Source organism: Camellia sinensis, chromosome 3, assembly GCF_055761805.1.
Source record: "Camellia sinensis isolate YWXY chromosome 3, ASM5576180v1, whole genome shotgun sequence".
Taxonomy (NCBI): Eukaryota; Viridiplantae; Streptophyta; class Magnoliopsida; order Ericales; family Theaceae; genus Camellia; species Camellia sinensis.
This window is the reverse complement of record NC_138963.1, coordinates 217,347,147-217,419,235: the sequence shown is the minus strand read 5'-3', so window position 1 is coordinate 217,419,235 and position 72,089 is coordinate 217,347,147. Positions and strand designations below refer to the sequence as shown.

Below are 72,089 nucleotides of genomic sequence, written 5' to 3'. Positions count from 1 at the left end.
TGGTTGGAGGTTTGGGAAGTTGTATTGGATGTACTGGCAAAGGGGTTGGCAGTCTTGGGTGTGGTGGTGACCATGCTCACATCCAAAGGCCAAGTAGAAGTGCCACCAGTTGTGGCTGCATTGGAGCTGCGTGTAAAGGGCCTTTTGGGCTGTTCCTTCTCGTGCTCTATCAAACCCTATTTCATTGCATCCTTTATTTGCACCCCTATTTCGTGGAACTCAGCAAAAGTAGACAAAGGCAAAACTATCATCTTCTGCTCCTAATAGGTCCTGACGGGTCACTTCAAGATCACGAGTAGTGACCTCAATCCGGGTATTATAGGAGTACTGTGCTATGAAGACCTCGGCCATTTCCTCCCAGTTTCTCTTCACAGAGTCTTCAAGCTTAGCATACCAGATAGCTGTTATACCCGATAGGGTCCGGCCAAAGAGCGACAGCTTCTATAGTCTGGTGAGACCCATTGGTCATAAGATATCAGAGGATAATCGTAGATGGACTATAGGATCCCTGGAACCGTCAAATCGGTCTATATGCGGCATCTTGAATCTATCTAGCAAAGTCATTGCCGAATCAATATACCCATCCTCGATATCAGGGATTAAATTTATGCCCTGTGCCCATTTGAAGAGTTTTTCTAGCTTGCTGACCTTCAATGCGGTAGGGTCAACCTCGAATTCAAACGGCGCCTCTATCAGGTAAACCGGTGCCTTGGAGGTCTGAGGTGGGATCGGATCTGCCTGAATGCCCGCATTTTCCTAGACATTAATTGTGACCCCGGGTGCCGGAATTCTCGCTAGGGGTGCATGAGATGTTGAGGCCACTGCCGGTTGTGGCTACTGTTGCTAAAGCTTTTCTATTACCTCTGCCTGATGGGCTACAACCTCGGTTTGGCAGCTGTGGTCTCAGCTTACCGGGCAACATCTAGTTACATGTTCTCAATAGTCTACTGAAGCTGATGAAGCATATCTTCCATGCTGACTGGAGGACTTTGAACTACTGGAACTGGTGAATACTCTCTGTCTGGAGTAGAAGTAGATGATTAGGCCTGACTAGGCACAAGTGAGGTAAAACGGGACTACTGAATCGGCAAATTCTGCCTAATCCTCCTCTGTCTGGTAACCGGTGGGAATGAAACAAACACTGGATATCCCCTGACTAGATCCCCGGATCTGCAAATCCTTCTAACTCGGGTCCAGAGTGCTTGGGGGGTAACAGAATCGTCTAAAGCAATGGCGAAAAACTACCTTACAAAAAGAAAATAAAGCAAAAAGAAACAAAAATCAGAAACCGCACAGCACCTCGACTCAGACACAAACAACACGCAGTTGCAATCATAAGCTGGAGAACTGTACTCAACACTGATTTCTGCCCCAAAACTGACAGCTAGACTTGCAACTGATACATACATTCCTGTAGAGTTTCACACCAAAAGCACATATCAAGCAAGTGAGAGCCAAAACTCCCCTACGATGGGATAGGGTTACCCTATCCTAATTTCGTCAGGAGCTAGGGATTCACTACGCAAAACAAGTTGTTTCATAGAATTCCCGCATTCGGGTGAGCAACATGTCCTAGTTTGGAACAGTCTCTATGGCTTTTGATATGTAACTAGGCCGATTGGTCAAAAAGGGTACCTCAGCAAGACTACCTAATATACCTCTTACACCTAACACCGAGAAGTGAAAGGAGGATCAAACGGTACAGTGGTAGTCCAGATCCAAGGGTTGTGTTCCCATCGTGGCAGAGCCCGCAACCGGTCAGCCTTTTGGCAAGCTTTTCCAAGTAAGCCTCCGGCAAACCACTCAGGAATAACATATGACAAACACTGTGACTTAAGCGCACCGATGCAAATGCAAATGCAAAGAAACACATAAGTATAGATAAAATAACATATCATAAGTTCGAGTCAAATTCTCTAAATCCCCAATAGAGTCGCCAGAAACTGTGGACTGGCCTTTTTCCATGCCCCACCTTTCGGAAAGGGTTTGAAAAGAAGGCCTCACAGTTCAGACCCCTGCAATTCTGAATCTAATCTCACAAAGTGCAATGTGAAACTGATAAACACCAAAGAGTCCAAATCCGGCAAACCTTTTTTGAAAAATCGATTTTAAATCAAATAATGCCAAAATTGGACTGCTTTGCCAGATACAAAGTCGCCACCTAAATATTTTGTTTTGGGGGAAATTTAGGAAACCCTGACTTGTGCCAAAGGCCATGTGTCCGTCATCACCAAAGTTGCCTCAACTCAGGAACTTAGGTACGAGAGGGAAAGGTCATGAATTGAGCACCCCCACTCGCCCGATCAAAGATCGGCCTCTACTAATCATGATATGTTTTTTTTATAAACATTATGTGTTCTTGTTCCAGTTATTAAACTAGTTTAGCTATGTGATGCGCACAAGTATAGACTAGTCGCAAGACTTGGAACAATTCAACTCATGTTTGTTTGCGAAAATGGTTTGAATTTGCCGCCTCAAAGGGGCTTAAAAGATGCAGATTTTCCACCAAACATAGTGGGCTTAAAACATGATTTGCCACTCAACAAAGTGGTCTTAAAATGCACATTCGTTGAATCGTTCCAATTCAAATAACAAGCCTTCATCCACAGGCATTTATGCAGTTTAGCATTTAAGCACATAGCTTCATGGAAAGCATGTTAATCATGGCAATATGGCAATCACACTCATGCAAGTATGCTAAAGCGTAAAAATCACCGAGTACTCCAAGCCAAAATAGAAACTAGTTAGAAAGATGCATGATCCTAACTATGTTAAGATGTCTAATTCAACACATGTAATAATGCAATTAATAGGTTCGGCTACTAATATTACATATGGATCGATTTGAACAACATGCGATTAAACACGTATTCAATGAATTATTGAAATTGCAATATAGTTTGAATGATACGTCGAGCCTCGGTGCATGTAATACAAATGAATGGATGCAAGCATGCGATATGCTAATTGAACATGTCCCTAATCTAACCATTAAAAACGGTTAAATAAATGGGAGAAAGACGTGGGGTTGGAAGACATACACACAAGCACGCACACTTATTACAACATTATGCCATCGCGAAGGAGGGTCCGAATGAATAAGAGCTAAACTAATCTAAGCTCAGCAAATCTAATTAAACTAATTAGACTAAAGCTAATTTAGACTAATTATTAAAAATCGAAACTAATTAACTATTCTAGCTAATTAATTATTACAAATCGAAAACGAGTAACTAGTTAAACTAACTAATTATTTACAACATTTAATTAGTTACAACTAATTAATTACAACACATGCTTGATCTAATGATAATTAAACTAACTAGCTAATCCTGAGAAACGAAGAATGCATACGTGCTAGATCCTTCACCCGAAAAAGCCACTACTTTGTTGCTGCAAGCCTCTGTTTGCACATTTGATCACTGAAAATTCTGCCAACTTCCAGAACATCTCTGCTCCACCTCAGGAACACACTGTGCAAAAAGCACTGATGGTCGACAAGGGGGACAAGGGGCCAGTCGGCTACCAATGAGGGTCAGTCGTCTACCATTGGTGGCCGGTCGACCACTGATGGTGATTGTCGGCCACTGTTGGTCCATACCTCCACACTGCAACAGAGAGAAAAATACAGCAAAATAGTGTATTCTCACAGGTTGTCTGTACTGTATACCCTCTTTATTATCACACAAGCTCAAAGGAGAGAAACTCTTGGTCCTCAAACCATCAACTAAGCAATTTCTATGCATGATGGCTAAGGGACCAAGTTTATACAAGTTCAATAAATGCACCAACAAGACCAAAAAGACCACCACCCTATCATGCATGATCAAGGGCAATGGTGACTAAGGAAAATGACACATTTCATCACTTTGAGTATGAAATATCCCATTTTCCTTGTGTTCAAATTAACGTCCGATTTGAACACATGCAATGCAACACAAAGAATGCTTATCTTGCACACTTTTACTTACCAATTTTGTTTACTCATTTTAATTACCAAACCATTCATTAGTCAATTTCTCCATTGGTGAGTGTCTTCTAAAGTGAAAGAAGTGTCAACCAAGGGGTATTTCAAGGCATGACCGAAGCTTCATGCCGTTGGTAATGAACCCTCAAAGGAGGATTAAACCATTAAGCATGAGCCTCAACCTCAAGCTTAAACAACCCTCAAAACAAATGAAAAAGTGAAAAAATGAGGGAGATTGTAGAGATTGTATGTGCTAAAATTGAGTGATAAAAGCACTAAAAACATGCAACCAACTCACACCAATAATGGTTAAAGCCTTAAAGCACTAAACTAGTGAAGGAATTAACACTACAACTATGCAAAATAAGACTCAAACAAGCTAATCAGCCCAAAACAGAGCTAAAACAAGTTATTTTAGAAGCAAAAACAAGCTGGACTTGAGCTAACTTAAGCTAGAAAAACATGCTAACATGTAAAGCTAACTAGGCATGCAAACAAGACATGAGGAGGGCAGGCTAACCCCTTCAATTTTGGACTTCGAAACAAGTTTTTGGCCACTGAAAATACTCTGAAATTTGGTAGTTAAAAGGCCCAAAACAAGTTGGTTTGAAAGTGATCAATGAAGAGCGCAAAAGATATACAAGCAAAGAAGTAAGAAGGGTGAAACACCCCTAACTAAAAAAGGGTTTCAAACCACCACTTTTAAGACACAAAAACAGAGCTTCTTATGGTTCAAAACCAGCCTCAAAACAGTTTAAAATATAAGAAAATAAGTATACTAAACAAGTAAACAAAGCAAGTAAACTACCTCTTGAAGAAAAGACCAACTCTAGGCACAAATCCAAGCTAAAACCACGTGCTAGAGCTCAAAACAAGTCTCAAGGAACCTCAACTTAAAGAGAAGTAACTTTGATCAAGGTAGTGTATGTAAAAGTGTAGAAAAAACTAACTACAAAGCACAAAATTGAGAGAGAGAGAGAGAGAGAGAGAGAGAGAAATCTAGAGATAGAAAGAGGGAGAATTTTGCTCCAAAATTGCTAACCTCTCAAAATGGGAGAGGAACCCCCATATTTATAGAAAAAACACCCTCTAAGCTTGGAAACATCTCACCACACACGTGTAAGGAGATGCAGCTTATTGTGCTAACAGCTGGCACAGCTGTCAATAAATATTTGGAAAAGGCATTGGTGGCCGTTGGCCACCACTGGTAGCCGACTGGCCACACCTCTGCCCGACAACCATCATCCATGGCCGACCAGTCACCAAAAGGTTCCAGACTCAAAAACAACAAGAATTGGTCCAAAACCAAGCACAAAATAGATAAGGTTTCAAGGCTCAAAGGCAGGGCACTTCATCGAGAACTTCGACCACTCAAAACGGACATATGCAATCATAATCATCAAATGCACAAGAAATGATGTCCGAGTCTTAACGACGGTCAAAAATGGGGTGTCTACAAGGCGTCTTGAAATTGCCTACCTATGTGGAAGTTTTAGATAGAGCGACAATGGCGGGAGCCACCCTGGCAGTAATGAAACAAGCCAAGGCACCAATAACAGAATGGAAAAGCAAAAGGTCTAGACCCAATTTTTGAAAAAGCCGTTCATTCTTTACGAACAAAAAGCAAAATATCGAATCTTCAAGCAATTCAAGCCAAAGCAATGGGTCTACGCCAACCTATTCAGAATGTGGAACGAAGTATAAAGGCACGTGTCATCGTGCATCGAGTGCATGTTTCCAGTGTGGCAAGACCGGTCACGTGATTAAAGACTGTCCGATGAGGTTCGACAATGCTAACCATCCTACAGCAAGTTCAATCGGATATGTTCCTGTAATGAGGGCAAATGCAAGAACAAATGCCAGGGGTAATACCGGGAATGAAACGCTAAGGCAAGGAAGAGTGTTTGCACTAGTGCCTGGGGATGTACAGAATACTGAGTTAGTGGTGTCAGGTGTAATCCTTATCTATGCTCAGAATGCCTACGTGCTGATTAATTCTGGTTCTACGCATTCATTTGCATCACATACTTTTTCACGAAAGTTAACTAGATCATTAGAACCTATGAATTGCATACTATCTGTGTCTACACCATCTGGAAGTTCTATGATGTGTACTTATGTATATCCTGCATGTGATTTTATGATTAGTGATATGACATTGTACGTTGATTTGCTGCCCTTGAGCAATGATCACTTTGATTGTATATTGGGCATGGATTGGTTGACGAAATATTGTGTCACTATTGATTGCGTGAATAAAATTGTAATGTTTAAACCACCTGGTATGCCTGAGTTTGTTTTCATTAGAAATGGAGTAGTTCCTCCACCGTATTTGATTTCATTTATGAAAACCAGGAAGTTGTTGAGAAAATGGTGTCGGGGCTACTTATGTTGTGTATCGACTGAGTCTTTAGATAATGCAAGTGTGGAAACTATTCCCGTGGTTTTTGAATTTCCTGATGTGTTTCCTAATGACCTACCCAAGGACTTAATTGATAGGGAAATTGAGTTTACTATTAATGTAGTACCTGGAACACAACCTATCTCCATGACTCCTTATAGAATGTCGACTTTTGAACTAAAAGAGTTAAAAGTCCAACTCCAAGAACTCTTAGACAAGAAATTCATCCGTCCGAGTACCTCACCTTGGGGAGCTCCAGTGTTGTTTGTCAAAAAGAAAGATGGGTCTTTGAGACTGTGTATTGACTACCCTAAATTGAACAAAGTAACTGTCAAGAACAAGTACCCACTACCCCGAATAAATGACATGTTCGATCAACTTCAAGGAGCACAAGTGTTCTCTAAGATAGACCTTAAATCCGGATATCACTAATTAAAAGTGAAAGCAGAAGACATTGAGAAAACCGCTTTCCAAACTAGATACAGGCATTATGAATTTTTAGTCATACCATTTGGGGTAACTAATGCACCTGCAGCATTCATGGACTTAATGAATAGAGTATTCAAACAATTCCTTGATGAGTTTATTGTTATGTTCATCAATGATATATAAAAGCAAAGAAGAACATGAAGATCATCTGAGAACTGCTTTATAGACCCTAAGGGAAAAGAAGGTATATGCAAAAATTTCCAAATGTGAATTTTGGCTAGATAATGTGGCATTTCTAGGACATGTAATCAACAAGAATGGTATCTCCGTTGACCTAGAGAAAATTAAAGCTATTGTGGACTGGCCTAGACCGACCAATGTGTCAGAAGTGAGGAGTTTTCTGGGACTTGATAGCTACTACAAAAGATTTGTGAAAGATTTCTCAAAACTTGCTATGCCATTGACACTGTTGACACGGAAGAACGCACCATTTGATTGGAATGATTAGTGTGAATCAGCTTTTCAAGAGTTGAAAACCAGATTAGTGACTGCATCAATTTTAACTTTGCCTAATGGTACTGATGGGTTCCAAATTTACAGTAATGCTTTCTATAAAGGGTTGGGATGTATACTAATGCAAAATGGTAAAGTGAATGCGTATGCTTCTCGGCAACTCCGACCACATGAAAAGAACTATTCAACTTATGACCTTGAACTAGCAGTTGTGGTATTTGCTTTGAAAATTTGGCGTCATTATCTGTATGGAGTAACTTGTAAAGTATATACTGATTACAAAAGTTTAAAATATTTCTTTACTCAAAAGGAATTGAACATGAGATAGAGAAGATGGTTGGAACTGATTAAGGACTAGATTTGCAAGTTTTGTATTATCCAGGGAAGGGAAATACCGTTGCAGATGCATTGAGCCGAAAATCTATTAAGAATTTGTCATGTTTGCTCACCGGTCAGAAAGAGTTGCTATGTGACCTGGAGGAGAATGAGATTGAAATTGTGTTGCGTGAACAGGGTGGGATCTTAGCCTCTATTTCTGCTCAACCTACAATCATTGAAGAGATTAAAGAGAAACAACGTGACTATGAGTTGTTGAAGAAAATTTTCGATGAAATTGAGTCAAAATCGAGGCCTGGGTTCGTGATTGAAAATGATGTGTTAAAATTTCATAATAGACTTTGTGTACCAGATTGTTCTGATTTAAGGAAACACGTTATGACTGAGGCTCACAATTCAAAATTTACTATGCATCCGGGGAATACAAAGATGTACTGTGATTTGAAACAAAATTTCTGGTGGCCAGGAATGAAGAAAAGCATTGCAGATTTTGTGGCTCGATACTTACATTGCCAACAAGTTAAAGTTAAACATCAACGACCTACTGGATTGCTACAGCCGCTTCCAATATTGAAATAGAAGTGGAAACATGTCACGATGGGCTTCACTGTGGGATTACCTCACTCTCCTTAAGGTATGGACTCTATCTGGGTAATTGTTGATCGTTTGACTAAATCCGCACATTTCTTACCTGTCAAATCTTTGTATAATGCGGATAAGTTGGCTAACTTGTATGTTAATGAGATTATGAGATTACATGGCTTACCAGTATCTATTGTATCTGACAAAGATCCTAAGTTCACTTCAAGATTTTGGCAGAGTCTACAGCAAGCTTTTGGGACTGAATTGAGGCTAAGCAGTGCTTATCACCCATAGACAGATGGCCAATCTGAACGGACCATTCAGACGTTGGAAGACTTGTTACGGATATGTGCCCTGGACTTTCAAGGCAGTTGGGAAACCTATTTACCATTAGCTGAATTTGTGTATAACAATAGCTACCATTCGAGTATCCGTATGGCTCCTTATGAAGCTTCATAAGGTAGAAAGTGTCGATCACTGATTTTCTGGGCCGAAGTAGGTGATGGACCATTGCTGGGACCGAAGCTTGTGCAAGAAACAATTGAGAAAGTGAACTGATCCAGCAACATTTGAAAACTGCACAGAGCTAGCAAAAGAGTTATGCTGATGTCTGAAGAAGAGACAGAGAATATGAAGTCGGGAATCATGTGTTTATCAAAATAACTCCGATGAAAGGCCAGACACGATTTGGTGTAAAGCGCAAGCTAGCACCGAGATATGTTGGGCCATGTGAGATGCTTGAGAAAATCAACCCAGTGACATATCGGGTAGCCTTACCTCCGGTGATGGAACAAATGCACAATGTTTCTCGTGTCTCCATGCGCCAAGAATTTTTGCGTAGTCCATACCATGTTATTGAGCCAACACATACGCTTTTGAAGGACGACTATACTTATGAAGAATGGCCTATTCAGATTGTGAATTGCCAGATCAAAAGATTGAGAAACAAAGAAATACCGTTAGTGAAAGTTGATTGGCAAAATCACGGAGGAACTTATGCAACTTGGGAGACAAAAGAAGATATGATGAAAAGGTACCCTAATTTGTTTCCTTTGGACCCGATGTTCTTCTAGAATGAAGGTAATTCGAGTTTGGAGAACCAACTCTTTAAGGGGGGAAGACTGTAACAACCCCGACCCATGATTAACGTATAATCTATGATTAAGAAGGCTTAATAAGTAATTAAAGTGGGAATTTTCATTAATTACGTGTGTGTTGCATTATTTGTATTCATATTTGTTCATCGTAGAAAGATTTGTTCATGTTATTGTTTTGTTCTGCAAGTTGATGGCTTATCGGTATCTGATCAAGAAATTGACTTGTCTTACCTGTTAATTGGAATTATTAAGAATTTATGGTAGGTTGAATTAAAATTCGACTCGGAACTGAATAATTAGAATAAATGATCTCAATTAGTTATCTTTAACTTAAATTAATTAACCTTCCTAATTAAGCCTATATAAGGCCACTTCCAACACCTTTAATACACTTTACACCCTCAATCCCTCATCTTTGAAAACTACACGTGAGAGAGAGAGAGAGAGAGAGACTTGAGTTCAACCAAAAAAGGATTTGCTAGAGAATTGAAGAGAGCTAAGGAGGATTAGATTGATCACTCAAGAATTGGTCCCCTTGAAGCTCAATTGAGAAGTTTAGGTGAGAACCCAAGCTTTTGATAATGTAATTGAGTTGAATTCAAAAGAAATCCTATAGGAAGACAAGAATTGAGCTTAGATAGTTGACTTTGGAAGTGTATCATGCATACATGCATAATTCTCATATTTTGGTAAGTTGATTTTCAAGAATCTCCACATGCATGTCCATACTTGAGTTTTGTTCAAGGAACCCAGCATGCTTTTGACCTAAACATCTCATTTGCTCATGATTTGGAAACTTGGAGCTCAAATCACTCCATACATGTCATATTCATGTTATGTTTTCACAATTTAAGTTTGAGTTTGCTCAATTGACAAGCTTATGGGTCTTGATTTCATGAAATGATCTTTAATTCTCAATTTTTTTCAAGTTTAGACATGTTTTCTTGAGTTTTTGGCCCAAAAGAACATGATTTATGGTTTTGAATTTGAGTTTTGAAGCTTGAAGGCAAATCTGGAAATTCCAGAATTTGCACCGTTTGCTCGAGCGACATATCCTGCGCTCGAGTGACCACTTTGTGATCTTGCACTTCCGCTCGAGCAACCAAAAGTTGGCTCGAGCGTGAAATGCAAGCTCCCAGAAGTTTCATGTTTTTGCAGACTGTTCGATCAACAAGAGTTGCGCCCGAGCGAGGAACTGAGTCTCACACTCGAACAACCATCGAGCGACCGTTGAGCGAAAAAATCACACAACCAGTACTTTTGCAGAGTTTACAGACCGCTCGAGCGACAGAAGTTGCGTTCGAGCGACCACTCACATTTTTGCATGTCCGCTCGAGCGAAAAAAACAATTTTTGTTAAGTGTTTCCAAGTACATTTTAACATCTTCATTGCATCCTAGGCATTCCTAAGCCATGATTAAGACACAACCTAGAAACACACTACAATGAGACGAAAGAAGTTAAGTACCAATCGAGTATATGTTTCATTATGTTTTTCTGTTATATGTGTGTGTAGGTCACACACCACAAGTTATCTGATTTGTCTGTTCTGCAAGTGGAGCCATCTGTGAGTAATAACTTAGTAAAGCTATGTTCAAGTTAAATTATTTTCTGTATATGAAATAAAATCTGTTTTATGAAATGTTATGTTCTGTACTATGAATGATTGTCCAATTTTCGATAAGTATTTGTGACACAAGTACGTTATCTACTCCCGGTCTGGAGGTTCCTTTATGGAACTGATAAGTTATCTACACCCGGCTGGAGGTTCCTTTATGGAACTGACAAGTTATCTGTTCCCAGTCTGGAGGTTCCTTTATGGAACTGACAAGTTATCTGCATCCGGCTGGAGGTTTCTTTATGAAACTGACAAGTTATCTGCACCTGGCTGGAGGTTCCTTTATGGAACTGACAAGTTATCTGTTCCCAGTCTGAAGGTTCCTTTATGGAACTGACAAGTTATCTGCACCCGACTGGAGGTTCCTTTATGGAACTGACAAGTTATCCATTCCCAGTCCGGAGGTTCCTTTATGAAACTGACAAGTTATCCATACCCGGCCGGAGGTTTCACTATAGAACTAACAAGTATGATTTTTGATACTCTGTATGTGATCTGTTAGCGCTAACGGATGTATCACGGATAATTAAGCATGAACTCTAATTTCTATACATGCTCTGAACAAGAATACGAATATGAATTTGTCTTTGATATGAACTCTGGTTTCTGAATTGGTTTTAGGACATCATTCATTTACTCCTTTACCCTGTTATTCTGAATTGGTTTTAGGACATCATTCATTTACGCCTTTACCCTGTTATTATTCACTGGGCTTTCGCTCACTATTTATTATTATGTATATAGGCGAGCAGGCGTACAACTTGGCTGAAAATGATGCTTGAAGAGTTTTGTGTTTGTCAGCCACCCTTTTATGCCTCCCGAGGAGGTTCCATGTCATGGCCCAAACTCGCCCCTATAGTTTTAGCGTCATAACTGGCTAGTAATCCTTGGATTATCCAAGGCCTCTGAATAGAACAACACATGATTAGAGGTTGCGGAAGCAGATTTATACAATTATATATAAACCATCGAGCTATGCAAACATACATGGGACAAATAATCTTGATTTCATAAACATACATGCGACGTCATGATAGTATAGTATTTACACATCATCCCATGTACATATAAACAGAAACTTTGTTTGTAAATCAAAAGAAACAAAGTCTTAAACATTTACAAAATATGGCCACAATACTTGACTTAATCTGGAACCTCCTCGGGAGGCACAAAAGGTGGTTGACAAATACAAAATTCTTCAAGCATCATCTTAAGCCTAGTCACGAGCCTGCTCACCTACATACATAATAAATAAATAGTAAGCGGGAGCCTAGTGAATAATAACAGAGTAAAGGGTTAAATGAATGATGTCCCAAAACCAATTCAGAAACCAGAGTCCATATCGAAAACAGATTCATATTCGTATTCTTGTTCAGAGCTTATACAAAAATCAGAGTTCATGCTTAATGGTCTTTAGTGCATTCGTTAGTGCTAACAGGTCATTTACAGGGCATCATAGATCATACTTGTCAATCCATAAAGGAACCGCTGGCAGGGTACAGACAACTTGTCAGTTCCACAAAGGAACCTCCAGACTGGGAACAGATAACTTGTTAGTTCCATAGAGGAACCTCCAGCTGGGTACAGATAACTTGTCAGTCCTATAAGGAACCTCCGGTCTGGGTACAAATAGCATACTTGACTCATAGCATAAATGTCACAAAATTTATCAGAGTTGGACAATCATTTATAGTATAAAACATAACATTTCATAGAACAGATCTTATTTCATATACAGAAAATAATTTAACTTGAACATAGCTTTACTAAGTTATTACTCACAAATGACCGATGGCTCCAAGTAAACGAATAGAGTAGGCAATTCAGATATCTTGTGGCGCGTGACCTACACAGATACAGAACGAATACGTACTAAATTACACACCCGAAAACATTAACTTGGTTCTTTCTTATCTTGGTGTGATTCTACTCTTATCCTCATTATTCTGTCTTAATCTTGGCCTAAGAATGTCTAAGATGCAATGATGATGCAAAAATGTATTTGAAATCACTTAGTCAAAAATGCTGGAAACAAGGGTCCCGCTCAAGCGCAACTTCCCTAGCTCGAGCGGACATGCAAACATGTGAGGGGATGCTCGAGCGCAACTTCCCTCGCTCGAGCGGTCTGTAAACTATGAAAAGGTACTGGTTATGTGAAAACTCCGCTCGATGGCCGCTCAACTTATGCTCGAGCGTAAGACTCATTCCTTCGCTCGAGCTCAACTCTTGCCGCTCATGCAGTCTGCAAAACACGCAAACTTCTGGAAGCATGCATTTCATGCTCGAGCGGACTTCAAATCACTTAAGCGGAAGTGTAAGATCACAGAGTGGCCGCTCAAGCGCAAATTCTGCCGCTCGAGTGGAAGTGCAGAATCTAGAATTTCCTGATTGCACTCCCAAGTTCCAAACTTGAATTCAAAGCCATTAAACTCAACCTTTGGGCCTCAAAACTTGAGAAAACATATGTAAACTAGTAAAACATTGTGAATTCAAGATCATTTCAAAAAATCAAGGCCCATAAGCATGTTAATTATATAAACTCAAGCTTGAATTGTAAGAACATAACATGAATATGACATGCATGGAGTGATTTAAGCTCCAAGTTTCCAAATCATGAGTAAATGAGATGTTTAGATTAAAAACTTGTTGAATTCCTTAAACAAAACCAAAATATGGATATGCATATGGAAATTCTTGAGAATCAACTCAAAAATGCTATGATAAATGCATGCATGCATGAAATTCATTCATTAAAGCTCAATTCTCTTACTTAGTCACCAAAACTTCTTGAATTCTCTTCATTAACAATTTAAATACAAAATTAGGAATCAAACACTCACCTAAGGCCCTCAATTGAGCTCTAGGTTGTTCTATCTTTGAGCCTTTAAGTCAATTTCCTTTAGATGACTAGCAACTCCCTTGTTTGATTTCAATCCTCTTGGTCTCTCTATATCTCTCTCCCTCTTCACACGTTTGTAGGCTCAAGGGATAAGGAAATGAGTGTGTAAAGTGTAATTAAGAGCTCACTTGTGCCTTATATAGGCTCAACTAATAAAGCTTAATTAGTTTGAGTCAAAGATAACTAAGTGAGATTATTTTATTCTACTTTAATCGTTCCAAATCGAATTTCAATTGAACCTACCATAATGTTATAAAAATTTCAAATAACACATATACCAAGTCAATTTTGCATTCGGTTGCCGATAATGCCTTCAATTCATAAATCGAAACAGAAACACAAACAGATATTTCTACATTAGACAGATATAAATACAAATAATGCAATGCACAATTAATTAACTCAGGATTTCATCTTAATTACTTATTAGGCTTATCAAATCATGGATTAACATTAATCAGAGGTCGGAGTTATTACATTCCAGATTAAGTCAAGTCTTGTGGCCATGTTTTGTGATTGTTTAAGACTTTGTTCTTTTGGTTTACGAACAAATTTCTGTTTATTTGTACATGGGATGACGTGTAACTACTGTATCTTTATAACGTCACATGTGTGCTTATAAAGTAGCCACATCTTTTTTCAAATTTTTTTTTTTATCTTTAGTATTTTTTTTTCAAAATTATGTCATTTTTTTTCCCCATCTGTCTTGTTGAGATGAATCTAAAAAATATATTTCTTTTTAAAAAATTCAAATAAAATCACCAAAGACGAATATAGGCGATTTTTTTTTTTTTTTGGTGCTCATTTTGGCTTATTTTTATCTTTTTTTATTTTTTTTTTTAAAAATTTTATTTTTCCAGTTTATCATGTTAAGCTGAATTTAAAAACTTAAAACTTTTTGAAAAACTTTAAAACAAGTTCACTAAAAATGGAAAAAATAAATAAATAAATAAAATCAAAAAAGTTATTTCCAAAATAGGCAAAACACTTTAGAATGACTAAAATTAAAATATATTGAGATTTATGGTTAGTTATTGAAGAAAAGATAACAGCGAATGTACCACAGCCACCAACAATCTTTACAAAGATAGCACAATAGACAAAAAAAAAAAATAATAATAATTTAAATTCGGAAGTGCTTGTTATATTTGTGCCAATACAACCAACCGCGTCAAGCAATGAAAATAGGCGGCAAGATAAGCCACGATATAAAGCGTTTCTCTATTATTAAATATTTTGCAAATATTATGTGTCTATATTTTTTAATTAATTATTATTTAATATGTTATTTATGTCTGACCTACTTACTTTCTTCATCAATCATAATAGTATGGACTATCACATGTTTATAGTATGAAATTATTAAATAATTACCCTTATTTGAATGACATCAAATTAATTCTTGTTCCAAATACCTAAATTTCTGCTGTAAAAGCTTCCTAATACAACAATTAAATTATTTAATAGTGTTCAAACAATATTCAATTTCATTTACTGATTATAACCTATTATTTTTTAAACACCATTTGGATTTTACTCCAACAACATTAAATAATTTTTGTCATTCAATTCTCCTAAACATTTTATAAATAAAATAATAAAAATAAAAATTCAAGTGGGATGTCATGCCGCCAGTTCTTTTCTATTAAAAAATTCTAGATTCTCACATCTCCTAATGAACTTATAATTTATCATTATTAGATTACGTAATGGTTCACCAAATTATTTTATAGGATAATTTTATATAATTTTTATATTTATATAATATTACTTGTCACACCCCGAAGCATGACCGGTATGGGCCTTAACCATAGAACACGTAAGCCTTGCATGCAACTCATTTACTGGGAAAAAAAATTATAATGTCAGCGATCATAAAAAATATATCATGAAATTTATAATGTCAAGGATCATAAAAAATATATCATGAAATTTATTATGAAGATTTTTCATTGTGTGATTAGTGTGTGGTATTTTATTGTATGGGTAATCTAAAGGTGGAAAATCTTTCATGATCATTTTCATCATATTTTTTTCATGATCCCTAGCATTACTCGAAAAAAAAAAAAAAAAAGTCTAGAATAAAAATCAATATTAAATTTATATAATTCTTCACTCAAGGATCGAAAAGGTCCTTTAATATCAATCGTAACCAAATGAAATACTATAACACATGAAGATCCAATATTTAAATGATAAATTGTTATTCAGCTCAAAAAAAAAAAAATGATAAATTGTTATTACACATGAATAATGATTACATTTTGAATGATGCATGAACACCTAAGAGTATCTCCTGACTCAAATTTTTCATCAAATCTGAGTAAAAAATGACTCATTTCACCAACTTTGATACCACTCGCTTCAACGGTTCATCTTTCACCAAATCTATCCCGGGACAACCGGGTGGTCGACCGGTCGGTTGACCGGTTAGGCAAAAAAAAAATTTTTTTTTTTTTTTCGCGAATGGTCTGAACTTTTTTTTGAACTTTCTGAACTTTTTTCGGGACGACCGGGTGGTCGACCGGCCGGTTGACCGGTTAGGCAAATTTTTATTTATTTATTTTTTAACCGTTTAAACTTTTTTTCCTGAACTGTTTGAATCTTTTACTGGTTGACCGGTGTACCTCTTTCAATGGTCAGTAACAGTGATTTGGTAAAATCTGTGTCTTAGTCTCAGTTTGATGTTTTGTTTGCTGAATTCTCATTTTGATATGACTTTGGTGCAACGGTTGAAGCTTGAAAAAGTAAGTTTTTCATCAAAATTTAAATTTGATGCTAGGTTTGGTTCACCGTTGGAGATGGTCTAAGGACGTCGAAATGCAGTTAGTTCCCAAATCATCAAAGGCCTCTACTAATATTGCAACCATAAACTTAAAAAATATTAATGATTGAAATGAGTTAAAACTCAATGAATGATAATGAATGCATAACAAATATAGTTCTAAAATAAAGAATAAAATACGTTATACTATAAACATAATGAGTAATATTTTATTGATCAGAGAAAACAAACTTTATTGATGAAAAATAATATATATTACAAATGAGATTTCATCAATAAAAAAGGAAAAGGGCAAAACACATCAAAGCAAAATATGTGATCCGTTCAAAAAAAAAATTATGTAATCCCAACTACGTTGCCATTGAGAAAATTATCTAATTATTTACTAGCACAATCACCGAGAATTGATGAGAAACAAACAACAGCAAAAGAAAGAACAACAAGAACAAAACAAAAGCAAACAAAAACGCAGGACCCCAAGCTGAAACAATGAGTAATATAATAATACATTGATAGGAAATTCTATAGTACATGCACCCTCTCACAAATTAACCTAATTTTATTATAAAATTTCATAATATTAATTATAAAATTTTATAATATATATAATTTCGATACAAATTAGCATAGCACAAAATGTCGTAATTAAGTTATAAACTTTTATTACATGAATTATAAAATTTTAAACATTTTTTACATTAATTTGTGACGAAATTACGTATTTTGTATTTATTATTATAAAATTTTGTAATAAATTTATACAATTTACGACAGAGTGCATATGGAACCATGATTATTAGTGCCAAAATTAGTGCCCAAATCTCAAAATCTCAATTCAAACTTTCTAGTTTTTCACGTTTATGATAAATTTCCACAAACATATCTAGCATACTAGCGGTAACCCGTGCTATGCACGGGCAAGTAACAAAAAATGATAAATAATGTTGAACATGCTAAAAATTAACAATTAAATACTATGATATTTATTAAGATGGGTATTGAAATAATATATTTAGTGATCTTACTATATTTAATTAAATAAATTTTAGAAGAAAAAAAAGTTGAACTAAAAATTAAGAGTAAGAGTGGATTCTGTAAATATAAGATATAGATAAAAACAAATTAAGTTTAAATTTGATGATAAACTATAAATATATATATATATATATATATATATAAGAAAATTAGACAAATCCTAGAAAAATGAGGTAGAGAGAAATTCAGTAATTGAAAAAAAAAAAAAACAAAGTTGAAATTTAAAATTAAAAAATAAGATAAGACAAACTTAAAAAGAAAAATAAAATCTAATATAACTCTAATAACAGAAGAAATGGAGAGGGTAATAATTAGAAAATTAGATAAGAGTGAAATGCCACTTATAATTTTTTAAAATTTGTAAAAAAAAAAACTAAAATAAAACCGAGGTAGTATGTTAAAAATCATATAAGATTTAAGTGCCACTTATAATTTTTTAAAATTTAAATTTTGTGTAGTTAAAAAATAAGCAATTATGTTATCTTATTATACAAATTTTAACTCTATTTTGTGTCTACTACCTACAATTTAATCAAATTTTGTCTTCTAAAGCTACTTAATTGAAATAAGAAAGAATAAAAAATTATAAGAATATAGAAAGTGAAAATCAGATAAAAATAGAATAAACTTAATTAAAAATCAAAAGCAAGAATCGATCCTGTAAATATAAGATAAAGATTAAAAAAAAATCAAATGCAAATTTGAAGATAAATTATACGAATATAGAAAGAGAAACTTAGATAAATTGCAAAAGTAAAAGAGAGCAAAAAACATAATATGAGATTTAAAACATGTGCTTCTTTTCACATAAGATGCTAAAAATTTTGCATAATTGGTTAAATCACCCGTTTAATTTCTTTAGAACGTTATTTTTGTTCTCCAATCTTTTTGTCTAATTTCATATTGTCATAGAAGTTAGGTTTTGAGATTTATAAATTTATTTATTTATTTATTTCATATATCCTTGGGTAAGACATAAATTGATGAAGAAATTTGAATTAGAGTCAAACTCATCTTTTATTTTTAAATATTTTAAAAATCTTTTTTCTTTAAATATTTTGATCCATGTCATAAGTAATTAAAAAGTGAAATAAAAAATATAAAAAAAGATAAGAACAAATAGGAAAATAGAATGAGAGAAGAATGGATGTGCCGCGTAGAAAAGAGGTTCATGAGATGTTAGGATTGAGAGTTTTGTTTTGATGAAGAAATTTGAATTAGAGTCAAACTCATCTTCTATTTTTAAATATTTTGAAAATCTTTTATCTTTAAATATTTTGAAAATCTTTTATATCCATGCCATAAGTAATTAAAAAGTGAAATAAAAAATATAAAAAAAAGATAAGAAAAAATAGAAAAATAGAATGAGAGAAGAATGGATGTGCCACGTAGGAAAGAGGTTCATGAGATGTTAGGATTGAGAGTTTTGAATTTTTTAAGAAATCACCACATTTGCTTATATATATATATATATAGTATATATAGTATATATCTAGCATATACATACATGCATGTAAAAATTCACCAACCTTACTCAAAATCTACACCCGTGTGGTGCGGGATTTTTTAGCCTCCAAAGTTGACTTTAATTATTGGAGGCATTACAATTCAGTATTGTGTCAACAAAATCATTGAAAATTTTATAACTTACATTATTAATGTTAATAAAGTTTTTCATTAATTTATAATTAGTTTGTGTAGAAATGGAATGATGTGTAATATCCCCTAAATTATTTTCTTCCTTTCCTACAGATTGTTGTGTCTTTGTATCGTATTTCCTGTTGCTTTGTCTTACCTACCGGTGGTTTGGATGCTTTCTGATTTCTTTAGTATTATTGAGATTACATGAATAAAATTCTTTTTTCCAATTTATACTCTTTTTTTTAAAAAAAAAAAAATGTGTGTAGCAAAAGGCCATTCTAGGTGGTTGGACTTCAAATTTTGTATTACATAATAACAATACATGTGTCATTCTAAATTCGGTCTAGTTAAACATTGTTAATTTTGATGTATGGAAAAATAGAGAGAATGAAATATGTATTGATGATTGATATTATTGATTGATTGTGTTGTTATGTATTACAACTCCTATATATAGAAGAAAATGTGGTAGTAGGTGTAGTGTAGTGGAAGTGGTAGGTAGAGTGGGTGGTAGTGGAGATGGTAGGTGGAGTGGGTGGTAGTGGTAATTTACATTTACACAATTTACATTAACAGCCCCCCTCAAACTCAAGGAGGATAGGCACTAGCCAACTTGAGGTTGGAGAGAGTAACAAAACAGAAAAAATAAACTGATAAATAAAAATAAAACAGGATAGGAGACACGGTATGGTCGTCTCAAACCGTTGTAGGAGACACAGTATGATCGTGTCGGACCGTTGTAGCAGACAGTTTACGGGGTCATGTCGGACCGTTGTAGCAGACACTGTGTGGTCGTGTCAGACCGTTGTAGAAGACAGTTTATGGGGTCATGTCGGACCGTTGTAGCAGGACAGTTTACGGGGTCATGTCGGACCGTTGTAGAAGACAGTTTACGGGGTCATGTCGGACCGATGTAGCAGCTGACCGGAATCAATGTCGGGACAGTTTATGGGGTCATGTCGGACCGTTGTAGAAGACACTGTGTGGTCATGTCAGACCGTTGTAGAAGACAGTTTATGGGGTCATGTCGGACCGTTGTAGCAGGACAGTTTACGGGGTCATGTCGGACCGTTGTAGCAGAGGTTGTGGTGGTGCACAGTGCGCCATGAGCGACTTATACATGATACTGTGTATAACCCCCCCTCAAACTCAAATAGGTGTGAAGATAGAAACCTATTTGAGGTTGAAACAAAGGGATTGATAAAGCTGACCGGTGTAAAAGACACTGTATGAGTGTGTATATAGGCTGCCCAAAAAATATACATGGATGTAGATATCGAGCCCTCAAAAGTCGTGCCCTCAAAAGGTGTGCCCAATCTGTCAAAAGGCGTGCCATCAAAAGGCGTGCCCGATGCATCAAAAGGCGTGTCAGATATGATGGCGAGGCACGTGAGTGCCTTGGCTGGCGTGCCCGTTTGTCTGGCGTCAAGAGGCGCGCGATGCGCGTGGCTGCCTCGGCTATTTAACCAAGACGAAGGCAGAGGCTGAGGCAGAGACTGAGACAAAAAAAAAACTGAGAGAAACATCTGAAAAACTCTTCGTGTTCTGAGAGATTCGTGTTCTGAGAGAGAAACTCTGTAATATTCTGTAACACTCTGTTGCCCAGAAAATGGCTTCGTCTTCCCGCGGGCTGCTTACCCTCTTTCCCGACCTCAACGAGTCCACAGGAGAGAGAACTGGTGCGGTGGCCAGTGAACCTCAACCAAACACCGCTGGGTTTGCTCCGCTGAACTTTCCGATGCGGTCTGTGGAGCAAAAAATGGTGGTGCAGACGGATGTGGAGGCCAATCAGTATACTTTGAAGTCATGTGTGGAAACCATGACGGCGGTTACAAACTTGTCGAACCGACTGCAGAGTAGGACAAATGAGGTGCAGCAATTAAACGCCCAACTGGCTCTGCTCCAACGCATGTATAAGGATGCGCGAGCAGAGATAAGCGTGCTAAGGGCAGAAAACAAGGAGCTGAAGCGGAAGGCCACCGTGATGTTCCGATTTGGAGGTCCGCCATATGCTGCAGTGGAGGAGCAGGGAGTAGTGATCATGCCCAGTGGAGTGGGAAACACGGAGGCAACACCGGCAAGGGCCGCCCAAGACGGAGGCAAGAAGAAAAGACCGGCGGCAGAGTAGAGAAGGGATAGAAAAATCCCGCCTGTGGGTGTGGTTGTTTGGGTATTTGTTTATTTTTTGTTTTTGTTTTTGTTTGTTTTTTTTTTTTTTTGTGGTGGAAAATGGTGATCGGGGTTGATCCTCGACATGAATAAAGGACAGTTTTTTTTGTTTGTTTGTTTTTTTTTTTTTTTTTGTTTTTTTGTTTTTTTTTTTTGTTTTTTTTGTTTTGGTAACTTTCTGATGGAAGTAGATTCCGGAGATGAATAAAATAAGGTTCGGTGTGCAAATTGATATGGGATGAATGGAATTTGAAAAAGATTAAAAATAATGGTGTTTGGAATTTGGTTTTTTTTTTTTGTGTTGTGTTTTTTTGTTGAATAATAAGAATAATAAAAATAATATAGGAATAGAGAAAGCAGATAGTGGGGAACATGAGTGTGTGGAAAGAAAGAAAAAAAAAAGTATGGGAGAGAATATGATGATGGGAAAAATGATGATGATAAAACAGGATGAGGAGGTTAAAAAGAAAATAAAATAAGATAAAAGAAGGATGTGATGGGCGGTGGGATCAGACAGCTGCTTGATGGGAAAGATAAAATGTAGTGGATGGAAAGATTAAAATAAAAAGAAAAAGGTGGGTGTGATGGAAAGATGAGAGAGAGACGCAGGGGTTGGTGTAATGTGTAATAGTTGATTATACCATTATAGTAGAATAAAAAAAGAGATATAGGAGAATAAAAAAAAAGAGAGAGAGATATATATATATAAAAAAAAACAAAAAAAAACAAAGGAGGTTGGTCAAAAATATTGGTGTAGACCAGCACATGGTTTGTTGGGTGGGTTGGTCAAAAATATTGGGTGAAAAAAAAAGAAAAGGGAGGTGGTGGAAATAAAAAATAAAATAAATGAGGAAGTCTGAGAGAGAGGTGCCGAGAGAGTGAGAGAGCTCTGTGAGAGAGAGAGCTGGGTTTGGTCTTCTTCTTGTCCATCACCTTCGCTGCGAACACTGCTGCTCCGTTGATGGCACCGCACTTGAGCGCAGCCAAGTAGACCGAGCCGATGTCACCAGAGCCAAGGCGGTGGATGAATCGGAGGTCCGGGAGGGAGATTTGGCCCGAGGAGGAGGCGGATCTGGCGCGGCGGAGTGCGTCTCAGCAGGGATTGCCGGAGGGAGTGTGGGGCTTTGCAGCTGCGGCGGCGATGGCGGGGCCGAGGTGGCTGACGGAGGAGGTTGAGGGAGTTGAAGAAGACGGCGAAGAAGAGATGGCAGTGGCTGAAGCTGCGGCCATGGACGCTGCGGCAAGGATCCCTGATTTCTTCATGTTGTTTGGTAGCCGAGAATTATGATGCCAGAAATATAGGGAAGGGGGATTGAAGAGTGGTGTTCCAGAGGAGAGTACGGCCGCCCACAGCGAAGGTGATAGAGGCTGCCATCCGTGAGGAGTAAAGGGATGTGTAAAAAAAAAATTCCAGCGGGCAGCGAAGGCAAGGTTGCCGGCCGGCTGCCCGCCGGTGAGAAGAAAATACAAGCCTAAATCTTATAGCTTTGATACCATGTTAATTTTGATGTATGGAAAAATAGAGAGAATGAAATATGTATTGATGATTGATATTATTGATTGATTGTGTTGTTATGTATTACAACTCCTATATATAGAAGAAAATGTGGTAGTAGGTGTAGTGTAGTGGAAGTGGTAGGTGGAGTGGGTGGTAGTGGAGATGGTAGGTGGAGTGGGTGGTAGTGGTAATTTACATTTACACAATTTACATTAACAAACATCATATCTAATATAATTATTCATACCCTGACCATAAAAAAAAATTAAATCCCATATTTGCATACTATTTAACCTTGCATATATGCACGTTTTAATAATTATTTGAATTCAACTGGTTAACAAAATTCAATTGTAAATGATTTTGCGGTTTTTAATAAATATTTGAATTTAATCACTAAGAAAATGTAAATTTATTTCTTATGTTTTTATTTCTTTGTTTATAAAGCGACGGGCAGGCCAGATAGAATTCTTGACTCTTTTCTGGGCCTTATGAACATAAACACTTCAAAGTTTAACCTTTTATTTATTTATTTTTTTAACATAAAATGTTTAAGCTATTCACGTAATATATATTTATATATTAAAAATACTAAGCCTAACTTAATTTGAAATTCCCTTTCATTCCATCAATTCGCTTTGACTGTATAATACGACGGATGAGTTTACGGTGAGAGCTTGTGCATTATAAAAAAAAATATGACAGTGACTTAATTAATAAAATAACATATATTACATATACAACAAAATTTTTAATTTAAAGATGAAAAACTAATCATACGTTATAATATCTTATCTTCTCCGTCAATCAAAATAACATAAAATATCCATATTCTCGAAATATCCTACGGTCATGTTTGATTCAAAAGACTAATAGTGAAGTATTAATAATCTTATTAAATTAGTGTAGGATTCACTATCCAATTGGATTAATATCCATTGGATTAATAATCCCACCCCTACCCCATTACTAATAATCCTACAAATTTATTGGATTAATTATCCATTGGATTAATAATCCTAAACCAAAATGTTAAAACTTAATTGGGCCCACGAATTAATAATCCTAATTCCATCCTCTAATCCACCCAATCAAACATGCCCTATTATCACTCGTATAAAGAGACCACCGTCTCTTACTTCTATTATACAAAATAACTCTAGTTTTTGGCAATAACAATTATGATGTTGCTTCTTATCCTTGTAGCTCTTCCCATTTTCCTCTTCTTCTTTGTTCTTCACAAAAACAGAGGAAATGGACAAGTCCTCCTTCCACCAGGCCCTCCTGGACTTCCCTTCATTGGAAACTTACACCAGCTCGACAACTCTGCCCCTCACCGCTACTTCTGGCAACTCTCCAAGAAATACGGTCCTCTCATGTCCTTACGACTCGGCTCTGTTCCAACCCTTGTGGTTTCTTCAGCAAAAATGGCGAAAGAGGTTATGAAGACCCATGATCTTGAGTTTTCTAGCAGGCCTTCCATGGTTGGCTCGCAAAAACTCTCTTACAATGGCTTGGACTTGGCTTTTGCACCATACAATGACTATTGGAGGCAAATGAGAAAGGTTTGTGTTCTTCAGCTCTTCAACACCAAAAGGGTTCAATCTTTTCATTCAGTTCGCGAAGAAGAAGTGCATCGAATGATTGAGAAAATATCTAAATTAGCTTCTGAGGATAACGGTATTGCTTTTTTTTTTTCTTTTTTTTCTTCCTCTTGGAATAATTGGTGATCTAACATGATATGAGAGCTCTTAGTTTAAGTTTTGGCTATGTTCAAGTCTTATCACCCATGTTTTCTCTATCATTATTTATCTATTTGTGCATCTTATTCTCTTCACATGTGAAACAGGATTGTACGTGAGAGTGTTATCTTAATATGCATTAATTATTGGGCCCATTTCTTAATAACTGAAGTTTTGGGGACAATTGGTGATCTAACAGGTATTAACTTGAGTGAGATGCTCATGGCTCTCACAAGCACCACAATCTGCAGGGTTGCTTTTGGGAAGAGGTATGAGGATGAAGGTCATGAAAGAAGTAGATTTCACAGCCTACTCAACGAAGGTCAAGCCATGATTGCGAGCTTCTTCATTTCAGATTATTTTCCTTTGATGGGTTGGGTTGATAGACTTTCTGGACTCTATGGCCGCCTTGAGAAAAATTTCAAGGAGTTTGATAAGTTCTACCAAGAAATCATCGATGATCATCTTGATCCAAAAAGACGAAAATCTAATCAAGAAGACATCACAGACGTCTTGCTGAAATTGCAAAACAATCGGTCGTTAGCTATTGATATTACTTTTGACCATATTAAAGCAGTCCTTATGGTAATCTTTTTGAATTTTCAATGACTAATTTTATATATGACATCACGACCCACTAAACCATAGGGGAAACTACAAGTGTATTTTTTCAAAAAAAAAAGTTTAAAATTAATGGTAAATCATACAAATTTTAATAATTAAACTCTTAAAATTTTTCATTAATTAGTAAATATTTTGTGAATGTGGCATGAAGTGTAATTTTCCATAAAATATAAGGAGATAGAGAATATAGCATGAAAGGAAATGATTGATCTTGATTCTTTACGTACGCTTATCATTTTTTGGTCAAGAATTCTTTATTTCTAAATTTTTATGTCCTGTTGTTCCAAACAACTATAGCCATTGGATCATTTCACACCCCAAGATTTGTTTTCATAACAATACAACAATAATTTAAGATTTTTGAGATAAAAACTAAACATTTAGTGATGTATTGGGGACCAAAATTTTTGTTTCAAAAAAAAAAAAATTGTACCAAATTACTTTGCCGTATTTATTAGCGATATTTTAAAAATTTTGTCGCTAAGTCTTTCGCAACAACAGGAATTGGTTCTATAATATTTTTTGCATCAAAATTTTCACTTCTAAGAATAAAAAAATTTAATTCCTAAAACTCTTATTTGTTAGTGAGATTTGGGGACAAATAATCCCTAGCCTTTTTTCAACCTTATGTTAACGTTGTCTGTTTTATTTTGTTGTAGAACATATTTTTTGGTGGCACAGACACAAGTGCAGCTACATTAGTTTGGGCAATGACAGCGCTAATGCAGAACACTAAAGCGATGAAAAGAGTGCAAGAGGAAGTCAGAAATTTGGTTGGAGAAAAAGGCAGTGTAGATGAAGATGATCTTCAAAACCTTCCATACCTCAAGGCAGTAGTAAAAGAAACAATGAGATTGCACCCTGCAGTTCCACTACTAGTGCCACGAGAAACAACTCAAACATGTAAGATAGATGGGTATGAAATTCCACCCAAAACCTTAGTCTATGTGAATGCATGGGCCATTGGAAGGGACCCTGAAGCTTGGGACAACCCACAAGAGTTCTTACCTGAGAGATTTATAGGGAGCACAATTGACTTCAAAGGTCAAGATTTTGAGCTTGTTCCCTTTGGTGCTGGTCGAAGAGGTTGTCCTGGGCTCTACATGGGTGCTGTTCAAGTGGAACTTACACTTGCTAATCTTCTTGGTGCATTTGATTGGGAATTACCCGTTGGGATGAAGAAGGAAGATTTAGACACCGAGGTCATACCCGGTGTAACAATGCACAAGAAAACTGCCCTTTGCCTTGTAGCTAGAAACTATAATTAGTAGGTAATGGATTCTTTTCTCAAAATCTTCAATTTTTTTTTCCTAATGCACTCTCAGTTATATGATCGTATCTTGAACTTTTTGGATTTCAAGATTCCCATCATATCATATTGTTGGAAGTATATTGAGAAAAAAGAAACTGAAATTTTGGAAACAAAGGATCCCTGTATTAGAAAATCCTAAAACAAACTTTGACAAGAAAAATGTCCTTTGCCTTGTACCTAGAAACTATTAGTGGGCACAGCACCATCTGTCATAAAATTTCTGTCTTTTCATTTTTAATGTACTCTTAATTGTTGGATTGTATCATATTTTGAAATTTGTACCATATTTCGTGTGCTGAGACTGTGTTGGGAATGGAAGGACAAGAATTTTAGAAGCAGAATGGACACTTTAATTAGGTTGGTGAATAAGCCTTCGATATTAAATGAAATGCAGTAGGATCAATGTGTGCTTGAATGATCACCGTGTCCTTATAGATTTCAATTGCATAATAAATAATCTATTCTTTTTTCTTTTTGTTTTTTTGGTAGGTGAATCATATATTTTATATAAAAAAATTAAATGTTATAATCAAGGATGTAATTAGGAGAAGAGTATGGGGCCATGACCCCCCTCCATCTATGAAATATACTATTTGCTTCAACAAAAATTATGTACCTCACTTTTCTCCCACCTTGCATTCTCTTTTTATTTTGCACAAAAAAACTTCTTCATCCAATACCAAATTACTTCCATAGTTTTTGATTTGTTTATTTATTTTGTGTGTGTATATATAACTTGCGGGAGATGTTACAATGTGCACCCTCAAAAAGGTGCATATGATATACTTTTCATAACTTTTTCACAAAATTTCATAACTTAAATCCAAAATGTCATAGCTTTTTCACTAAAAAAGTCATAACTTTTTTTTACTGAAAAATGTCATAACAAAATCTCAAAGTATCTTAACAAAAATCACAAAATGTCATAAAATTATCATTCCTAACTTTAGGATGCACATCATAAATTCGTTATTTATAACTTTACTACAAAATGTCATAACACACATCACAAACAATTATAACGTTCATCATAAAAAATCATAACTTTTTTACAATGTGCATCGTTTGAAAAGATGCACATTGTAAATTTCTCCATAACTTACATATCATATTATATATATATATATATATATATTTGCTATTGTATATGGTGAAAATTTTTAATTCAAATTTTGACCCTTCCAGTAATAAAATCCTGGTTCCGTCGCTGGTATTACATACCTAAAGGCAACACACCCTTCAAAAAAGGAAACACTCCTAAATACTTACTCACAACATAATCTACTAAATGGATTTAGATAAGTCCGGAGTTAGGTTAAAACAGTACAACACATTGAATAAATCAATTTTAAATAAAGTTTTGTCCAATCAACACTATTATGACAAGAAAACCAAACCATGGTTTTCACCGAACCCAACCCATGGGTTTTGGAACAAACCTAGCATGGATTTGAACAAACTAGCAACAACAACACTGTAGCATCCTTCTAGCAATTCAGCAGCAGCAACGATAAGCACACATGAAGATCGGTCAACCAAAACTCTGGCTGTGTTGGAACAAAAATACCATCTCCAACATATATAAACACCTCATGGGAGCCCACAAACTCAGGGCTTTTTTACATCACTCTTAATGGCAAATCAAGAATTTCCAGAAAAACACATAGAAATTTACCCATCAACAATAACCACCATAAAATCTTGCATACACAAACAAGAATCTAGAAAAGGAAGGAAAAATTTCATAGAAAATCTAGAAAATCGAAGTGGGTTCTTAGTTTTCACTATGAAAGCTCACATACAAAAATGGATACACCAAAAAACACTCCATCCATCATGTAGAAGCAAATCTTGAAGCAAGAGTAGGGATAACCCAAGAGATTAGACTCTATAACATAGAGGAGATATCTCAAAAACATAAATCTCCCCTAAAAAACAAAAATCCACTAGTATAGCCCAGGGGAGGCATCAAGGTTCCCAGGGGAAGAGATGGGATTGTATAATAGCCCCTTTTCTATGGCTGTGAAAAGCCGTAAAAATTCTCTAGAGAGAGAACCCTCAGAATTTTAATACACAAAATTACAAATAATCCTTTCCAAGACCAAAATATTAGTGACTTGATGACCCTCTTTCTCTCTCCTTTTTGTTTTGTTTTGTTTTTTTGTATTTTATTTTTTGTTTTTTGTTTTTTTTGTTTTTTTTTTTTGTGTTTTTTTGGTTAACGAGTAAAACTTACCAAACTTGTCCTCCGTCAATTTCGGAATCAACTACCTAATGTCCGTTAACCGAAGTAGGATGAGGGGAAAACCTTGGCTGTGTGCATCGACTCTACAATTCACACACCATTTCAGTCAGAGAGTATAGCTGCCAAGATTCGACCCCACACCCAAGCCCCAGATACAGGCCATCCAACACTCAGAGGACCATCCTAGGATGTAACGCCCTCAAAATAAGACATATGACAATCATGCATAAGATCCATAAACATAGTAGAAAAGTATTATATTCCTTTACAAAAAAATATCACATGCATTACATTTTCATTGATGTTTATCCTGAAACTATAGCATGTAATTCTAACTCCTAATAATAAAGTAAATGCCCTAAGGGCTTACATCTTTCCAAGTTATCACTTGGTTACAGCAAAAGAAGAGTTCTAACTCTTTTACATATAAAGCCCTCAGCTTGAGTTTACATTTAACATCAAAAAATAAATCATCAAAATGGAGCCTTCAACTCTTAAACCTCCCAAGCTAAGACCTTGGAGGCGGCATGTCCCTTGTACCTGCAAAATGGTGTCCCAAGTAGGGTGAGCCAAACCCCAGTAGAGATATGCTAAACAGTATATGGGAATTAACTAAAACACTAGCATCCGATAAATGTTTAACACAAGTAAACTAACGTACACCCTTTCCATGACCAATCAATATTGACATCCATATTTCAATCCACTTCTATTTATTCATCCAAATCAATTCATTGACTTAGTTCATTGATATCGAAATATTTCAAAATGAGACTACAACTCATATTATTAACACTTCAATCATAAACATCATTCATACACTTCCATTATCTTGCCATTTTACGGAACTACGTCCGAGGGAACCGGCACCCAAATATATATATAAGATTTCGGGACTTTTATCCTAGACACTCCGGCCAACTTAATTATCAATGGAATCCATCCCCTATCTCCTCCCAAACAATGGAGTACAACCCATATCTCCTCCCAAACAAGATACATCTACAATGTATTTAACACATCGTCATATACAAGACCAATTAAATAACACATTCAATGTTTATATACAACCGTCATATTCAATGACATAATCCAATTGATTAGTTTCAATTCACCTAATCATCATGCAGTTTCTACAACAATCATGGCTATCCTCCACCAAGACAGATATATCTAAACTGATAAATAAATTTCTCAATAGATATCACATTTTCCATAGGGTGAGTGATTCATTGATCCAACTACACCATCAAATCACAATTTCCTTCAATTTCATGATTTTCAAACCAATTTCATATTTTCACATTTATCTCATGATTCAACCAATAATTAATTCAATTCAAATTAGGGCATTTTTCCCCCTTTCTCAAATATTGCACTCAAGGCCAAATTTTCTCCCATTATACACAAATAACCTATTTTTCAAGACCCCACATACATATAGAGCCCAAAAATAGAAAACCCCTCTTTTACTATTTCAAACTCAAAACCCTAACTTCACACAAACCAACCATTTATACAAAATGACCAATATTTATGTTAAAGCTCATAGTAATGAGTAGATTATCCCTACCTCAAATGGAGAAACTCAAAGGAGAAGAAGAGAGAAACTCAAGGTGCTCCAAATCCATACTTTTTTTCAGATCAAAAGATAGCCCACGCAATGCTCTAGCTTTTTAACAAAGGGAGTAGGATAGAATGACCATAGATCAAGAGTATTTGTAGAGATAAGGGGTATTTTAGAGAGAGAGACTTTCGATTTAGGGTTTTGGAAGAAGAAGAGGTTCAAAAATGGTGTAAAAACACGCTGCTGTGAACTGATATATGCGAGGCTCGCTCGAGCGAAGGACTTGTCGCTCGAGCGACCAGACACAACAAGGACCTCGCTCGAGCACAAGAAGCGTCACTTGAGCAAACAATGCGAAGCTTCAGGTCTGCCACTCACACAGACGCACGCTCAAGCACAAGAGTGCTCGCTCAAGCAAAGAGACACACCAACGAGGCTCGCTCGAGCGAAGAGACCAAAACTTGGACAGCAACCCCTTGCACCAACTCACAACCAACATGTTTCAAACTCGCCCAACACACCCCAAAACTCAGATACAAGGAATTAAATGATGGAAACAAGATACAGACAACAACATACAACCACTAAACCCGAGTCCGAAACACAACAAAGGTCGGGGTAAAACCTAGATCGCTATATAGGACCACTACACCAAATCCCTAGGAATTGGCCCTCGGAAGTGTGGAACCTAAAACCTCAAAGGTTATGTCCCAAAGCCTTACCAAAGTGTTACAACCCCTGGGTTAATTCTTATTTTGTTTTGTCTTGTTTTTTTCTTTGTTTTCACCTTCTTTGTTTTCTCTTACCTCCGCCCCAAAGCCTTACCGAAGTGTCACAACCCCTAGATTAATTCTTATTTTGTTTGTCTTGTCTTTTTCTTTGTTTTCACCGTCTTTGTTTTTTCTCTCACCTCCTCTGGTGACACCACTATCGTTTTTGTTGCCACCTTCCTCTCCACCGCTAGACAAGGACACAAACCCACCATAATCATCTCTTTATCTATTCCTGCACATCACATGGATCATATCACATAAATTAGTTTTTCTACTTTCCTTTCTTTCCTGCTGAAGCTCTTGCTATGACACATTTATTGAGATTTTATCAGCTCTAATTTTTTTTTTTATCAGCAAAAAAAAAATTTATTGATGATAAAAGCAAAGTATATGCAAAATTACATCAACAAATCAGGGAAGTACACAAAGTATCATAGCTATCCTCCACAATCCCAACTAGGTTGGCACCGCAAAAGAAACATAATCATTTGCTAGCACTTGACCCAAGATTGGTGAGAAGCTAATCAAGAGCAACCAAAAGAAGAAAAAACAGAACAACAACTGTAGGGTGGCTTGTGCCTCATTGAAAAGGTATCTTCCTCTGCTCGAGTTACTGCTCAATAAGATTGAGTCTGACAATGCGTGAGTCACACCTCTGAGTAAAACACCCTTTCTGAATCTTGCACTCCAATTGCCTTGGCCTTTGTTTTCCTTATAACTTTCTTGGGATTTGGCTTTGCTGGAAGGATTGTCTTTGCTGGAAGATGGCATCTTCTAGCCTCTGTTTCTTTACTAATTACCACCTCTCTTCTAGAGTCAACATCCTTCAGCTGTAATAATGGATCATTGACTATGGGATTTTGCAACCCAGAGTTAATAGGGTCATCACTTTGTATTAAGCCCACATCATTAGGCCCATGAACTGATTGAGGCCTGGCGTGATTTTGATTTATCAATCTGGACTGGACCTAAAACCACCTCCAAATTCATATTGGGCCGAAGTAAATCTGACCCATTGAAGCTTTTCAAAAAACCAGAAGTAAAAATTTTGCCATCAACTCTTTGGCTTTCACTTTCTACAATAAAGTCGTTGCTTTCTGATAGGGTTGTCTCATTCCTCATGCATGCACCTCCATTGCTTATCTTGCCCAAGTCTGTAGCTGTCTCATTTATTGTAGAGATGGCCATGAGACTATCATTACCTTCCACTTCATTTTCCTTTGATGCACCTTCAATACACATGTCACCTCCCAAGTTCCTCTCTAGCACCACCTCATCAGTAATTGTCACATCATCATTATCTTCCATGAGAATTTCACCATTGTCAACATAGTGCTCATCCCACATGCCTGCATTAATAGAAGTGTCATCCCGCAGATAAAGATCAGAGTTGCTTGGGTTTTCTATAGCAACTACTTGTTCTTCACAAACTCTGACCTAATGAAGTTTGCCTTTGCAATCCAGATTTATCACTTGGTTAATGCATCCCAATACTTTGTGTAAGATAAATTGATAGAGAGAGATACAGAGAGAATGAATTATGTATATTGATTTATGTATTGAATGTATTTTGTACAATGGTTCAGGAGCTCCTTATAAAGGAGAAGTTTACAAACAATGCACCCAAAAGCAACCGAAAGCAAAGACATCATGATCAGCTAGGACACACTTTACAGCTAATAACAACATAGAATACACTAACAATATAATGCACTAACAGCCCCCCTCAAACTCAAGGAGGATAGGCACAAACCAACTTGAGTTTGAAGAGAGTAACAAAATAGAAAAATAAACTGATAAATAAAATAAAACAGGATAGGAGACACGGTATGGTCGTGTCAGACCGATGTAGCAGACAGTTTATGGGGTCATGTCGGACCGTTGTAGAAGACAGTTTACGGGGTCATGTCGGACCGATGTAGCAGCTGACCGGAATCAATGTCGGGACAGTTTACGGGGTCATGTCGGACCGTTGTAGCAGACACTGTGTGGTCGTGTCAGACCGATGTAGAAGACAGTTTATGGGGTCATGTCGGACCGTTGTAGAAGACAGTTTATGGGGTCATGTCGGACCGGTGTAGAAGACAGTTTACGGGGTCATGTCGGACCGTTGTAGCAGACACTGTGTGGTCGTGTCAGACCGTTGTAGAAGACAGTTTATGGGGTCATGTTGGACCGTTGTAGTGGTGCACCAAGGGGGCGACTTAGGGAGTGCGCCATGAGCGACTTATACATGATACTGTGTATAACCCCCCCTCAAACTCAAATAGGTGTGAAGATAGAAACCTATTTGAGGTTGAAACAAAGGGATTGATAAAGCTGACCGGTGTAAAAGACACTGTATGAGTGTGTATATAGGCTGCCCAAAAAAAAAAAAAAAAAAAATATACACGGATGTAGATATCGAGCCCTCAAAAGTCGTGCCCTCAAAAGGTGTGCCCGCACCCTCAAAAGGCGTGCCATCAAAAGGCGTGCTAGTTTGTCGGCGAGAAGAGGCGCGCGATGCGCGTGGCTGCCGCGGCTATTTAACCAAGACAGAGCTGAGGCAGAGGCGAAGACAAACAATTGGCGAAAATCCTCTGAAAAACTCTTCGTTTTGCTGAGAAGGTTTTGCTGAGAAGATACTCTGTAACACTCTCTATAACACTCTGTTGCCCAGAAAAAATGGCTTCGTCTTCCCGCGGGCTGCTTACTCTCTTTCCCGATCTCAACGAGTCCACAGGAGAGAGAACTGGTGCGGTGTCCCGTGAACCTCAACCAAACACCACTGGGTTTGCTCCGTTGAACTTTCCGATGCAGTCGGTGGAGCAAAAAATGGCAGTGCAAACGGATGTGGAGGCTAATCAGTATACTTTGAAGGCATGTGTGGAGTCCATGACGGCGGTCACAAACTTGTCGCACCGGCTGCAGAGTAGGACAAATGAGGTGCAGCAATTAAACTCCCAGCTGGCTCTGCTCCAACGCATGTATAAGGATGCGCGAGCAGAGATAAGCGTGCTAAGGGCAGAAAACAAGGAGCTGAAGCGGAAGGCCACCGTGATGTTCCGATTTGGAGGTCCGCCATATGCTGCAGTGGAGGAGCAGGGAGTAGTGATCGTGCCCAGTGGAGTGGGAAACACGGAGGCAACACCGTCAAGGGCCGCTCAGGACGGAGGCAAGAAGAAGAGACCGGCGGCAGAGTAGAGAAGAAAAATCCCACCTGTGGATGTGGGTGGTTTGTGTGTTGGTTTTTTTTTTTTTTTTTTTTTTTTTTTTTTTTTTTTTGTTATGTTTTGTGTAAAATGGTGATCGGGGTGGATCCCCAGCATGAATAAAAGGAGTTTAGTGTGCAGTTCGGCTTCTGCCTTTCTTCTTTTTTTTTTTTTTTTTTTTTTTTTAAAGAAATAAATAAAATAAAGAAAGAAATAAAATAAAATAAAAAAAAAAAGAAAGGGAAATTGGAGTCGTAGACAAAGGAGGAGAATACCCATGTAGTGGGAGAGAGAATGAGTGGGGTGAAATATTTAAGAAAAACAAGTGGTTGGGTGGAAAGGAGAAAAGGAGAGAGAGTGAGTGACAGTGTGAGGTGTGCAGATCATGTGTATCGGTTCCTGCTCTTTGTTTTTTTTTTTTTTTTTTTTTTTTTTTAAATAAAGTGAGACCAGCTAAGCTTGATAAGAAGGAAAATAAAGGTTGGGCCGTGGAGCGGTGTGATTATGGTTTAGGGTGAAGAATATTTTAAAAGGAAAAAGTGGATATAATAATAAGAAAAGGGTAGTGGATGCTGTGTGTTTCAAGGAGTTTCACGCTTGGGCGGTTGTGTTTCATAATGGAGCCCATCATAAATGAGCATAACCCTTTCAAGATAGTTCTTTCCCTGTCCATACAAATCGCATCTCAAGGTTGGGATATCATATGCTGCAATTTCACGTCCATAATAATCTGCTAATAGTGCAAGCTCTATGGCACCTCCCCACTTCTCTGGGTCAAGAATCCAGGTGCAGTACTCTTCATTTGGCTTCCCAAGGAATGCTTCAGAATATTGTGTCGGATCACTTGCCACTGTCGCAGCTATAACCTGGCTCAACTCGGGAGCTTTGTTTTTGTCATGGTCCATAACATACCCAACAGCATTGAAGAGGCAACTGTTGTCTGAAGGAATGACCCTCCAGTGATCCACAGCGACCAGAAACCAGCTACACGTGTTCCAGTTCGCACACTGCTCTTCAAGGCAGCCGTGGTCACCACCATCAGCAACAAACATGCGAGCCGACTGTGCAGTTGCGTCCAAACTTCCACAGATCATGGTCGGCGGTGGTGATCCACCGAGAAGAGAGAGAGCCCAGGTGCAGAGAGAGAGAGGAACATGAATCCATCGTTGTCGCCGGACCTCTCGACGAGCTCCTGGAAGACGGGGTGGTCAACGACGTCGGAGCCGACGAGGTAGCGACGGCGAGACTTGCCGACGTAGACGGGGTGGGGGGCTTTGGAGATCTTGTCGTTGTTGTTGTGGAAAGAGGAGGCGGTGACGACGGAGCCGCCGTAGGTGGAGCGGCTGCTGAGCTGTTTGCTGACTTGAGCTTGGTTAGTTTGCCTCCTTTTGCCATCTTATTGTATATGATTAACCAGTGTGGTTCAAGACTTGGTTGAGAGACATGTGCTTAGTTTTCTCATCGTCCGGCGGGCGGCTAGGGCGAGGCTGCCGCCCGCCGGTGAAGCGAAATTACTAGGTTGTTAACTTGGCTCTGATACCATGTAAGATAAATTGATAGAGAGAGATACAGAGAGAATGAATTATGTATATTGATTTATGTATTGAATGTATTTTGTACAATGGTTCAGGAGCTCCTTATAAAGGAGAAGTTTACAAACAATGCACCCAAAAGCAACCGAAAGCAAAGACATCATGATCAGCTAGGACACACTTTACAGCTAATAACAACATAGAATACACTAACAATATAATGCACTAACACTTTGGTTGCTATCCTTACTTTTCCACAGCATAGAGATGACATTTCTAGTGTATTTCTATCAATCTCAATAACATCGCCCCATAACATGCCTATATTCTTGAAATTGGTAGAGTTCCAAAGATTGAGTGGTCCTCCATAACAACTAATCCATGCCACACTTTCATGCTCAATGACTGTGTCCTTAGTCCATTGTGTGATGAACTCACACCATTCATAGGCCCAGTGCTCCAACTCCTTTCTTGCACTCCTCATTGTCACCTCTGATTTAAAAGAGAGAATCACCGATTTGCCTCCAATCTCTCTGAGCTGAACATCAGTTCCATACCTGCTTGACAGTTCTTTGTTGAAATCAGATACAAGGCGAAAAGGCTTGAGTTTAGCAACTAGGCTCCCATGTAGCCAACCATTTCCATACTCTTCTGCTTTAACTATTAGCACATTATCCGTCACAGCCCCTGTTTTAGTTACCACATCAACATAGCTCTGCACAGTATCACGCATACTGGTTACGTTGACACGATTTCTTTAGACTGTAGTACCTTCACCTTTCTACAGCACCTGCTACTTCCCATTTTTGCTTTGTACCTTGCTAAACTCTGTCATCTTTGCCTTGATCTTACGATAGTCACACCAAGTGCCATGTGCCTTTTGAATAGCCACTCACGCCGCAACTGGATAGTTATATCTTACAAATCCAAATCGTGAGCTAGTTGCCTTTCTCCTCTTGTTAGGGATGTAAACATCCATTACTACTCTGAACTTGGAAAACAATGTATACAGCCCCTTAGGATCTAATGTTTCAGGTAGATTATCCACAAAAACAGTGCATATAAACTAAATGTTTATTTGTTACTGGGAGTTTATGATTTAACCAAGAAATTGAAAAAAATAAATAAATAAATCTGAAACCCTTATCATGTTTAGTTGGAATTTCTTAAGATAATTGATACTGACAATTGAAATTTCATGGAAAGAATTACAAGAAGTTTGAATATTTTCCTTGTAAATAGTCCATGGAGGACTAATTGGTTTTTTTGGTTAAAAGTCAAGAAATTTCATGATTTTTATTTTTTATTTTTTTGAGAAAGCATGAAAAGATTAAAAAGATAATATAACCTAAAATGTCAAAAAAAAAAAAATTGATCCAGTTATCAAAAGAGACCGTAATCTCAATGGTTTGGTTGGTTTATTAAGCGAGGATTGTGCTTTCTTAATTTTTAAAATTAAAAAATTCAAAATAATGTTAACTTGCCAACTGCTGCCATTTGAGAACATATAAAAAATTAAAAAAAAATTAAAAAATTAAAAAATAAAATAAAATCAAAAGTACACTTTTAACTTATTTTAATTCATATCAACTTTTACATAAAAAAAAATATTAAAAAATATTAAAAAATTAATTTTTAACTAACTTTTCAAATCACCTGATTACTCACATTAATGGCGGCTTAGATGATTGATGCGGGTAACCATGACATTGTATAATATGTTTTTGTGGTGTGAGGTTGTGATTGGATTGGTTATTAAAGAGTTGGGCTTGTGCTTTATTGATTTCTAAAATTAAAAAATTCAGAATAATGTTGACTTGTCAACTATGCTAACTACTGACGTTAATAGCTTAGATGATTGATGCGGGTAATCATGACATTTCGTTTAAAAGTCGTATAATATTTTTTATGAGGTGAACTTGTGAGTTAAAATCTTATTAGATGAATTTAATATATTTTTTATGATAATTTATTTCCCTTCTATTAGGTAGAATTTATCGGGTTTCTTGAGAACATCACATAACTATGTCGTCAACATGTTTTATTACTTAAAAAAATAGTATATAAGTCTATTTTTTAAATTTATTTTTTAAATCTCATGATATAAGATAGAGAAAAAATTAATTTAGATATTCAAAGATAATACTACATCATTAAATTTGAAAAGTAAATCTAATTTTTTTACCCAAGTAACGTTCCCTTATTATTTTTTTTCATATTATTCATATTTTTTAAGCCATGTAAGTACACCTTTCTTGCTACATTTTTCCTATTGGGGCCATATATAAGTACATTTTTTTCTATAAAGAAGAAAAAAAGAGTATATCTTTCTTGCTATTAGATGGGTATACTGCGGCCTTAAAATTCTTGAAAGACCACATAAATACTCCCTATTATGAGAGTTGTATATAAGTAGCAATGGTTGTTGACTTTTAGACTTAGTGGGCTTGATAATTAGTTATTAGGTTTGATTGACTTTATAAGTATTGTGAATTAGTGAACTATTTGATAATGCAATATTTTTTATCTTTATAATTACTCTCTTATCAATTGATTAAGAAGAGAAAAAAAAAGCTACTCACACTAGTAGGCTTTGTTCTACAAATGTGATTGCCTACATGTTAACCCACTAAATTAATCATAAGAAAATTAAGTAAAACGAATATCAATAATTACATAATCATATTTGTCGATCATGTGGTTAATTATTAATATTGGATCCACACAATTTTCTTCGAGTGAATGAGCTCCTCAGTAAGCACTACATCATACCAAACAAACCTCACAGTGTGAAGAGAAACCAAAAATATCATTCCAGCCCATCAATTTGTCTTATCATAAAAATATTAAGTAAAAACCAAAATGTAATGTCATGTGATGGATGAGTTTACGGTGGGAGACTAGTGAGTTTTAAGAAAAAAATGTTAATGTAGAAAAATAAAATATATTATTTACAAAAAAAATAATAATTTCTTAATTTGATAAATTATATTAGTAGTCCTTATATTCTATTTGTTATGTTATTTTGGTTATTATAATTTCAATTAATTCAATTTTAACTCTTAATTTTATATTTGAATAATTCTACGTATACTAACAATCTTACTAAAAATCTTAATAAAAATACAAAAGGCTAAATGTGACTGGTTATTAAAAGTGTAATGATATTTAAACATCTAATGATATTTGGACATGTATGTTTTTAGTAAAATTATTAGTACGGATTTAATGTTTCGGGTAAATTATCCACAAAAACAGTGTATATAAACTAAATGTTTATTTGTTGCTTGGAGTTTATGATTTAACCGAGAAATTGAAATAAATAAATAAATAAATCTGAAACTCTTATCGTGTTTAGTTGGAATTTCTTAAGATAATTGATACTGACAATTGAAACTTCATGGAAAGAATTACAAGAAGTTTGACTATTTTCCTTGCAAATATTCTATGGAGGACTAATTGGTTTTTTGGTTAAAAAGTCAAGAAATTTCATGATTTTTTTTGAGAAAGCATGATAAGATTAGAAAGATAATACAATCTAAAATGTCAAAAAATTAATAAATTAATTTTTAATCCAATTATCATAAGAGGCCGTAATCTCAATGGTTTGGTTATTTTATTAAGCAAGTGATGATTGTGCTCTCTCAATTTTTAAAATTAAAAAATTCAAAATAATGTTAACTTGTCAACTGCTGCCATTTGAGAATATAAAAAAAAATAAAAAAATAAAAGTCAAAATCAACTTTTAATTTATTTTAAATTATATTAATTCTTACATAAAAAAATTAAAAAAATTAATTTTTAACTAACGTTTGAAGTCACCCCTACCTACGCACATTAATGGCGGCTTAGATGATTGATGCGGGTAACCATGACATTGTATAATATGTTTTTTTGTGGTGTGAGGATTGGTTTATTGATTTCTAAAATTAAAAAATTCAGAATAATGTTGACTTGTCAACTATACTAACCACTCACGTTAATAGCTTAGATGATTGATGCGGGTAATCATGACATTTCGTTTGAAAGTCGTATAATATTTTTTATGACGTGGACTTGTGAGTTAAAATCTTGTGAAGATGAATTTAATATAATTTTTATGATAATTTATTTCTCTTCTATTACGCAGAATTACCAAGTATCTTGAGAACATCACATGATTACGTGGTCAACACGTTTTATTATACTTAAAAAGTAATATATAAATTTATTTTGTAAACCTATTTTTTAAACTTATTTTCTAAATCCCATGAGAACATCACATGATTACGTAGTCAATATGTTTTATTATACTTAAAAAGTAATATATAAATTTATTTTGTAAACCTATTTTTTAAGCTTATTTTTTAAATCCCATGATACGAGATAGAGAAAAAATTGATTTAGATATTCAAATACAATACAACATCATTACATTTGAAAAGTAAATCTAATTTTTTTGCCTAAGTAACATTCCCTTATTATTTTTTCCGTATTATTCATATTTTTTTAGGTCATGTAAGTACACATTTCTTGCTACATTTTTCCTATTGGGGCCATATAAGTATATCTTTTTCTATAAAGAAGAAAAAAAGAGTATATCTTTCTTGCTATTAGATGGGTATACTACGGCCTTAAAATTTTTGAAAGACCACATAATTATTCTCCATTATGAGAGTTGTATATAATTAGCAATGGTTGTTGGCTTTTAGGCTTAGTGGGCTTGATAATTATTGTGAATTAGTGAACTATTTGATGATGTAATATTTTTTACCTTTCTAATTACTCTCTTATCAATTGATTAAGAAAAAAAAGAAAAGAAAAAAAAGCTACTCACACTAGTAGGCTTTGTTCTACAAATGTGATTGCCTATATGTTAACCCACTAAATTAATCATAAGAAAATTAAGTAAAATGAATATCAATAATCACATAATCATATTTGTCGATCATGTGGTTAATTATTAATATTTGATCCACACAATTTTCTTTGCGTGAATGAGCTCCTGAGTAAGCACTACATCATACCAAATAAACCTCACAGTGTGAAGAGAAACCAAAAATATCATTCCAGCCCATCAATTTGTCTTATCATAAAAATATTAAGTAAAAACAAAAATGTAATGTCATGTGATGGAAGAGTTTACGGTGGGAGACTAGTGCGTTTTAAGAAAATAATGTTGATGTAGAAAAATAAAATATATTATATATAAAAGAAAAATAATAATTTCTTAATTTGATAAATTACATTAATAGTCCTTATATTTTATTTGTTATGTTATTTTGGTTATTGTAATTTCAATTAATTCAATTTTAACTCTTAATTTTAAATTTGAATAATTCTACATATACTAACAATCTTACTAAAAATCTTAATAAAAATACAAAAGGCTAAATGTGACTGCTTATTAAAAATGTAATGATATTTAAACATCTAATGATATTTGGACATGCATGTTTTTAGTAAAATTGTTAGTAAGAATTTAATGTAGCATTGCTCTTTAAATTTTATGTCAATTTAATCCAATTGAAATTGTTTATTAGGGCTTTTGAAAACAAATGATTACTAAATTAATTAAGGTTAACTCATTTTGAATTGAATAAATTTATAATTTTTCCAATAAAAGTACAACACATGCTACTTATGTGCGTATTTTTCATAAAAAAAAAATACTAACAATTATAATTAATCGGACTAAATTGAGACAAAATCAAAAATTCATATTCAAAATCTAATGAATTGAAATTACAAAAATCAAATAACATAAGGACAAAAATATAAAACCTATTAGTGTAATTTGTCCATAACAATTTATGGATTGAAAATTAATCCACATTTGAAAAATAAAATAAAGAGAAAATTAGTGATAAATCCAATCTAAGAAGTGTATAAGACATTAGATTCAGTAGATATTTTTTATTGGTGAGAGATCCACACTTTATAAAATAGTTTGGTGAGAAGTTCTAGAGAGCATTTTCTTTTCAATTTTATCATTTGACTTTTTTTATCTGTTCAACTTTTCATTGGCTATCTGTTCAAATTTATATATATATCTATTCAAAAAAAATTCTATCTGTCAAAATTATTTTCTATTTGTTCAAATTTTTTGTACCAATAGCTTTGGACCAAGCAACACACATACAGTCCTAGATAGATACACATCAATATAGAAATATATATGTAGAGAGAGATGTGAAGTGAAGATGTGTGTTTCAAGATTTAGAAAGATGTGTGTTTCAGCAGTGATTTCAGGTTCGTTGATTTTGGCAGCAAGTCAGGTGTTGAATTCAATCTCCTCCAACCAATGGGTCATACTCCAATACTGCCACTGAAACCACTGCCATGCCACCATATGACGTAGATTTGTCGAGAGAGAGGAAGAAGAACACTAATCCTCTAAATTTGCCACCGATCTGCCAAATTTGTCGTCGATCTTCCTCTTTTTCTCTTTTTCTCTCTCTCTGTTAAGTCATCTGACTTCTCTACCAAATCTAGGATGAAGTGGAGAAGGCAATGCCACAACCCAAACCCGCCCTTATAGGTTTGGCGTCGTAACTAGCCAGTAATCTGTGATTATCAAACGCCTTCCTATACCAATCAAAGGATCAGGGCTAGCGAAAGCTAATATAGCAAAAAAGAAAACGTCCAACGAGCTGTGAAAACGTATATGAGACAAAATTCATTGCTATATATATACACATATACATACATATCTGTACATCAAAATATAACAAGTTTGCCAAAATACAACCAAGAGAGGGAGTACATTCCCATCATCAACACATGTAAACACATACTCAAGAAGACGGGTATTACAGTCTCTCCCTTTTAGGACGTTTGGTCCTCTTAACTCAATTACCTTCTTCCATGAAGAATGTAGGATCTAATGGGAAAAGCTCGGGGTACTTCTCTTGCATATCTTCTTCTCTTTCCCAAGTTGCATAGCGTCCATTGTGGTTTTGCCAATCCACTTTAACCAATAGAACTTCCTTATTTCTCACTTTCTTAATACAGCGGTTAACAATCCGGATGGGTCGTTCATGATTTGTATAGTCATCATTGACAAGCACCTGGGTAGGTTCAATGACATGCAGAGGATCCTAAAGGTATTCTCATAACATAGAACATGAAAAACATTATGCATGTGCTCCATATCAGGAGGTAGGGCTACCCGGTACGCCACTGGATTAAGTTTCTCAATGATCTCATAAGGTCTGATGTACCGAGGTGCTAATTTACCCTTGGTTCCAAAACGGGTCTGTTCTTTCATTGAAGTGACTTTGATAAAAACATGGTTGCCCATTTCATATTCTTTCTTCCATCTGTGCACATCCACGTAGCTTTTCTGTCAACTTTGCGCTATTTTCAACCGTTGTTGGATCAACTTCACTTTCTTAGTGGTTTCTTGTACAATTTCAAGTCCTAATAATGGTCTATCTCCAACCTCAGCCCAACAAATCGGTGACCAACATTTCTTGCCATATAGAGCCTCGTATGGTGCCATGCCAATGCTTGAATGAAAGCTGTTATTGTAAGCAAATTCAACTAAAGGCAAATGTATCTCCTAATTTCTGTGGAAGTCCAGTGCACACATGTGTAACATATCTTCAAGCGTCTATATTGTCCTTTCTGATTGGCCATCTGTCTGCAGATGGTACGCACTGCTCAGTCTTAATTTGGTCCCCAACGCTTTTTGTAGACTTTGCCAAAATCGCGAAGTGAATTTCGAATCCCTATCAAAAACAATTAACACAAGCACTCCATGCAGTTTTACAATCCTATAGCTCATTTGGACTTGTGTGTGCGGTATAACTCGTGCTCTGATAGCACTCTGTCATGACCCAAACCTGCCCCTATAGGTTTAGCGTCGTAACTGGCTAGTAATCCGTGATTACCAAGGCCTTCTTGTACCAATCAAATGATCGGGGCTAGCGGAAGCTAATATAGCAAAAAAGAAAACGTCCAACGAGCTGTGAAAACGTATATGAGACAAAATGCATTACTATATATATATATATACACATACATATCTGTATATCAAGATACAAAAAGTTTGCCAAAATACATCCAAAAGAGGGAGTACATTCCCATCATCAACACATGTAAGCACATACTCAAGGTAAATAACAATTAATTACGAAGGCGGGTGTTACAGGTAGTGTGGAAGACAGTGGTAACAACGAGGAGTGGAGGAGATCGGCGGTAGAAGAGGGAAAGAGAACGGTAAGAGAGAGACCAATGGTTTGTTTGAGTTTGTTTAAGAAACACATTATATACAGGGGTGTTTTGATAATTTTGTAAAAGCAGATATAATATTTTAGCGCCTATAGATCAGGGTGTTTTGATGATTTTCTAAGAACTTGTCCTTATAAACATGAGGGTAAATTACAAATATACCCCCTTGAGATTTGATTAAAATACGAATCACTCTTGTAGTTTTGAAAATTACATTCTACCCCTTGAAATTTCTAATTTCATAACAAATTACCCATTTTATTAATCAATTATGAAATCAATTGACAGTTTTTAATGATATTAGAAATATGCTTCAATTAATAATTTAGGTAATTTTATTATTGTATTAGAGAGCAATTTTATTTTCTTTAGTTCATTCTATTAAATAAAAAATTCTGACAATGGGGTATTTGTAATTTTCGAAACCACATGAGCCAGTCTGTACTTTAAACAAACCTCAAAGTGTGTATTTGTAATTTACCCTAAACATAATGTTTTAGTGCCTATACCTTTGACAAAGAAAATTTTAAAATGAATTTATTACCTGAACGTCTAAAATAAATTGAAATTAATCATGTGTTCTTTGGGAATTAGATATATGTGAAGAGGCTAAACTGAAATTAATCATTTGTCCTACCACTAGGCCCTTCTGGGCTTCATTTCATCGGAAATTTGCACCAGCTCAATTACTCAGCCTTTCACCGTTACCTCTGGCAACTCTCCAAGAAATACGGTCCTCTCATCATGTCCTTACGATTCGGCTCTATTCCAACCCTGGTGGATTCTGTTGGAATAAAATGAATCATTTATTCAGACAAAAATTAAACAAATAAGATTTTCTATGAAACATAAATAATTTCTATCTTAAACAGTTTCTCATAACAGAGTAATATAACAAAAACATAAACTCTAACCGAAACAATTTCTGTTAAATACACACAGTACACAGTTAATTAATCATATACATAATGACAATTCTATAAATAAACAAATTAGACCTAACACAAACACATAAAATTGCACAAATATAATCTAATAAAATTACAATGAGGTAATAGCCGTGATTCGCTTGAACACCATGAATCAAAGTTATAAATTGCCTACTTTGATGGTAAGTGACGTTTCACATTTAGTGGGGAACGAAATCACAAACTGACTGTATCAAACAGATTTGATAACTCACAGTACACAACAAATTATTTGAATTACAAAATAAAAGATATTTTTTTTTAAATAATCAAACCAGAAAATATAGTTAGTATAAAAACAGAAACAAGATTTTAATCAAACAACTTGAAATCTGTAAAAAAAACAATACCGAATTTATAGCGACCCCGGTCTTTTCCCATTTGATTATTGTATCCGGACTTAGGTTCCGTAGATTCTGTCATTGTATAATTGTTGTTGTTGTCCCTTATTTGCTCATTTGGACTTATAGGATGTGTTGGGCAGGTTTGTTTCAGGTTGGTTGGGTTTAGAAACCAAGTGTTGCTGTCCAGAATTTTGGATCTTCGCTCGAGCTAGGAGTTTGTCGGTCGAGCGAGCTGTTATTTTTGGTTCTTCGCTCGAGCCGGGGTTTGGTAGCTCGAGCGAGAGGTTGCGTCTGATTTGGACCTGTAGCTGTGCATTCTTGGCTCGAGCGAGTTAGTTTGTTCTTCGCTCGAGCAATAGTTCATTCGCTCGAGCGTGTGTCTGGTTACAGACCTGAGGGTTTGAGTTCTTCGCTCGAGCGAGCTTTTGGGTTGTTGGCTCGAGCAAGGTTTTCTTGGCTCGAGCGTAGCTTTTCTGTGTCTGGTCGCTCGAGCGACCAAGTCTTCGCTCGAGCGAGCCGGTCAGGTTTAATTAGGCAGCAACGTGTTTCAGATCAGTTTTTCATTCCCTTTCAGATTCCAAAACCCTAGGTACGAGTTCTCTCTCCCTCTACACACCTTCTCTCTTAGGATTGATCTACTTAGAGTGAGTTTCTACCTTAGATCCTTTATTAAAAAGATAGAGTGGGTCGAGGGCTTCCATTTAATCTGAATTGTTGGTAGTTTGGAGCACTTTGGAGTTTGGGCTTTCATCTCCATCTTCTCTTTTGGGGCTATTTCTTCGAGGTAGGGATTTCCTACTCCATTTTATAAGCTTTGTTCTAAGTTTTGGTATTTTGATATGTTGGGGATACTTTGAAAAATTTTGGGAAAAACCCTGGTTGTATTATTAAATTAATTTGTATGGTTAAATTCATGGAATTGGGGAATTTATGGATTAAATGGCGTAGTTGGATAATTTGAAACATTTGGCTATTGAATTGTTGACATAGTTACTTTCAGTTTAGAAATAACTGTTTTGGGCTATCGGTGGAGGATAGTCGTGATTGTTGTAGACATTGCATGTGGATTAGGAATAACTGAAACTAATCACATTGGTTAAGTCATTAATTTTGTCTATTGCATTGATACAGAAAATATGGGTGTTGATTGAGCATTGCATTTGCATACATTGTTTTGTGTGGGAGGAGATAGGGGATGTACTCCACGGTTTAGGGGAAGATAGGGGATGGACCTCTAAACCGGATTTTGTTTGGGAGGAGATAGGGGATGGACTCCATTAGCATCACTTTTATGTGTGCTTATTTATATAGAAGTGTTTTATTGATACAGCACTAAAATGTGTATCAATCTGGAAGTATGAAGTGTTTTGATTTGAGCTTGAGTCTCATTTGTTTGTTGATATTGGAAGGATGTGAATATGATATATGTAATTCACTGTTGTAAGTTTGGCCAGGTTCTGAGCCATGTTGATAAAATTGGAAAGTAAAACGTGTTTTAGACAATAGTGTCATGAGACTGTAAAATGAAGTAATTGGTTACCTTGGTTAACCACCTGTTGAATGCTATTGCTTTATTCATTGCTTATATGTGGTTTAGTATACTTCTACTGGGCTGTGGCTCACCCTATATGGGAACATCATTTTCAGGTTCAGGTGATAAGCTACCTCCAAGGACATAGCTTGGAAGGGACTTGGATTTTGAAGACTATCTTTAGTTAATTGTCTTTATTTATTAGTACATGTAAACATCCAAGCCTAGGGCTTTTCTTGTATTGAGTTATAACTCATCTTTTTGTATCCAAGGGTTGGCTTGGAAAGATGTAAGCCTGTAGGGCATTTTATTCGATGTTACATGTAATGCTTTTATTTTGTAATACTCTGATGAATGAATTAATCAATTGTTTTCTTTAAATAATGCATGTCAATTGTATATGTATATAAAGGGTTTATTTTGAGGGCGTGACAGAATTTGTCTGAATACAAATGTTTCCCTCGTTACAGTGCTCACAAGTTTTTTATTAGACGTTCGTCTCCTAGTATATAACAATCGAACCTTGCAGAAGCAACACTACCACAAGAAGTCTGACGAATCTTATTATGCAAAATTCTCTTACAAAAAAGGCAAAGTGTAGAAGAAAAGAAATACAAGATGAATTCGATTCTTAATGAATGCAATGGAGGGCTGTTTATATAGGTGAATTGGTGGCTTTTTGAATAGTCATGGTGATTTTCCGATGAAGAGGCACATCTTCCATTGAATAAGTGCAATTGAATAGGCACAACTGTTCACACAAATAGGTTCGAATTTTATTTTGAATCTGATTTAATTTTGACCCAAAAAATAACTAATTTATTTAAATAAAAATCAACTTTTATATTGAATAAATTTTGTTTTAAAACCATTCTCAAATGGTGCACTTTGAAGTCAATTTCTCATTCACTTATTAATGGTTTCCAAACCATTTTCCAACAGTTTCTTCAGCTAAATTGGCAAAAGAGGTTTTGAAGACCCATGATCTTGAGTTTGCTAGCAGACCTTCCATGGTTGGTGTAACAACCCTCATCACTGATCACTGATTGACCATTGATTACTGATACTGTCACTGATTACTGCTAAACTGAGACTGACTGAATTCTGAAACTGATTGATCGACGGTATCCGTTTAAATGCATGTCTATCTGTTTGACTGTTGAACTATCTGTTCATGTTTTAATGTTTAAATTGCGAATTGAAGGCCTTATCGACGGCCGAACCGGAAATCGATTAGTGTTTCATGATCATCATAATTTATGTGATTTTGTAGTGTAATCATCTGAAAACTGATTAGGTATGATTAAAGTAGATTAAACGAGCCAATTCCATAGTTTGACTTATTTACTAACTTGCCACTCTAGTGGCCCACTACATGATCAACCTTTGAGCCTTAGTATACACTTAAGTACACATTTGCTCAGCTCATTCCTTGCCTTTGCCGGCTAGAGAGAGAGAGATAAGGGAGAGAGTTGGATTTCATCTCATTTTGCTTGGTCTTGCTTGGAAGTTAAGGGGATTGAAGTATAGATTTCATATTTAAGCTTCTACACTTGATGTACTAGACTTAGGTAAGGATTTCATCTTCTCATTCTTGTATTCAAGCTAGTTCTTGCTTGTTCCATGTTAATTGAAGAGTTGAGTCAAGAATTGGCCTCTTAATGTTGAATTGAAGCTTAAGGCTTGCATGCATGTATGTATTTTGAAGTTTAGAGGTTGTAGTTCATAATTCCTCACATGCATGTTCATATTATTGTCAAAGTGCATGATTTCATCTTGTTTTAAGAAGAATTGGCTCATTGAGCAAGTGTTTGAAGTGTTGAGGTTGATTGAATTCATGGTTATTGCATGTTCATCATGTTTTTGAAACTTGGTTTGAAATCGTGTTTAATTGAACTACCTTTGGGCTTCGATTTCTTAAATTGATCTTTGAAACATGTTATATTATGAGTTTTGAAGTGTTTTCCAGAAAATTAGCCCAAAAGGATCGAATTTGATGCATTGAAACTTGATTTGAGCATTGGAGTTCAAATCTGGATTTTCCAGATTTTGGTCTCCCGCTCGAGCGGGGAAAGTGGCGCTCGAGCGGGGAATTCGAGCTCCCAGCATCTTGCACTGTTTTACAGTCCGCTCGAGCGGAGTAATGTACGCTCGAGCGGAGACCTTTGTCAGCATGTCCGCTCGAGCGGGGAAATCCACGCTCGAGCGGGACCTCTGACTTTCTGAAAATGTTTTCTGAGTGCATCTTTGCATCCTCATCCCATTCTAGGCATTCTTAGGCCTAGTTTAAGACATCTTAATGAGGATATAGATGTAGAACACACCAAGGCAAATTAGGGGTTAAGTTATTATCTTTCCCAACTGTGTAACTTAGTGTGTGTTCGATCTGTTGACCGTGTAGGGTTGACTTCCGAGGAGACGCTCTAGCTTGCTATAGCCCAGAACTCTGTGAGTAACAACTGTGTAAAGATATGTTCAAAATGATTATCTTCTGAACAATTGAACTGTACTGCTTTCTGAACTGTTACTGTTAATTGAATGAATGTATGTCCTCTATTCTGAACTGTATTGTGGCATCCTTAGCAACTACTGTTACTGACTGTTACTGTTACAGAGATCTCTGTCGGTTCCCATGTTGGAACCACTACTGTTTACTGATATGATGGCCATCATTCACTGTTTGGTCTATTAAGACCTGGTCTGTCAAGACCTACTGTACTGTTTAGCTATTGGATGTACCACATATGACTGTTATAATCTGTGAAACTTGGAGCAAAGTGCTGCACGGAACTAAGTGCTGCAAAGTGAGCCACCTCTAGAATCTGTGCGAGACACCTCTTGAGTCCATAAGAACTGCACTGTTTTCTGAAATGTTACTGTTACTGTTACTGCTACTGTACTGCTACTGTACTGTTACTGTTACTGTTACTGTTACTGCTACTGTACTGCTACTGTACTGTTACTGTTACTGTTACTGCTACTGTACTGCTACTGTACTGTTACTGTTACTGCTACTGTACGGCTACTGTACTGCTACTGTACTGTTATTGTTACCGTTACTGCTATTGTACTGACACTGCTACTAGTGCTGCTAACGGATGTGCTACGTACGATTACTATGATTTCTAAATGACTGTTACGGCATCAAATATAAGCCACAAACGGACTGACCGATATACTGAATCAATGAACTGTTTTAAATATTGAAAAGGCATTTATCCTAAACCTCTTTACATATTATGTTATTCACTGGGCTTTAGCTCACTGCTCATATATATATATGTAGGTGTTCAGGCACCGGACCGTTGCTAGGAGCGTCAGGCAAGCTTTTGTTTTGTCAGCCAACCACTGTGCCTCACTGTGAGGTTCCAAGCCGTTCAAGCTTCGGCTTTGGGGTGTTTTAATATTTCCCGTCTGTCTCTGTAACTGTTTTGTTTACTGTATAGACTGTATAGACCGTTACTGTACGTTTTAATAGGGATTAGATCCCTGTTCTGAATGATTGTACACGTATGTGTAGACTGTCACAGCTCATTGGACTGTGTTTATTTACTGTATTGGCTTCCGCCAGGCCCTGTACTCTGTTTTACTGGATTACTGTTAGGCAGGCCTTCGGTAATCTCGGATTACTGGCCGGTTACGGTGCTAAACCGATAGGGCCGGGTTTGGGTCGTGACAGAGTGGTATCAGAGCGACACTTAACCACGAGTTATACTGCACACACGTGTCCAAGTGAGCTATAGGATGTCCTAGAAAAGTAATTAGGGCATTGTATGAACATGAGAAGTATGTGTGGCCATGATTTGAATAAGTGTGTTAATGTGTTTAAGTATGCAACTGTCTATGCTTATGATTACCGTACTGTCTATGGTGAAATGAACGCAACCTATATGCATACTTAAAGAAGTTAAGTGGTATAACATGTTATGTTAATACCGAATATGAAATCTATGTAATTATGGACGTGTGGTAGTAAAGGGTCATGTGACCGTACCTGAGTTGAATTGAAAGCATACACACGTCTGATATGAAATAAAACGTGAAGTCAGTAAGAACCTCTCCTAGATTGATAATCACCCTGTTGTGTGTAAACAAGGGAAAGGGCGAGGATTGTGAACGAAACTGAATCTTCTGATCTGAGGATTAATAGGCTAGAATGAATGATTGAAGCCTAAATCGAAAATCTGAGATAATAAAGGCAGACATATGTGCCTGAACCAACTGAATATGAACTGAGGACACTGATAGAGAAACCCAACAAACTGAAACCACCGAAATTTCTGGGAAGTACCGAACCACTGAAACTGAGGCTTGGGTTCAGAAACTGAGAAAATAAGTGAAGTGTTCTTCGAAAAATACTTTCCCCCAACGCATCCAAGATAGGGAAGTATCCGAGTTTGAACAACTTGAGTAAGGTGATAAGACTGTGGTCGAATACGAGGTAAAATTTACCCAGCTAATTCGATAGGCACCCCACATGTTAGACACTGTCTACAAAAGAATAGAAAAAAAAAAATTGAAGGTGGGCGTGACCTAGATGTGTTTGACTGAATTGACGTGCTAAAACCCAACAAAGCATGTAGATGTCCTGGATAGAGTATTAATGCCTGAGACAACGTAGCATCATCGAAATATCCAAATCGACATCGTCAACCGAATTAGAAAGAATGAAACGGAAGTAACAGAAAGTGAAAAGGACCACTGTGAATAGAAAACCTCGGGCAATAGACTTGACTAATGATATACCTATCTGTACCGATTGTGGGAAATAACATTGGGGCGTTGCCACCGCCTGTCTGAAACTCGCTTTAGACGTGGACAGGAAGAACACTTGCCTAAATCTTGCCCACGAACTCAACCGAACGACATTGAGTCTAAATCTAGACCCTAGTCCCAGAGAATGCTCGGAACACTGAAATGACTGACGCGGGTATTACCTTAATTATGTGTAATTGCCTATACGAACATTTGTGTGGGAATCGTACATTCCTTAATCCGATAAAGACTGTGAACATATTGACTGAACCAACTGAATTACTGAAATTATGAACCCTATACTATGAGAATTGTTAGGACTTGGAGTTTACTGAGTTAGGTCCTTGTATCATAATGCAATAACTGAATGTGAACTATTAAGCATGACCTTTTGAACTGTGCTAGAACTGTTGAACGTGGGAACACCTTATGACTGACTGTAATTCGAGAAATCTGTACAGCTATGATTCGGACTGAACTGTTATATATTGACGGACATCATTGAATGAACGGACCCTTGAACTCGAATTATATACGTGAACTGTTGGTGTGTGGGACTTCTGAAATTAAGAACCCATATTAGTTTGTAAAGATGAACTACTGCGTATGAATTTGCGAACGAACGCTCACATGATAATTGATTTTAGACTCACGCCTGTACATATGTTCCCATGCTTGTAATACTATTAGGACTGTCAGGAATGGATTGTGGTTAATGAATCTTTCGAGATTTACTATTTGATGCGGACTATGTACAACACCGTAACGCCTTATGTTAACGATTACCTATGCTATGAAAACTGTTTGGACTCATGTACATGTTCGCATACCCTTGCTTAAGGATGTTACTAGACTGGGTGGACTTATGACTGGCTACCTTAACTATCGTATCTGGGGAAAACTATTTTGTATTGTACATTGAACTTGTGAATCCGTACTGGGAATATTAGTAGACTCTGAAAGTGCACATATATGACTGTACCTTTGCTCGGACTGATTGGTATATAATTTGTTGATAACTTAACCGTTGGGACTATGACCCCAAAATTGTGTGACTGAATAAAGACCCCGACTAATAAACTCTTGACTGTGAATTGTGGTTGTGGAAAATTGACCTGACTGTTTGAATAGACCTGCGAGCCTATGCTCTAGTACTGTATGACTGATTTGGAACCCTCGTAGGGCAACTCCTTATTATGTGTCCGAGAATCTCGCGTAATGTATTACTGTATGCCATATGCCTATATGAAAGATTTATTTGGAAGTTGCTATACTGACTGTGATGTTTACCTCTCGATGTGAATAACTGCATTGCCTGTAAACTTAATGGGAGGAACACGTTGTATATGATCTGTACTGCTTCGATATGAATTATAATGATACCAGACCCTGATGTAAGTTTGACAATAAATGGACTCAGACTAATTGCGAAATTACTGACTATGTACTGAAATGACTGGAGTATGAACTTCTGTACCTCATCTGGAAATGATAAGAATGAAACTGCTACCTGATCTGATCTGATAGAACCGTGGGTTGATGAAACCCTTTGTGTAACTAATAGAACTTTTGTTTGATGCTTGTGCTTCGAACTCTTACTTAGTATGATTGGACAGAACTTGCAACTGAAATGACCTAGTCGAACTTTCATCGACTTGAGAAAACTCTTATTGAGAGTTATTACCTGATTTGCTTCCAATATGGGAAGACTGGGTACATACCATGTGATTAATCACCCGGTATTACCGTATAACTATGAACGTGTTTGATTAGGGAATGATTGTTTTGGCGATTACCGTACTTCAGAACTGATGGGATTTGTTGACAGCAAACTAGTTTTGATTATAAACTCTCACTATCTGGAAGTATATGAAATCAGTATGACTGCTTCCGTATTGATACATAGTTTGATCGAATCTGTGAGAACTGAAACTGATGAATAGTATGTGAATGATTACTTCAGAACCCTGCCTACTGTAATGGGAGTAATGTACAAATTCGCCTTATGTTTCCAATAACTCCCAAATGAACTGGACTGATTGTGGTGGATTACCGAATTAAGGACAAATTGAACAAAGACCAGATGAATGACGCAGAAGTGAATGAATCGAGTCTCTGTAACTTAACGGGGGAAATTACTTATGAAATGAGGCCAGTGCAATTTATAACCCCGATAAGTACTTGATATAAGTAGTGTGATTACTACTACAGTAAAGTTGTGTGCAACTGTATTCACGTTCTGTGTCACGAAATAATTTTTGTTTTCTGAAATGCTATATGTGGTATATGTTAGCTGCCTGGTATTGGAGGTTCCTTATGGAACTTATATTTGTCTGCACTTTGTTACCCGTACCGGAGGCCTCGTCACGAGGGCTCAGCTTCTGTTCTGTATCTGAATCTGTTCTGACTCTGAAACCTGACTAGGTATAATTCGGACCCTAATCTCTGTATGCGATTTATGATTCTGTTTCTGTGCACTGCTAAGATTGAGATGGGGTCATGAAACTGTTATGAATATGATTATGCTCCTGTTAAAGAGTGAAAGCTACTGTTATGTTAGGCATTATCTCTGTTGCCGTATGTTAATTCGAGTTTGGAGGACCAAACTCTTTTTAAGGAGGGAAGAATGTAACAACCCTCATCACTGATCACTGATTGACCATTGATTACTGATACTGTCACTGATTACTGCTAAACTGAGACTGACTGAATTCTGAAACTGATTGATCGACGGTATCCGTTTAAATGCATGTCTATCTGTTTGACTGTTGAACTATCTGTTCATGTTTTAATGTTTAAATTGCGAATTGAAGGCCTTATCGACGGCCGAACCGGAAATCGATTAGTGTTTCATGATCATCATAATTTATGTGATTTTGTAGTGTAATCATCTGAAAACTGATTAGGTATGATTAAAGTAGATTAAACGAGCCAATTCCATAGTTTGACTTATTTACTAACTTGCCACTCTAGTGGCCCACTACATGATCAACCTTTGAGCCTTAGTATACACTTAAGTACACATTTGCTCAGCTCATTCCTTGCCTTTGCCGGCTAGAGAGAGAGAGATAAGGGAGAGAGTTGGATTTCATCTCATTTTGCTTGGTCTTGCTTGGAAGTTAAGGGGATTGAAGTATAGATTTCATATTTAAGCTTCTACACTTGATGTACTAGACTTAGGTAAGGATTTCATCTTCTCATTCTTGTATTCAAGCTAGTTCTTGCTTGTTCCATGTTAATTGAAGAGTTGAGTCAAGAATTGGCCTCTTAATGTTGAATTGAAGCTTAAGGCTTGCATGCATGTATGTATTTTGAAGTTTAGAGGTTGTAGTTCATAATTCCTCACATGCATGTTCATATTATTGTCAAAGTGCATGATTTCATCTTGTTTAAGAAGAATTGGCTCATTGAGCAAGTGTTTGAAGTGTTGAGGTTGATTGAATTCATGGTTATTGCATGTTCATCATGTTTTTGAAACTTGGTTTGAAATCGTGTTTAATTGAACTACCTTTGGGCTTCGATTTCTTAAATTGATCTTTGAAACATGTTATATTATGAGTTTTGAAGTGTTTTCCAGAAAATTAGCCCAAAAGGATCGAATTTGATGCATTGAAACTTGATTTGAGCATTGGAGTTCAAATCTGGATTTTCCAGATTTTGGTCTCCCGCTCGAGCGGGGAAAGTGGCGCTCGAGCGGGGAATTCGAGCTCCCAGCATCTTGCACTGTTTTACAGTCCGCTCGAGCGGAGTAATGTACGCTCGAGCGGAGACCTTTGTCAGCATGTCCGCTCGAGCGGGGAAATCCACGCTCGAGCGGGACCTCTGACTTTCTGAAAATGTTTTCTGAGTGCATCTTTGCATCCTCATCCCATTCTAGGCATTCTTAGGCCTAGTTTAAGACATCTTAATGAGGATATAGATGTAGAACACACCAAGGCAAATTAGGGGTTAAGTTATTATCTTTCCCAACTGTGTAACTTAGTGTGTGTTCGATCTGTTGACCGTGTAGGGTTGACTTCCGAGGAGACGCTCTAGCTTGCTATAGCCCAGAACTCTGTGAGTAACAACTGTGTAAAGATATGTTCAAAATGATTATCTTCTGAACAATTGAACTGTACTGCTTTCTGAACTGTTACTGTTAATTGAATGAATGTATGTCCTCTATTCTGAACTGTATTGTGGCATCCTTAGCAACTACTGTTACTGACTGTTACTGTTACAGAGATCTCTGTCGGTTCCCATGTTGGAACCACTACTGTTTACTGATATGATGGCCATCATTCACTGTTTGGTCTATTAAGACCTGGTCTGTCAAGACCTACTGTACTGTTTAGCTATTGGATGTACCACATATGACTGTTATAATCTGTGAAACTTGGAGCAAAGTGCTGCACGGAACTAAGTGCTGCAAAGTGAGCCACCTCTAGAATCTGTGCGAGACACCTCTTGAGTCCATAAGAACTGCACTGTTTTCTGAAATGTTACTGTTACTGTTACTGCTACTGTACTGCTACTGTACTGTTACTGTTACTGTTACTGTTACTGCTACTGTACTGCTACTGTACTGTTACTGTTACTGCTACCGTACGGCTACTGTACTGCTACTGTACTGTTATTGTTACCGTTACTGCTATTGTACTGACACTGCTACTAGTGCTGCTAACGGATGTGCTACGTACGATTACTATGATTTCTAAATGACTGTTACGGCATCAAATATAAGCCACAAACGGACTGACCGATATACTGAATCAATGAACTGTTTTAAATATTGAAAAGGCATTTATCCTAAACCTCTTTACGTATTATGTTATTCACTGGGCTTTAGCTCACTGCTCATATATATATATGTAGGTGTTCAGGCACCGGACCGTTGCTAGGAGCGTCAGGCAAGCTTTTGTTTTGTCAGCCAACCATTGTGCCTCACTGTGAGGTTCCAAGCCGTTCAAGCTTCGGCTTTGGGGTGTTTTAATATTTCCCGTCTGTCTCTGTAACTGTTTTGTTTACTGTATAGACTGTATAGACCGTTACTGTACGTTTTAATAGGGATTAGATCCCTGTTCTGAATGATTGTACACGTATGTGTAGACTGTCACAGCTCATTGGACCGTGTTTATTTACTGTATTGGCTTCCGCCAGGCCCTGTACTCTGTTTTACTGGATTACTGTTAGGCAGGCCTTCGGTAATCTCGGATTACTGGCCGGTTACGGTGCTAAACCGATAGGGCCGGGTTTGGGTCGTGACAGAGTGGTATCAGAGCGACACTTAACCACGAGTTATACTGCACACACGTGTCCAAGTGAGCTATAGGATGTCCTAGAAAAGTAATTAGGGCATTGTATGAACATGAGAAGTATGTGTGGCCATGATTTGAATAAGTGTGTTAATGTGTTTAAGTATGCAACTGTCTATGCTTATGATTACCGTACTGTCTATGGTGAAATGAATGCAACCTATATGCATACTTAAAGAAGTTAAGTGGTATAACATGTTATGTTAATACCGAATATGAAATCTATGTAATTATGGACGTGTGGTAGTAAAGGGTCATGTGACCGTACCTGAGTTGAATTGAAAGCATACACACGTCTGATATGAAATAAAACGTGAAGTCAGTAAGAACCTCTCCTAGATTGATAATCACCCTGTTGTGTGTAAACAAGGGAAAGGGCGAGGATTGTGAACGAAACTGAATCTTCTGATCTGAGGATTAATAGGCTAGAATGAATGATTGAAGCCTAAATCGAAAATCTGAGATAATAAAGGCAGACATATGTGCCTGAACCAACTGAATATGAACTGAGGACACTGATAGAGAAACCCAACAAACTGAAACCACCGAAATTTCTGGGAAGTACCGAACCACTGAAACTGAGGCTTGGGTTCAGAAACTGAGAAAATAAGTGAAGTGTTCTTCGAAAAATACTTTCCCCCAACGCATCCAAGATAGGGAAGTATCCGAGTTTGAACAACTTGAGTAAGGTGATAAGACTGTGGTCGAATACGAGGTAAAATTTACCCAGCTAATTCGATAGGCACCCCACATGTTAGACACTGTCTACAAAAGAATAGAAAAAAAAAATTGAAGGTGGGCGTGACCTAGATGTGTTTGACTGAATTGACGTGCTAAAACCCAACAAAGCATGTAGATGTCCTGGATAGAGTATTAATGCCTGAGACAACGTAGCATCATCGAAATATCCAAATCGACATCGTCAACCGAATCAGAAAGAATGAAACGGAAGTAACAGAAAGTGAAAAGGACCACTGTGAATAGAAAACCTCGGGCAATAGACTTGACTAATGATATACCTATCTGTACCGATTGTGGGAAATAACATTGGGGCGTTGCCACCGCCTGTCTGAAACTCGCTTTAGACGTGGACAGGAAGAACACTTGCCTAAATCTTGCCCACGAACTCAACCGAACGACATTGAGTCTAAATCTAGACCCTAGTCCCAGAGAATGCTCGGAACACTGAAATGACTGACGCGGGTATTACCTTAATTATGTGTAATTGCCTATACGAACATTTGTGTGGGAATCGTACATTCCTTAATCCGATAAAGACTGTGAACATATTGACTGAACCAACTGAATTACTGAAATTATGAACCCTATACTATGAGAATTGTTAGGACTTGGAGTTTACTGAGTTAGGTCCTTGTATCATAATGCAATAACTGAATGTGAACTATTAAGCATGACCTTTTGAACTGTGCTAGAACTGTTGAACGTGGGAACACCTTATGACTGACTGTAATTCGAGAAATCTGTACAGCTATGATTCGGACTGAACTGTTATATATTGACGGACATCATTGAATGAACGGACCCTTGAACTCGAATTATATACGTGAACTGTTGGTGTGTGGGACTTCTGAAATTAAGAACCGATATTAGTTTGTAAAGATGAACTACTGCGTATGAATTTGCGAACGAACGCTCACATGATAATTGATTTTAGACTCACGCCTGTACATATGTTCCCATGCTTGTAATACTATTAGGACTGTCAGGAATGGATTGTGGTTAATGAATCTTTCGAGATTTACTATTTGATGCGGACTATGTACAACACCGTAACGCCTTATGTTAACGATTACCTATGCTATGAAAACTGTTTGGACTCATGTACATGTTCGCATACCCTTGCTTAAGGATGTTACTAGACTGGGTGGACTTATGACTGGCTACCTTAACTATCGTATCTGGGGAAAACTATTTTGTATTGTACATTGAACTTGTGAATCCGTACTGGGAATATTAGTAGACTCTGAAAGTGCACATATATGACTGTACCTTTGCTCGGACTGATTGGTATATAATTTGTTGATAACTTAACCGTTGGGACTATGACCCCAAAATTGTGTGACTGAATAAAGACCCCGACTAATAAACTCTTGACTGTGAATCGTGGTTGTGGAAAATTGACCTGACTGTTTGAATAGACCTGCGAGCCTATGCTCTAGTACTGTATGACTGATTTGGAACCCTCGTAGGGCAACTCCTTATTATGTGTCCGAGAATCTCGCGTAATGTATTACTGTATGCCATATGCCTATATGAAAGATTTATTTGGAAGTTGCTATACTGACTGTGATGTTTACCTCTCGATGTGAATAACTGCATTGCCTGTAAACTTAATGGGAGGAACACGTTGTATATGATCTGTACTGCTTCGATATGAATTATAATGATACCAGACCCTGATGTAAGTTTGACAATAAATGGACTCAGACTAGTTGCGAAATTACTGACTATGTACTGAAATGACTGGAGTATGAACTTCTGTACCTCATCTGGAAATGATAAGAATGAAACTGCTACCTGATCTGATCTGATAGAACCGTGGGTTGATGAAACCCTTTGTGTAACTAATAGAACTTTTGTTTGATGCTTGTGCTTCGAACTCTTACTTAGTATGATTGGACAGAACTTGCAACTGAAATGACCTAGTCGAACTTTCATCGACTTGAGAAAACTCTTATTGAGAGTTATTACCTGATTTGCTTCCAATATGGGAAGACTGGGTACATACCATGTGATTAATCACCCGGTATTACCGTATAACTATGAACGTGTTTGATTAGGGAATGATTGTTTTGGCGATTACCGTACTTCAGAACTGATGGGATTTGTTGACAGCAAACTAGTTTTGATTATAAACTCTCACTATCTGGAAGTATATGAAATCAGTATGACTGCTTCCGTATTGATACATAGTTTGTTCGAATCTGTGAGAACTGAAACTGATGAATAGTATGTGAATGATTACTTCAGAACCCTGCCTACTGTAATGGGAGTAATGTACAAATTCGCCTTATGTTTCCAATAACTCCCAAATGAACTGGACTGATTGTGGTGGATTACCGAATTAAGGACAAATTGAACAAAGACCAGATGAATGACGCAGAAGTGAATGAATCGAGTCTCTGTAACTTAACGGGGGAAATTACTTATGAAATGAGGCCAGTGCAATTTATAACCCCGATAAGTACTTGATATAAGTAGTGTGATTACTACTACAGTAAAGTTGTGTGCAACTGTATTCACGTTCTGTGTCACGAAATAATTTTTGTTTTCTGAAATGCTATATGTGGTATATGTTAGCTGCCTGGTATTGGAGGTTCCTTATGGAACTTATATTTGTCTGCACTTTGTTACCCGTACCGGAGGCCTCGTCACGAGGGCTCAGCTTCTGTTCTGTATCTGAATCTGTTCTGACTCTGAAACCTGACTAGGTATAATTCGGACCCTAATCTCTGTATGCGATTTATGATTCTGTTTCTGTGCACTGCTAAGATTGAGATGGGGTCATGAAACTGTTATGAATATGATTATGCTCCAGTTAAAGAGTGAAAGCTACTGTTATGTTAGGCATTATCTCTGTTGCCGTATGTTAATTCGAGTTTGGAGGACCAAACTCTTTTTAAGGAGGGAAGAATGTAACAACCCTCATCACTGATCACTGATTGACCATTGATTACTGATACTGTCACTGATTACTGCTAAACTGAGACTGACTGAATTCTGAAACTGATTGATCGACGGTATCCGTTTAAATGCATGTCTATCTGTTTGACTGTTGAACTATCTGTTCATGTTTTAATGTTTAAATTGCGAATTGAAGGCCTTATCGACGGCCGAACCGGAAATCGATTAGTGTTTCATGATCATCATAATTTATGTGATTTTGTAGTGTAATCATCTGAAAACTGATTAGGTATGATTAAAGTAGATTAAACGAGCCAATTCCATAGTTTGACTTATTTACTAACTTGCCACTCTAGTGGCCCACTACATGATCAACCTTTGAGCCTTAGTATACACTTAAGTACACATTTGCTCAGCTCATTCCTTGCCTTTGCCGGCTAGAGAGAGAGAGATAAGGGAGAGAGTTGGATTTCATCTCATTTTGCTTGGTCTTGCTTGGAAGTTAAGGGGATTGAAGTATAGATTTCATATTTAAGCTTCTACACTTGATGTACTAGACTTAGGTAAGGATTTCATCTTCTCATTCTTGTATTCAAGCTAGTTCTTGCTTGTTCCATGTTAATTGAAGAGTTGAGTCAAGAATTGGCCTCTTAATGTTGAATTGAAGCTTAAGGCTTGCATGCATGTATGTATTTTGAAGTTTAGAGGTTGTAGTTCATAATTCCTCACATGCATGTTCATATTATTGTCAAAGTGCATGATTTCATCTTGTTTTAAGAAGAATTGGCTCATTGAGCAAGTGTTTGAAGTGTTGAGGTTGATTGAATTCATGGTTATTGCATGTTCATCATGTTTTTGAAACTTGGTTTGAAATCGTGTTTAATTGAACTACCTTTGGGCTTCGATTTCTTAAATTGATCTTTGAAACATGTTATATTATGAGTTTTGAAGTGTTTTCCAGAAAATTAGCCCAAAAGGATCGAATTTGATGCATTGAAACTTGATTTGAGCATTGGAGTTCAAATCTGGATTTTCCAGATTTTGGTCTCCCGCTCGAGCGGGGAAAGTGGCGCTCGAGCGGGGAATTCGAGCTCCCAGCATCTTGCACTGTTTTACAGTCCGCTCGAGCGGAGTAATGTACGCTCGAGCGGAGACCTTTGTCAGCATGTCCGCTCGAGCGGGGAAATCCACGCTCGAGCGGGACCTCTGACTTTCTGAAAATGTTTTCTGAGTGCATCTTTGCATCCTCATCCCATTCTAGGCATTCTTAGGCCTAGTTTAAGACATCTTAATGAGGATATAGATGTAGAACACACCAAGGCAAATTAGGGGTTAAGTTATTATCTTTCCCAACTGTGTAACTTAGTGTGTGTTCGATCTGTTGACCGTGTAGGGTTGACTTCCGAGGAGACGCTCTAGCTTGCTATAGCCCAGAACTCTGTGAGTAACAACTGTGTAAAGATATGTTCAAAATGATTATCTTCTGAACAATTGAACTGTACTGCTTTCTGAACTGTTACTGTTAATTGAATGAATGTATGTCCTCTATTCTGAACTGTATTGTGGCATCCTTAGCAACTACTGTTACTGACTGTTACTGTTACAGAGATCTCTGTCGGTTCCCATGTTGGAACCACTACTGTTTACTGATATGATGGCCATCATTCACTGTTTGGTCTATTAAGACCTGGTCTGTCAAGACCTACTGTACTGTTTAGCTATTGGATGTACCACATATGACTGTTATAATCTGTGAAACTTGGAGCAAAGTGCTGCACGGAACTAAGTGCTGCAAAGTGAGCCACCTCTAGAATCTGTGCGAGACACCTCTTGAGTCCATAAGAACTGCACTGTTTTCTGAAATGTTACTGTTACTATTACTGCTACTGTACTGCTACTGTACTGTTACTGTTACTGTTACTGTTACTGCTACTGTACTGCTACTGTACTGTTACTGTTACTGTTACTGCTACTGTACTGCTACTGTACTGTTACTGTTACTGCTACCGTACGGCTACTGTACTGCTACTGTACTGTTATTGTTACCGTTACTGCTATTGTACTGACACTGCTACTAGTGCTGCTAACGGATGTGCTACGTACGATTACTATGATTTCTAAATGACTGTTACGGCATCAAATATAAGCCACAAACGGACTGACCGATATACTGAATCAATGAACTGTTTTAAATATTGAAAAGGCATTTATCCTAAACCTCTTTACGTATTATGTTATTCACTGGGCTTTAGCTCACTGCTCATATATATATATGTAGGTGTTCAGGCACCGGACCGTTGCTAGGAGCGTCAGGCAAGCTTTTGTTTTGTCAGCCAACCACTGTGCCTCACTGTGAGGTTCCAAGCCGTTCAAGCTTCGGCTTTGGGGTGTTTTAATATTTCCCGTCTGTCTCTGTAACTGTTTTGTTTACTGTATAGACTGTATAGACCGTTACTGTACGTTTTAATAGGGATTAGATCCCTGTTCTGAATGATTGTACACGTATGTGTAGACTGTCACAGCTCATTGGACCGTGTTTATTTACTGTATTGGCTTCCGCCAGGCCCTGTACTCTGTTTTACTGGATTACTGTTAGGCAGGCCTTCGGTAATCTCGGATTACTGGCCGGTTACGGTGCTAAACCCATAGGGCCGGGTTTGGGTCGTGACAGTTGGTCAGCAAAAACTCTTACAATGGCTTGGACTTGGCTTTTACACCATACAATTAGGGGCGTAAACGGTTTAGTTCAATTGGTGTTAAGAGCATATTTAGCACCGAACTGATCCTTTCGGTTTTTATGATTGAGAAACTAATACAGACCGTATGCTATGATTTAGTTTTATCAGTTTTTTCGGTTTAATATAAAAGAGAAATTTACATAGAGTTTTAAAAGATTTTACAGTAAATTATAAAATTTTACATTGAAAATAAATGAAGAAAATATATGAAATAAATGTTTACATTGAAAATAAATGAAGAAAATATATGAAATAAATGTTTTTCATTCTAATTTTTATCACAAAAGTGTATTATATTAGTTACTTCATGTGGGGATATATTTTCTGAGTACCAACACGTGGCAAGGTGACGCCGACGTGTCAGCCGAGGTGCCACGTGTCTTGGTCGTTGTGCCGAGGTCATCTCGGCTAGGCCGAGGTTGCCTCCGAAGATATCGGAATCCGAGATAAGCGGATAAGAGACAAGAGTCCTAGAATGAAGAGGGAACTCAACTTGGATATGGACAAGAGTCCTAGATTGAGAGAAGACTTCAGTTTGGGTAAAGATAAAACTCTTAGAGAGTTTATCCTGATCCCACTGGGAGTTCCAAATTAGCAGTAATCCTAAGTCCATTAGGGCCAGGCTCCTATTGGGACTAGGATTGTATTGGCTATAAAAGAGAGGCACCCCCATGGGTCTAAGGTATGCTTTTTATACTCAAGCTTGTGAGTTTAGTACTTGATTTATCTTTGAGAGATATACTGACTTGATCGTCGGAGTGCCCCCGGGTGGTCGAAACCACCGCGGGATTCTTATATTTCTGTTACAGGTCAGTCAGGTGCCATCTATTCTGCCAGTGCTCTCCAGCTGGTTACTAAGCGGGCAGTGTGGTCGGAAAATCACCCACACAATTTGACGCCATCTGTGGGAAAGAAAGAAGAATAGATGGCCAATGACGAACAGAAGGATCAGACTGGAGACAATGCTCCTGCTGGGAGTGGGAGATCTATCAACCTCGACGTTGAAGGGGACAATAGCAACACAGAAACTCGTGACCAGAGTCACGGAGTGAAAGAAGCCGGCCAGGAAGGTGACGCACCAAAGACAACAGATCGAAGCAACGAAGACAACCTCCAAGTATGGAAGGATAGATACCTGTGGAGGAACGAAGACCCTTCCAGAAGGGATGCAAAGACAGGGGGCATGAGTGCTCCCAAGGAGATAACATTCAATCATAGAAGAACTCATCCTGAGTAAGCAGATCCCGGATTCCAGACCCTGGTTCCCGGATCCGAGAAGACATGATCTCAGCCTAGACAAGTAGGCCCGAGAAGACGAGAGCTTAACCTGAGTGAGCAAATCCCGGATCCCAGATCCCAGAAGACATGATCTCGGCCTAGATGAGTAGGTCCGAGAAAAGAAGAGCTCAACCTGAGTGAGTAGATCCAAGATTCCAGAAGATAAGATCTCAGGACCTGAGTCCGAGAAGAGAAGAGCACAATGAGCAGATCTCAAATCCCAGAAGATAAAAAGGAAACACACAAGATCAGACTAAAGTTGGCCAGAATTGAGAAGTATGCTAGGGCCGAGGAAGACATGCTAAGAACAAAGGCATCGGAACAAGAAAAGAGAAACGGCTCGCCGATGCGAGGCCGAAAATCAAACTCAGGTTGGAGCCAAGTAAGATCAATAGAGAAACCAAGGCCGACAACCTCGGATTGAATTCAACCTCAGCAACAAGGTCGAAGCTACATGATGAGAACCCAAGTGGATTTTAAGTTCACATTGGGGGCAAAAAGAAGAAGAATGCGGTTAACACTTATTGAAATTTGTAGCAATTTACAAGTTGGTTAAACCAATATGATGCTTAGCCGAAGTTAAGCCGATATGATACTTAACTGAAGTTAAGCCGAGATAATGCTTAACCGAAGTTAAGCCCAGATGATGTTTAACCGAAGTTAAACCGAGACGATGCTTAACCGAAGTTAAGCCGAGATAATGCTTAACCGAAGTTAAGCCGAAGATGATGTTTAACCGAAGTTAAACCGAGATAATGCTTAACCGAAGTTAAACCGAGACGATGCTTAACCGAAGTTAAGCCGAGATGATGCTTAATTGAAATTAAGCCGAGATGATTCCTTGTCTTCACTTGTTGAAATTTGTAGCAATTTACAAGTTGGAGTCAAGCTGATTCCTTAATTCACTTGTTGAAATTTGTAGCAATTTACAAGTTGGAATTAAGCTCTTGTTGAAATTTGTAGCAATTTACAAGTTGGAGTTAAGCTGATTCCTTATCTTCACTTGTTGAAATTTGTAGCAATTTACAAGTTGGAGTTAAGCCGAGATTACTGTTTCTCTTCACTTGTTGAAATTTGTAGCAATTTACAAGTTGAAGTGAAGCCGAGGTTATAGTCTGCACACTTGTAGCAATCTACAGGTTGGTTAAACCAGAGAAGATGCTTAACACTTGTTGAAATTTGTAGCAATTTACAAGATAATGTTAAGCCGACATGTGATCATCTGTTGAAATTTGCAGCAATTTACAGGTTGAGGTAAAAGCTAAGTATATTGTTTAAACACTTGTTGAAATTCGTAGCAATTTACAAATAGATTATTGTTTAACACTTGTTATGTTAATCCTTGTTGAAATTTGTAGCAATTTACAAGTAGGCTAGACCGAGATCACCGTTTAAACACTTGTTGAAACTTGAGAAAAAGTTTGCAAAGTTAACATTGAGTAGTATATGTTTCACACTTGTTAGAATTTATGAAAAGTTTGCAGGTCAGTATCTTGCCGAAGTAAAAGTTTTGTAGCTATTATACCCGAGGTATGTAACCCCGAGAAGATTGCACAAAGGAGGCAAAGTATGAAAGGCATGTACAATATTCTAAGTATAGAATCTTGCAAGAGCAGTTAGAAGAAGATCAAAACAGAATTCGTCGTGATTGACACGCCTTCACCTTACAACATCATCTTGGGAAGGCCATGGTTGCATGCAATGGGGACAGTTCCCTCAACGTTGCATCAACTATTGCGGTTCCCCACAGAACATGGGATTGAAGAAGTCAGAGGAGATCAACTGCAGGCGAAGAATTGCTCCATGGCAGCAATGAAAACTACCTGCAACATTCGGGAACCAGGGAAGGCAGAGATTGAAGACGAGGACATGGAGGTCCTAGATGATGTCGGCAAGGAGCCAGCCAAAAAGAGTGAAGAGATACTGAAGAAAATCCTCGTCCGGGAGGGCGACGAAGAGCGCTTCATTCAGAGAATGAAAGTTGAATTAGACATTGAAGAACAAGGAGGCACATCGGCCATATGCAGAGCTTACATTATCTAAAGAACAAAAAGGTACAAGAGTACAAGCGACAAAAAAAAAAGAAAAACTTCAAAAACTGAGATGATGCTTAACCGAAGTTAAGCCGAGATGATGTTTAACCGAAGTTAAACTGAGGTGATGTTTAACTGAAGTTAAACTGAGATGATACTTAACCGAAGTTAAACCGAAATGATGTTTAACACTTGTTGAAATTCTGAAAGAATTTACAAGCTAAAGAGTGCACAAAGTTAAATGTCGACAAAAGATTTGCCGGAGTCAAACGTCGTTTTGATTAGAACAGAACCACTAAGTACACACCAGAAGAGGTGACCAGAATTGTGAAAAGGAATAAATGCTTCAAGAAATAGCGATGATAGTTTGCAAAGGCCAAGAGAAAGAGGGTCTAAAGGGGGTGAATTAAATACCAGAAGTTTTAATACATCGGCGAAAGAAGAACACATCAGGTCTGTGACTACAGCATGAAGCCCACTTCCCTAATGTGATCCTAAGTACAACTTGCGTTCACATTAGGGGCCAGGGAGAAGGTGTAGGGGGAAGGAATGATAATTAAGGAGCAAGGAATGTTAACACTTGTTGAAATTTTTGAGCAAATTACAAAATGAGTTAACCGAAGATTATAAAGTCTACCACTTGTTGAAATTTGTAGCAATTTACAAGTTTGGTATAGCCGAGATAACACTGAAAGACGTTTCCAAGATATGATCAACCGAGATGACCAACTAGCTTGTTAAGAGCTGAGAAAGTTGGCAAGTACAAAAATGAAGACCTTAAAAAACTAGGGACTGAAAGCAAGAACGTCGGACTAATCTACTTTGACGGACGACAATGGTTCAGCCTCGGCAGTCAATTGGAGGAGCTTCTCTACCGCTACCTCGGCATCAATTTTAAGAAGGAAGCAAACTACTCGGCATCAGCGGTAGGTTATGTCTCACCCCCAGAAGACAGTTGGAAAGAACTTCTCAGCAGCCTTCTCAGCCACGAGCTCAGCATCAACCTCCTGAAGAGTTTGATCAAAGCTCTTTTTGGCGATTGGCACCTCGAAGTTTTGAAAGCAAGGATTGAAAGCAAAAAATCTGGGAAAAGACACAGAAAACAGAAACAAGAATGTAATTCGTAAATCAAAAATGGTGATGAAGCTATCAGGAAATTAAGACAAAAGGATTGCACAAGTGTGTTAAGCCAAGAACAGTGGTAGAAATTAACAGATGTGTGAACAGTGTGTATTCAAGAAGATGATTTGGAAATAACGGGTAAAACAAGCAATGGTGATTAAACAATGAAGCAGAACTTCTTGGAAAGCAACAAGAAATAAAACCAGGAGGAACAGTGGCTTACCAGAAAGAGGGAAGACGGAATGAGAATCGCCGAAGTCTGACGACAATGACAGAATGACGTAAAGCTTCACCGGAGAAGAGAAACGAAGACAGTTGCAGAAGCTTGAAAGCTTGGAACAAATGACGGATTTAAGCAAAAGAGCTAGAAAGAGAAGAAGCCAGAGGATTAAATGAGAAAAGAGAAAAATAGTCAAGAAGACGACAAAGTTCAAGAATAAAGCCAAGTGCACAGGCACTAAGTAAGTATGTGAAGAATAAGAAAGTAATGACCAGACACGATGCTAGCAACAGAAAGTGGATATGACAAGAAAAGTGCCAAGAATTCAAACAATTCAAAACTTGAAGACAGATGAAAATAGAAGGCAACAGATGGCAAATAAACAGATTCAAAGTAAATCAGAAGAGTTAAGAAAGATTGAGCTTAATAGTAAGTAAAGAGTTTATGAACCTACAAAATGAAGTGAACGCCGATATGAAAATCGCCGGAGTCAAATAGGTGACTGGAAATCGGGAACTCACCAGAGAGTGTGAGTGGAGCAGTTGCAAAGCTCTTGGAGTTTACGAATTAATGGAACCAGAACCTCGGCTAGGAGGTGCGATTTCAAACAGCTTGGAAGGCATGAATCTTGGTACTTGACAGAAGTGGACAGCGAAGTCCAGGGAACTTTGAGGTCGGCAAGTTTGATCTCAGACAGAGGGGCACAGATGAACGAACAGTGTAGGTTCCATCACCTCAGAATGCCGAGGTAATAGAACCTAGGGGGCAGTTGTGGGGATATATTTTCTGAGTACCAACACGTGGCAAGGTGACGCCGACGTGTCAGCCGAGGTGCCACGTGTCTTGGTCGTTGTGCCGAGGTCATCTCGGCTAGGCCGAGGTTGCCTCCGAAGATATCGGAATCCGAGATAAGCGGATAAGAGACAAGAGTCCTAGAATGAAGAGGGAACTCAACTTGGATATGGACAAGAGTCCTAGATTGAGAGAAGACTTCAGTTTGGGTAAAGATAAAACTCTTAGAGAGTTTATCCTGATCCCACTGGGAGTTCCAAATTAGCAGTAATCCTAAGTCCATTAGGGCCAGGCTCCTATTGGGACTAGGATTGTATTGGCTATAAAAGAGAGGCACCCCCATGGGTCTAAGGTATGCTTTTTATACTCAAGCTTGTGAGTTTAGTACTTGATTTATCTTTGAGAGATATACTGACTTGATCGTCGGAGTGCCCCCGGGTGGTCGAAACCACCGCGGGATTCTTATATTTCTGTTACAGGTCAGTCAGGTGCCATCTATTCTGCCAGTGCTCTCCAGCTGGTTACTAAGCGGGCAGTGTGGTCGGAAAATCACCCACACACTTCACATATAATGTTTAAGAAATTATAATATAAAAATATTTAAATATAATATTCAGTCAGCTTAAACAAACTGTATGTTATGAAAAACAGATCAAAAACTAAAATTTCGGTCGATTTCAGTCGGTCGACTCGCTTTATGGGTTTTTCTTAGATCCCTACATACAATGACTACTGGAGGCAAATGAGGATGGTTTGTGTTCTTCAGCTCTTCAACACCAAAAGGGTTCAATCTTTTCATTCAGTTTGAGAAGACGAAGTGCATCGAATGATTGAGAAATTTTCTAAACTTGCTTCTGCGGATAAAGGTTTGTTAGCTTGATATATCTTTCGGGAGCTGGATTTTTGGTTTTAGTAAATTTTTTAAAAGTCGTCAAATTTTTTATACCTTTTGAATTCTTATTGACTAGATTATCCTTTAAAGTAAAAAGAAATTGATTTTTTTGAAACAAATTCAGACAAACAAAAAAGGGTCAATTTTTTCTTGATAAAATTTGATTTTTTTTCTTTTTTAGTGAACTTTTTTCAAAATTGACTCAATCTTTTTTTTAAAATTTTAGAATTATCTAGTCGGGATAGATCTAAAAAATTTAACAAAGTAAAAAAGTTCAGAAAAGGCAAATAGCCTAGTTTTTTGGGACCGTCATCTCTGTCATTGTGCATTTTGTTCAAGCGATCTGTCGGCCCTACAGTATTAGGCCGCAATTTTGTAGTAGTTTAAGCTTTTTGAATAATTCTTTGTCATGGCTTTGTGAACCTTATTCTTTCAATCTATTTGCTATACATTATTGCGTTAATTTCCTAGTAGCTTAAGTTTTTGAAACAATTGGTGACAGGTATTAACTTGAGTGAGACAGTAATAGCTCTCACAAGCACCATAATCTGCAGGATTGCATTCGGGAAGAGGTATGATGATGAAGGTTATGAAAGAAGTAGATGTCACAGCTTGCTTAACGAAGCTCAAGCCTTGATGTCGAGCTTCTTCATTTCAGACTATTTTCCTTTGATTGGATGGGTTGATGAACTCTCTGGATTGTCAGGCCAGCTTGAGAAAAATTTCAAAGAGCTCGTTATGTTCTACCAAGAAATCATTGACGATCATCTAGATCTGAAAAGACAAAATTCCGAGGAAAAAGACATCATAGACGTCCTGCTTAGATTGAAAGACGATCATTAGTTCACAATTGATCTCACTTGGGACCACATTAAAGCTGTGCTTATGGTAATCTACCTCACAAAGTCGTAAATTTTTTTGATGACTGAGCGTCCAGGCCAGATTACTCACGACTGTGCAATTATCTTTTTCGAGTGTAATTATTCAGTAGTATTAAAAAGATTACATTATTTACATGTTGCTCTCAATCAATGATTGGGCAACAAATTTACAGATGATTTTCCCTTTTTGCAAACCGTCTGTCTACCTTTACCTTGTTGCAGAACATATTTATTCCTGGAATAGACACAAGTGCTGCCACATTAGTTTGGGCAATGACAGGGCTAATGAAGAACCCTAAAGTAATGAAAAGAGTGCAAGAAGAAGTCAGAAATTTGATTGGAAAAAAGAGCATAGTAGATGAAAATGATCTTGAAAAGCTTTCATACCTCAAGGTAGTAGTAAAAGAAACAATGCGGTTGCACCCTCCACCTCCATTGTTATTCCCGCATCAAGCAATTCAAACAACCTAGATAGATGGATATGAAGTTCTACCTAAAACCGTAGTTTGTGAATGCATGGGCCATTGGAAGGGACCCTGAAGCTTGGGACAACCTAGAAGAGTTCTTGCCTCAGAGATTCTTGGGAAGCTCTATTGACTTCAAAGGTCAAGACTTTGAGCTTATTCCCTTCGGTGCTGGCCGGAGAGGTTGCCCTGCAATCTACATGGGTGTTGTGACAGTGGAGCTTGCACTAGCTAATCTTCTCTATTCATTTGACTGAGAATTGCCTGTTGGGAAGAAGAAAGAGGACATAGACACTGAGGTTATACCTGGTTTAACAATGCACACGAAAAATGCACTTTGCCTCGTAGCTAGAAACTATAATTAATAGGTACGAGAATTCTCCATCTCAAAATCAGTTTCTTTTTGCTCCTGATGCACTATCAATTATGTATAATGGTGCCTACTTTTGTGTTTCAAGATTCTCACTACATATCATGCAGCTAAAAGTATACTGGGAACACAGAGAGAGAAATTTTGGAATAAAGGATCCCTCTATTAGATATTCCTGCAATAAACTTGCATGAGTAAAAAATGCCATGTAGCTTGTAGCTATGATTAGTGGGCCCAACTTATGACCATCTGTCCTAAAATTTCCATCATCTTTGTTCTAATCTACTCTTAGTCGCATAATTATATCTTGAGATTCTCGTACTTTGAAATTTTCAGCATCTAAAAGTGCAACGAGAACAAAGGGGCCGAAATTCCTACAACAAACTTTGACAAGAACCTTTGCCTTGTAGCTAGAAACTTTAAGTAGTGGGCACAGCACCATCTGTACTAAAATCTTTGTCATTTCATTTTTAGTGTACTGTCAATCGTGCAATTGTATCTTAAGATCCTCATATTTTAAAAAAAAATTCATATCACGTGTGTGCCTAAGACTGTGTTGGGAACAGAGGGACAAGAATTTTAAAAACAGAATG

General features: G+C 37.2%; 3 protein-coding genes and 1 pseudogene across 3 annotated transcripts; 3 read left to right on the top strand and 1 right to left on the bottom strand.

The window, feature by feature from the left end:
• Positions 1-5,744: 5,744 nt before the first annotated feature.
• On the top strand, positions 5,745-8,225 carry LOC145822230 (uncharacterized). The gene is made up of 4 exons (XM_082918842.1): positions 5,745-6,652; positions 7,338-7,570; positions 7,693-7,824; positions 8,113-8,225. Exons 1-4 carry the CDS (start codon positions 5,745-5,747, stop codon positions 8,223-8,225), a joined length of 1,386 nt encoding a protein of 461 aa, XP_082774968.1.
• Positions 8,226-23,990: 15,765 nt separating this feature from the next.
• LOC114295360 (6,7,8-trihydroxycoumarin synthase) lies at positions 23,991-26,931 on the top strand. The gene is made up of 3 exons (XM_028239590.2): positions 23,991-24,649; positions 24,911-25,296; positions 25,995-26,931. The coding sequence occupies exons 1-3, from the start codon at positions 24,151-24,153 to the stop codon at positions 26,601-26,603; spliced, it is 1,494 nt and encodes a 497-aa protein (XP_028095391.1). The 5' UTR covers positions 23,991-24,150; the 3' UTR covers positions 26,604-26,931.
• Positions 26,932-42,425: 15,494 nt separating this feature from the next.
• Positions 42,426-43,237, bottom strand: LOC145822229 (uncharacterized). The gene is made up of 4 exons (XM_082918841.1): positions 43,106-43,237; positions 42,794-43,034; positions 42,644-42,647; positions 42,426-42,522 (listed from the first exon to the last, which is right to left on the bottom strand). Exons 1-4 carry the CDS (start codon positions 43,235-43,237, stop codon positions 42,426-42,428), a joined length of 474 nt encoding a protein of 157 aa, XP_082774967.1.
• Positions 43,238-44,802: 1,565 nt separating this feature from the next.
• LOC114295368 (5-OH-xanthotoxin synthase-like) lies at positions 44,803-71,717 on the top strand (annotated as a pseudogene).
• Positions 71,718-72,089: the final 372 nt, after the last annotated feature.

Bases quoted from the DNA above. Each gene is read 5' to 3' on its own strand.
- LOC145822230 (XM_082918842.1), top strand. From the start codon at position 5,745: ATGAGGTTCGACAATGCTAACCATCCTACAGCAAGTTCAATCGGATAT. The intron at 6,653-7,337 runs GTCTTTGAGACT...GTTGAAAACCAG, and splicing joins TTTGTCAAAAAGAAAGATGG to ATTAGTGACTGCATCAATTT. The intron at 7,825-8,112 runs GTGGGATCTTAG...TCTGGTGGCCAG, and splicing joins AATTGTGTTGCGTGAACAGG to GAATGAAGAAAAGCATTGCA.
- LOC114295360 (XM_028239590.2), top strand. From the start codon at position 24,151: ATGATGTTGCTTCTTATCCTTGTAGCTCTTCCCATTTTCCTCTTCTTC. The intron at 24,650-24,910 runs GTATTGCTTTTT...GTGATCTAACAG, and splicing joins ATTAGCTTCTGAGGATAACG to GTATTAACTTGAGTGAGATG. The intron at 25,297-25,994 runs GTAATCTTTTTG...ATTTTGTTGTAG, and splicing joins ATATTAAAGCAGTCCTTATG to AACATATTTTTTGGTGGCAC.
- LOC145822229 (XM_082918841.1), bottom strand. From the start codon at position 43,237: ATGGGCAACCATGTTTTTATCAAAGTCACTTCAATGAAAGAACAGACC. The intron at 43,035-43,105 runs GTAGCCCTACCT...GAATACCTTTAG, and splicing joins TTAATCCAGTGGCGTACCGG to GATCCTCTGCATGTCATTGA.